Source organism: Glycine soja, chromosome 12, assembly GCF_004193775.1.
Source record: "Glycine soja cultivar W05 chromosome 12, ASM419377v2, whole genome shotgun sequence".
NCBI lineage: Eukaryota > Viridiplantae > Streptophyta > Magnoliopsida > Fabales > Fabaceae > Glycine > Glycine soja.
The window spans coordinates 42,932,031-42,994,374 of record NC_041013.1 but is presented as its reverse complement, the minus strand read 5'-3'; the positions used below and the strand labels follow the sequence as shown (position 1 = coordinate 42,994,374).

Here is a 62,344-nt window from a genome sequence, read left to right as displayed (position 1 = left end):
CTAACCGACTATTTGCTTCAAGTGTCTAACTATATATATAGTTTTTATATACCTTAATTTGTATACGGCATTTTTCTTGGTGAATCACTAGTTTTTTTTTTTTTTTTCTGGTGGTGGCATATGCGTGTGTTAGTCTTGTCAGAAATCAGGGCCCGAGTACATGGGCCGAGTATTGCAGGCCTTTAAAGACCACACACATACGTATGGAATACTTACTAAGACATGGGAAATAAAACATCCCATACGTCCATAAATCACGTATACTTCCTAAGACTTTACATATTATTACATTATCATGCTACTTCTATAACTTGTTCAACCACCTCCCCATATCTGTTTCTATTTTTCATTCAATGCGAAAAATCCATTGATCCTTGCTTGGAACACAAAATTTGTACACATTCCTTGACACAATCAAACTTAATAGTTTTTTTTTATAGATAAATGTTAATTATTAGTATTGTTAGTTTTTGTTAACAGACAAATTTGAACCTGTAAACTCTGTCTTCTTTTTTTCCCTTCATCATTAGATGAATCTTATATCTCCCAACCAAACTTAGTTGTAAGTATTATATGACTTTATTAGATAGCGTAACTCATGGGTGCAATTTAATTCTAGGATCAATATATATTTCTTAATAAATGTGTGTATCTCATGGGTGCAATTTAATTCTAGGATCAATATATATTTTTTAGTAAATGTGTGTATATACAGGACATGTTAGATTATATCATATGAAGAACGTAGGGATTTTGATATCGAATTTCTTAAGAAACAAGCAAGCCAGAAAGTGGATTCGATTGAGGCTCCGAAAGGATTATGAATTTTCCAAATTAATCGATAACGTGGATAAGACGCAGTGTGTGATTTATGTACTTTTGGGAACATGTTTTGATGCTTTCCACATGTAACTTGTTATAGGTAACGATGAAAATATGTTAGACTTTAAATAGGGATTTATTGTCTGATTTATTTAAAGTCTGATTTGTCCTACGCTGTTTAATAAATAAGTTAGACTTGAGCTTTTTTTAAAAAATATTTATTTAAATAGATTAGGCTTAAGCTTAAAAAATCCTATTAGACTAACCTATCTATCTATATAATAATATAATAAAAAATAAATATGTATATTACATTAGTAATAATATTATTAATTTAATAAATTTATAAGACCAAAATGAAATTATGTATAAAGATGAAGCTAACTTTGAATTATCCTTCTAGTTACAGGGTCTGGCTATATAATATGGTTGTGTTAATTTTTCACTTTCTATATTAGCCTTTTTTATTATATGTCTTTTATGGTAGTGTTTTAGGTTAGTCAAATGCTTATATCATATCCATTAACATTTTTTTTATTATCTCTTATGCCATTTTTTTTTAGTTTTTTTATTCTTTTAAAAACTATATTTAAATAGCCATGTGACATGCTTTAAAAAAAATTATTTGCCTATTTAACTAGGCTTATCTAAAATTAATATTTTCATCTATTTAATAACGTTAATAAAGAATAAACTTTTAAACAAGTTAATAGGTTACACCAGACTTTTAAAAAGTTCAGGATAAATTTTAAATTTTTTTATGATAAATAATAAATTAGACTTACACCTTAATTTTATAAAATATGTCTTACCTATTTATTTAAAGTGTGATAGATTTGACCTAGTTTCATCCCAAACTAGAGGATAGAATGAAACACATGATATTTAGTTTAATTCTTTGGCGTAAAATCAACAATAGCTTCGGCTAAAGCATATATAGCACTAGTGCCGCTTCAAGTATATATAGCCATGCTTAATGAGAGGAGCTTGTGGTAGTGATCAAAGTGAGCAGATAACAATGTGCCCCCATAAATTCATATATCTTCTAGAGTGTGTTTGAATAGGGTAATTTAACTAGGTGATATATTTTTTATAGGAAATTAAATTCTTTTTTATTAAAAGTAACTGTTTGGATATTTTAGTAAAAGGAATTCAAAATTTTAGAATTTTAAAAAGGAATTGTAGTTAGTTGAAAGAATAGAATTTCAAATTTCATCTTCAAGGGAGTGAATTTGGAAATCCATCTCTTCGTCGTCGCCATGTCCCTCCTCCGCCACCTTCACTAACGTACTTGCGACTGAGCTTCTCCGGCGTGACGTCAATGCCGCGGCACGCCGTCACCATGACGCTCACGGTCTGGTTGACAATGTGGATGCACTCGAACACGTTTACTGAGTTGTCGTGGTTGGCGACAGTGATTTCGAGCACGTAATTGTTGTTCACAAGGCGATACACGACGTGGTAGCGGCTCTCAACATCGACGATGACTTGGCCGCTGGACGCCGCTAGGGAATCATCGTCGATGGACTCCGCGGCGTAGGCGTCGTCGGGCACGAAGTGCTTGTTGGCGGGGAAGGCACGGTGCGTCTGGCGGAAGGCAGAGAGGGCGTCGAGGGCGCGTGAGGGAGGGAACCATTCGCGTGTCTGGAGAAGGATGTCGAGTCCATTTGCAAGTTGCATGGCAGGGAAAGCACTAGACAAGACATTGGAGATTCTCATATTATTGAAGAGATAGATTATATTCAAACACAGGATTTTTAAAATAAAAGAATTTAAATTGAAGCATTTGAAATTCTCAGAATTTAAAATTCTTTAAAATATTAAATTACCTCATCCAAACACACTCCTAGAGTACTTGCAGTGCATCTTATATCTCTATTAAAAAAAACACGTGATAAATAAGAATGACACACTAACAAGACAAAATAATTTTCCTAACTAATTAGGGAATATTAATTTATGTTCATCACCCACTCTATCTATCATATTTTTCTCCATTTATAGATATGTAAAGATCTCTCTCATTAGTTAAGAATACAATCAAAATACTCATGTAACATCTACCCAATTCTTCTCCCGGGTTAGTATTAGAATGTGTTAGGCGTAATTCATTTCTAACTTGATATAAGATCTATAACATATTTCACATTAATTAAGAATTTGATATATGTGCAGTAAAAAAAATGATATACGTAGAAATAATTATAACATCTGTCACTTCACAAAACATTTTAGTATAAGCACATGCATATTCCAATGCATTTTTTTAGATGTTATTCTCACACAAGTTTTTTTAAGAGAAATTATGGTATATATATTTACTCTTTTTTTAATTCATTTTTATCTCATTTTTCTTTCTATCTTTTTTTTCTGCCACATCATTATTTATATTTATCACTTTTTATTTTTTTATTTTTCTTCTCTCCATCTCTCCCTTTCATTCTACACCCAAAAAATATGCACTCAATATAAATATACAATTATGTTAAATATTTAAAATAAGAGTTGTATCATTTATTATAATTGTATTCCAGTTGAATAAATTTGTTTTTAATAAAAAAATTTATCTTAGTTGCTTTAAAAAAACATATCTTAGTCTCATAAAAAAAAAGTGATTCAACGTTGTTGGCTAGGAACATATATGTGTATGGATTATTTGCAGCTATGTTGCCTCTGCAGTAGTGATTTAAATCTAATGGTTAATGCTTGTTAGAAATAAGAATATAAAAAATATTTATATATGTAGTTATAAAAGATTAATACGCTGCAGTAGGGGATGTAGGATCGTAGAGAATCTAAGTCCAATATATATAGGTATTAAATAGTGAACAAATTAACAAACCACTGTTATTGCTTTGCAATCAAATCAACCAGTCTTTACGCGGCTGCTGAGGAATTCGTAAACGAGTTATGATCCGTAAATGCAACTCAAAGACTACTACTCTAACATCCTAACTTAAGTTCAAGTCATTAATGCATATGGTAGTGTTGTAGCGATTCTATATGTGAGATAATAATGTGTCAAGGTCGTTGTGGAATCAAGCGTCTATATATACTTAAAAGATTTTATTTTATTTTTATGGAAGTAAGATATCTTCTTAATCGAAAGTTATGAGACTAATTAGTGTAGAGATTAGCAAAATGGATCTTATTTTTTCCAACAAAATCTTTTTCATACAATTGATCAGAATCTTTTTCATACAATTGATCAGAAAATCATACATTTTCAGTATATTTACAAAAGTCAATCATCTATCAATTATATCGGAATATATATATATATATATATATATATATATATATATATATATATATATATATATATATATATATATATATATATATAATTGAGAATGCACCGACATCAAAACCTTATGTTAATGGTAGATTACATGCATGACAAAATAAGACTTAGATGTTATTTATTAAAGGTTCTTCTTAACAACCTTCTTTGCTGGCTTTCTTGATTCTCTTTTTCTTCTATTTATAAAACTAAAAATACTAAAAATCGTACAATTTATTATTCTCACTAGCATCTCCTGTGATTCTTTTTTACATATCTAAACAACTTTAATTAAATTTTTTTGTCATTTTCCCTTAATAAATGCTAATTTTAGTTTCAAAAAAGAATTTCCTAAATGATATTGAGTCTTAATTTTGGAATCATTCCCATTAGTCTTTTTTTGGGGGTTGTTGGGGTTGGGGTAAGTAATGTGCCATTTTAGTTTTTAAAAGAAAAAGAATGTTAAGAAACTTGCTACACCCAAATTTGTTCGAAATGATGTGACGATTTCCGGCATCAATTATTGTCCTGCGCCGTATAAATACATTTAAGAAGACCTGGCCAATTTGTCTCGTTTTGGAGGCAGATGAATTATGTATTATAATTTCTTTTTCTTAATTCTCTTATTCGGAAAAAGAAATAGTAATTAATCTAAAATTTGATTAAAAATTATTTTTATTAAAAAATTAAACTCAGGTATAATTTCAGGTATAACGGAACAATTCAAACTTTAATTTTAATATATTAACCACTTACACGTTTGTGTAATATAATTTTAATCATAAGTGAAATCAGAAAAGTAAAAACTAATTAATCATCATCCCTTCATGCCTTACAAAACATACTTAATTAAATGAATATTTCTATTTATAAAAAAAGAATAACCCTAATTCTTTTTGCAGTACCTTCCTAATAATTTTCACAATTTTATGTTTTTAAGATATTAAATATTTTAATTAATACTCTATGAACACATGCGTGTTAGCAATTGTCGTATTTTTTTATTTAAAAAAACTACCTTTAAGTTAATGATTGTTGGTACAATTAACCTTTGTTTATCCCTAGTACAATGAATCACACACTAATCTTTTGTCAACTAGCATTTTTGTTATTATTGTAAAGGAAAGAGTCCCAAAAACCCATCACTATTTAGACAAAGCAAAAAAGAAAAGAAAAGGAAAAGGCAAGGTAAAAGGAAAGTGAGAAGACTAGAAAAAATAGAAGCAATGCAGTAGCAGTACTGCAGTCTTCTCTCAGAAGAAGACCAAAGGAATGGTGTGGTCATCAGAGAGTAGTGTAACTTTCTTTGTATAAGGAAACAATGCCAAAGGGACAAGCAGCACTTTGAAAAATCCTAGTCTCTATTTTGGGTTTCTATGGCAGAACTCATGGGCCCAACTCAGACAATTGTGCTTTTGGGACCACTAATATAGGCCAGATTCATATTCCTAAATTTATTATCCAACTCAAGCAAATTGTTAAACCAATATTCCTTAAAACTAGGTAGAATACTTGTGACACCAATAGAGTGGCAACTCTGATGCATGGATATTGAAGAAATTTTGGTTCAAGGTAATTTATTCATAAACTCAATAGATTGTCTAGAGTAGTTAGAAGCATTTTCTATTTATCCTGTGCTTCAATGTATATCAAATTGGTCCTTAGTAATTTTTGCTTTAATAAAAAGTCTAAATAACAAGAAGATATAAGATTGACAAAATGAGACACTAAGGGTAAAGAAAAAAGTAATAGAGAAGTCATAAATTTAAATTTTCCTACTAATATTTATAATTAAACTAACCAACTAATATTTATTGACGAAAAAAAAGTCAAATGAACCCTTAAAAGTATTTTTTTTCCTTTATAGGTGCTCAGATTTGCAAACCAGTGACTTCAGTTAATTAAGGGATACCTTAGGCGCACAAAATTGGCACTAGGCACCTCAAAAATAGTTTTTGGTCAAAATCAAGGACTCGGGTCAGGTGCTACTATTTTACGTGCTTTGGGCACTTTTGATGCTGGGTTGGGCACTCCTAATGCATCAACGAGTGTTCATAATGTACCAGTGGAGACTCTTGATGTGTTGGGTGCATGCCTTGGTTTTTTTTTAACATTGGGGGTATTTTTTTTTTGAGAAATTATTAATTGAGGATACTTTTTTAAAATTATCTGATCAGAGGTAAGTCGTGACTGTCATGCACGACTCTCTAGCTAAAGTCGAACATGTTTTTACAACTTATGAAATGTTTATTTTTTATTTTATTTTTCTGTGTTGAAGTCATAAATACAGGTACGACTCTTGTTTATTTTTTTGAAGTTGTTTAAAAAAATAAATATTAGATAGTAAACTAAAAACGACCTATATTAAAGATATGAAAAACTTAATTAAACAAAAAAAATTATGTAACCCTTTGGGGTAGTTACGGTTTTTTAATTTTTAAATACAATTTTCAAAACAAAATAGGTGTGATAAAAGTGGAGTTGAAATAATTTTTAAATCATTTTCAAAATACTTTTATATTTATTTTCAAAACCAAGAAAAAAGTTCTCTAAACTTGGTTTAGTTTTTTTTAACACATATTTCTTACATTTGATAATCATATTTTTTGTTGTCACTACCACCATCATTACCACAAATACTATCATTATCATCACCACTAGTGTCGTCATTGTCATCAATATCAATATCACTTTTGTTACTGTCGTCACAACCACTATTAACATTGTTGTAATCATCCATAGTTGACATCACCACCGCTGTCACTACCACCACCATCAATATCACTTTTGTCATTGTCACCACTAACTTTGCCGCCACTGCCACCGATATTACTATCACCACCACAACAACCAATGTCACTACCATTGTCATCGCCACCACCAATATCACTGCTACTACCACCGTTACCACCTTTGTCACGGTCACCAACATCATCATCGTCATTGACACCACCACTGGTATCTTTATTGTCGTTGTTGCTTACATCATCACCATTTTTATCACCTCCACACAAAAGTATTCTTAAAATAATTTTAATATAATATGAAACTTTCACATTAAATTTATTTTGATACTAATTATATTTTAAAATTTAATTTATTTTAAAAAAAACTAAAACTAAAAATTATTTTTTTTAAAAAAATTTAAAATTTAAACCTAAAAATCACTCCATGACCTTAATCTTTTAAATTTTCTCCACGGTCATTGTCATGGAAACACTCTTTCTTTAACACACGTGTACTAGTAGTCATGTTAAAAAATGACACGAAAATGAGTGTGGTATAAGTACAAATTATTTCATGAATCTGTTAAAATTGTATCACTTATAATCTCTATACTCTTTACCTTTTAATAAGTACCTGTATTTTAAAGAATTAATATGTACACATGTGTAAATTTATGAACGAAAAGAAATTATAAGTAAAAATCTTTTTATTACGTCACATCGCACAATAATGAGAAGGCAAATCACAAATCCAAGGGGTTCAGCACCCAAAATAAATCTAACAGCTTAATAACTCTCTTCCAAAAAAAAAAAAAACTTTAACAACTCTCGAAATTGAAAACTATTTAACATTCTTTAAAAAAAACAAAAATTAACTAAGATAAACTATTTGTATAAATTCAGGTTATTTGCGATTAAAAAAAATACTATTTAAGATATGCTATTTATATGAATTCAGGACATTTGCATCTATGAATAAAAAACAAAACTACGAATAATTAAAGGTTATTTGCTTCTAGTTTTAACTTTAAATTTAAATTTAAAATTCTATCAAAAGAAAATTTAAAATTAAAATTTACTAAACACAAGTTTTGATTTAATTTATTTTAAAATTTATTTAAGTTTAAAAACTTAGCACACTTATTAATTGAATGAGTGAGTACTTCTTATAATTATAACTTACCTAATGAATACTCCTCTAGTTGAAGAAAAAAAAAGAATTAAAAATATAAAGTCAAACATGAAAAAAATGTTACGTTAAAAAATACTAATATATATTTTAAGAATAAATTTTATCTTTCTTTAAAAAAAAAATACATTTTATCTTAGAATTATTTTTTATTTTAAAACCTATAAAATTTAGATAACTTCTGAAATACTTATATTTAAGTTATGTTTTAAATATATTTTTGGGTTCTAAGTTATTTTAATTTTGATCTTAATTCTTATACTTTTTTTAAAAAATGGTTTTTATAATTTTATTTTATTTAGGTATTAATTTCCACCATCAACCGAATTTATTCTTCGAGAGGCAACTAAGAGAAATAAAAATATTAAAATTTAAACAGAATAAAAAAGAAGGACTAAAACTTGAACAAAATAAAATTATAAAACATAAAAAGGTCAAATGTTTAAAGTTAAGGATAAAGCGAAAGTATAGTAAAGAAAAACTTTATTTAAACCTTAAAATTTTACTCTATTCCACGTGGAGGCCTAGCTATTCATAATCAAAACACCTGCTATAATAAGAGTATAAGAAAAGAAACCAAATATATGGTAAGTCTAAATAAATAAATAAAATTGATTTTTTTTTTCATAAGGGGTGTAAACTGCAAAGTTAAATAACAGTTTTAGTAGTTATCAAAAAAACCAAAGAAGGTGGACTTGTCCTTTTCAGACCTGTCTGTCAACGCCACTATTTTCAATCCTCATCAGCATAGAGCGCAGTCACTCATCTTTCTCTTCTGTTTTGCCTTCTTTTCCTTTTCTTTTCTTCAAATCAAGGAGCTCAGCTATGACTACCAGAGAAATCCTTCAAAAGATGAAGGTATGGAGCACTCCCTTTTGTTGTTTTGGAGAAAAATGATTCATGGTTGGACTTGGATAACATTTTTCTTGTTATTGTATTCATGGATGGAGGAAATGATGTAGATCTTCATTTTTTGGTATTAATCTTCACCAATAGATTCAGTGGATTGCTTGTATTGTTAAATTTAATCAGCTCCACTAGTTTTCTTGTATGCCTTTTGTGGTTGTTATTGAACTAATCCATGCACTGTGCCTGGTCTTCCATCATTGACTTTGACTTGTAAGATGGTGTCTCCAATTACTTTTCTGCATTCTAAAGTTAGACTCTTTCAACTAGCTCCGATCTGTAGGGAAAACATATCACTAAAACTGATATGTATCTGTTTCCGGGGTGAGATAAATATACCTGACACTTTATGTCAAATTCTTCAATTGGTTTTAGCATGTGTCAGTGTGAATTGTGATGAATGAGAGCTTATTACAGAACTAACCAGCTTACTCCTATCTTTGCTCATTTGTATCACCCACCACTTTACTCTGATGTAGAAAAGTTACAAAACAAAGATGTTGAGTGCTTGCTTCCAGAACCTGGTTATGTGTGTTATCAAGATGCAACCTTTCCTTGTCATTAATCTAGGGTTTCCTCAATGAATTTTGCAAAAGCTATGGTAAAAGAAATAGAGAGATTTCTAAAAAAATTTCTAGGATAGTTGTAAAAGCTATTTCTATGTGTTGGAGATCCTACATCAACTAGAGATATGATGACCAATGTAGTCTTTATAAAACTTGGATGAACTTATCTTACAAATCGATTTTGTAGGTTTGAGTTAGACCCTAAGCTCAAGTTCTAAGGTGTTATCAGAGTCTTTCTTAGCAATTGTTGTTGGTCTTATCAGGTTGCTATTGAACTACCTGCAAATTTCTGGTCTTGCAAATTGCATTCCAGTCTTTGATGTGAGAGAGTGTTGGAGATCCTACACTGACTAGTGATATGACCAAAATAATATATATAAGTGAGGTGAGGGTTATCCTCACAAGCTGGCTTTATAGGATTTAGTTAGATCTAAACCCAAATTTTAAAACTATGTAATTGATACAAATCCCATTATTGACCTAAAGTGTGATGAACAGTCATGTTATAAACAATAAATCAGTTATTTAGTGTAGAGGGAGGGAAGGCACTACCGGTGTCTCCAGTCAGAGCATATTACTTTACATGTGGCCTACAACCTTCAGAATTGAATGCACCTTCATAAAACTAGTATGGGAAGACCAATCAACCTCTTGCTTAACAACTCGACTTTTTGACCATAGCATGAGTCTATAGTCATTTTCGTGCCAGTCATTTGACATGAGTATGTTGCTTGCAGGTAAAAGTTGGTTTGGGTTCATCAGACCCTGATTCAGGGAAAGGAAAGAGCAAGATGTCAAAGAACATAACTCATGGCTTTCATTTGGTGAAAGGAAAATCATATCATGACATGGAGGATTACGTTGTGGCTCAATTTAGGCAAATAGATAACAATGAATTGGGTTTGTTTGCAATATTTGACGGCCATGCGGGTCACAACGTACCTAATTACTTACGATCTCATTTGTTTGATAATATCTTACAAGAGGTAATGCATGGTCGTAGCTTTTGCTGGTTACAAAATCTGTAAGCTGCTTTATGTGAATCATGAACTGTAATGGAGATTCTTCTCAGGCATATTCTAAAAAAATCAAATTGAAAACTTCATAGTTCTAACTGTAGTTAAATGAATATGATTATTAATAGAAGTTCAATCATGTTTTTGTTTCGTGTAGCCTGACTTCTGGAAAGAACCTGCAGATGCTGTCAAGAGAGCATACAGTAAAACTGATTCTAGTATTTTAGAGATGTCGGGTGAATTAGGTAGAGGGGGTTCAACTGCAGTTACAGCAATATTAGTCAATTGTCATAAGTTAATAGTAGCCAACATTGGGGATTCTCGGGCTGTCTTATGTAAGAAGGGTGTGGCCAAACAACTATCAGTGGATCATGAGCCAACCACAGAACATGAGGATATAAAAAATAGAGGTGGTTTTGTATCAAACTTTCCAGGTATGACATAATTTAAAATGCATAGAATTTTTCCTTGATCTAATTAAAATGCTCCACTAGGTTGGTCAGTAGTGGGATTTGTAGCCCAGAGAGCTAATGATTCTCAATGCTTTCCTGATCTAGTTGAGTTGCTTGCTCTAAAAAGTTTACTTAGAGCATGACAGACTTTGTTCCAGTGCTAAGGATACAGCTTTTGTAATCAATTCAGGGGATGTTCCTCGTGTTGATGGACGGCTGGCAGTGTCAAGGGCATTTGGTGACAAAAGCTTGAAGAAACACTTGAGTTCAGAGCCATTTGTGACTGTGGAGATTATAGAGGATGATGCAGAGTTTGTTATATTAGCCAGTGATGGATTATGGAAGGTCAGTTTTGATAAATGAAGCATGATGCAAGCACCTTATGACTATCTGTCTGTCTATCTATGTTTATATTTGGTTAGATTTAATTACTCATTTGGTTTTTATACCTTCATAATCTTTATGTTTTAATCTCTACATCTAGAAACTGCCCGTTTTAGTTTTAGTTCCTACGCATACACTTTTTAACTCGATTGTCCTTACACATACGTTTTTTAGTCGATTTTAGTCTCTACAAATTTAGAAGACAAGGGCTAAAACAGATTAAAAATGTACGTCTAGGAACTAAAACGAATAATTTTTAGGTATAGATATTAAACGTAAAGATTGACCAAATGAATAATCAAACCTATTTGGTACCAACAAGTCATGTTTGATACACATGGTTATTTATCTAATATTAAAAATCTGTTTATTTAAATTATTCCAGGTAATGTCAAATCAAGAAGCAGTTAATTGTATCAGAAATATAAAGGATGCACGGTCTTCAGCAAAGCGCCTTACCGAAGAAGCAGTTAACAGGAAAAGCACCGATGATATCTCCTGCATTGTTGTAAAATTTCAGTGATCTCAAGACTGGCATGATAGACGTTGATCCAGCAACTTGCAAGTGTAACATAAACTTCGGTGTAATGAATAAAATGATAATGCTTGACAGCCATCAGGTGGTGTTGTTATGTTGAGTCATTCATGCAAATTAACTTGGCCAACGTGTTATTTAAAGTAACAATGTGGGAAAGATGTAGTAGATTCTAATTATGCAGACCAAACTTTAATCTGTAAGCTTGCAAGGAAGTTTGGTCAATGTCAGTGATCTTGAAAGCTTAATTTCATATCACTGCCCAGGCCTATGAGATTTTAGATTAAGTTATTCGTTTGTATCGGCCTACACTCCTATCGCTGTTGGATAACTAAAGTCTCTAGAGTGTGTGGGAAGCTTTCTCACAATTTCTTGTTTTTTTTTCACAACGAACTTGGGAATGACCTTTCAACGGTATCTTTTCATGAATAGGAAGAAGGGTTATGGCTTTGCAGTAATATAAGCATATCAATCATTGACAGGGGCAGAGAAGGAACATGTTTGTCAAACTTTTGAGCTACTATACCATTTTATTTACTGTTTTTTCTTTTCTTTGTAGAATGGCGACAACAAGGTTAGAATTGTGCATACTACCAAAATCCCCCTACTACTAACTACTAAGACTACCCTAATGGATACCATTTTATTTACTGGTGATAAAAATAAAGTTTACAGCTATATTGTGGAGATTTTCAAGGCAAAGTGAAAATAATGCATCCAAAGAAACGGATATGAAAAAAAATGTATAGGTTGAGTCTCAAATGAATCTATGAAGTTTATTAACATAGCACAAACAAGGTATAGAAATAATTGAAAGAGATACGTGAATTTAGTCAAAGAAGCAATAGATTTTATTCTAATCAAGGGGGCATAGGGGTACACCATTTTAAGGGGGGGGCACAATAGAATACATATATTCCAAGGCACACAGAAACAGAAGAAACTGGCTAAGTAAATATAATATAGAGCTTAAGGGAAATGAACTAGTATTATACATACGACACCACCTTTAGATGTTGGGAGTTTTTCATTCTGGTTTAGATGCTTATTCTCGTAACATAAAGAAAGGGGCCTTTATTATATGCCTTGGCATGTAAACTGTGAAGATCCATTGACAGAAGAGAGGGAGCATGCCGGTGAACACATTGGATTCATCTAATATGGAAGGAGTTGTAGCCAGAATTCTTTGCAATGTTCATCTGAATTCTTCCCCAGACATCAGCATTTCTGCAGTGGCTTTCTGTAGGGTGCTGCCCTTTGCTTCCACTGCATCCTTCATTGCAAGTTTCAGCATTGCTTTTCCGGCGCCGCTCGTTATGTCTGGCCAAGCGTCTCCGGCAGCTTCTTTTAGCTTCATCAAACTCTGCCAGCTCTTGGAACCTGCACAGACTCATCACAGGTTTCTAATAAGGCAAATGCATGGAAGCAGTCCTTTGAAATAGTTGACACTTCTGCTCCTTTATATGGAAAGATAAGGCCCGTTTACTTCTATTTTTATTTTCTGTTTCCACTTTTAATTTACAAAACTGATCACTTTTGTTTTCAATTTTGTTTTCTGTTTTCAAATATTTGTACAGGAAATGGTAAAAAAAACTTGTAAATTAAAAGTGAAAACAGAATATAAAAACAGGAAATGAAAATAGAAGTAAACATACCTAGTGAAAAGGTCTAAGCACTGAAGTTAAATTCTTAATGTGTGTTTCTGATGTATGCATGAAACATTGACAGAACACCAAATTCCTTATGCAGTAATCAAGGCATGTCTTCAATTCTAAGCAGTTTGTTCTTAGTTTGAAATTTGAAGGTTTACTTCAAAAGTAGTACCATGCTTAGTTTCAAAACTATAAACACATGATGGAAAAGCACGATCAACTCTACCATATATGTGATGCAAAATGCCAAAGGCAACACAAATTCACACTAGGAGAAATTGCTTTTGTTTAGATGAGGGATTGATGAGCACCTGCTACATTGCTGGCAAAACCTCTGCCTCAGTCCTGCAACCATCACAGAAGGAGCCTTGGAATGAAGCTCACACACCTTATGGCGGCGATGGTACCTCTTTGCAACAGTCAAATCAGCACCACACATCTCTGCCTGACAAGAAGGTGGAGAAACTCCACTTGACCCTCTTCTCCCACTCCCTCCACCACCTTTCTTCTTCTCATCTTCTGCAAGACCACCCTCACCACCAACCACACTTTCATCCTCCTCTTCTTCATCTTCAACTTCAACTGTGCTGTCTCTCCTCACCTTTTCAATTGACACTTGTATCCTCTCTCTACTCTTGATCTCCATTGTGAGTGGTGGTGACAATGATGATGAAGAAGTAGAAGAAAGTGCTGGAGCAAGAAAACGGTTAGAGCCTTGTCTCTTGGAGCATTGTGAGTGAAAGACGGAGTTTATAGGGAGCCAAAAAGGTGGAGAAAGAAGGGGGAAGAGGTGTGGACCACAGGCTCCATTTTGTTAGTTGTGTTATGCTTAGCATAGGGTGGGGGAAGTAATGCATGGGGATGTGTTTTGTCTTGTAATGATAAGCAAATAAAGCAAAGTTTAAATGTCAATTCTTGGGGTAAGTGGGAAGTGGGGATTAATTTTGCATGAATGTTGTGTTGAAAGTGACAGTGCTGTCAAATAAACTCTAGGTTCCTTTGTGGTGACTAAATGCTTAACTAATGGTGCTCAAGGAGTTACAATTTGGAAGAGGAGGATTTTTTCCCTTTTGTGTGTTGATGTGATTTCTGATACGCAGGTGAAGGACCCATATCACATGCACACCTTCAACAACTGTATTTACAAAAAGATATATGATGATATGACTAATGACTTCATGCAAAATCTGCATGATTAAAAACTGATTCAGGAAGATAGTACCTGCAGGGTTAATTTAGACTTTTCACTTTCTTTCTACTGTATTTCCTTTTTTTTCATTTTTTTCTTTTCACACTTTTTTTTTCACAACCAAACACAATGGAATAGAAATTTTCCAATTGAATCATTGGACTGAAAAATCATGTTAAATCCATTTTAAATGTTAGTTAGTAGTATCACTAAAAACATTTGATTGAGATGCACAGGGCAAGATGTACTTGTGCACTGAATTTTAAATCAAAATCCAGTGAAGTAGTCATAGCAGTTGAGTGAGACATATCATATATTTCATGGAAGCAAAAAGGACAAATGAACAGCAACAAGAAAATCTATCTCTTTAGCTTGAATTGAATTCCACCCAGAAAATATTTTGTTGTGAACCTTGCTTTGGCTTTCACTTTGTCTTTAAGCAAATTTGAGTAGAAAGGAGAAAAGAATTAGATTTATAATGTAATTGGATTAGCTTCATGCTTAAAAATAATCAATTAAATTCATGAGGAAGGTAAAACAATAGATAAACTTCTTATTTTTCATGGTATCACCATGATTTTATGACATAAAATTGATTCTTGTATATTATTCATACTTTTAATGATGTGCGTGTGATTAAACGGTTAATAAAATATTTAGTGCTTGGAGATATGAAATTATGAAAACTGTACTTGCACAACCTCTGGCATAAAATGATGTCATAAACTTTTTGTTTGATAAAAAAATGATGTCATAAATATGGGGGGATAGCATTAGCTGGTAATCTTGACACATGCATTGTTGCAACAGTACTACTGTGGCCACAACAATCATGTGGTTACTTGTACTGACATGACCTAGCACGCTACCACCATGGTTTCACAAGAAGGCAAGATGTCAATCGTACTTGGTACTTTGATGTGAGTTCTCACCATGGATGGCATCTAGTTGTAATGGACAAAAGCAAATGGATTCAGCCATTATAAATGTTAATTATAAAAGATTTTATGGTACAGTCTTCTAATTTTTGGTACAGTAAAATTTGATGTATTTGAATAATAAAGTTATAATTAATCATTTAAATAAATTAACTTATAGGATAAAGATTATTCTTCACTCATAATTTATTTGCATGATATTATTTTTAACTAATGTGAAATTTCTAACGCTTCATTCACGACTATCCATTCTAAAGATAGAAATAACTGCAATTAAAATCACTTTTTAACAAAAGCCTTATGTCAAACTAACCAATAATAGTTGAACCTAATTTGCAGTTGTTTGATTTATTACAAGTTTTATCTAGGCCGTGGGTTATTAGAAAATTATAAACCAAATTACATGTCATTGATAAAAGTAAGAAACGTTATTGCAAAATATAAACTAATAAATGATCAAGAGACTAACATATCATTGATGAAGAGACTAGTAATTGATGCAAAAATATAAATGTAAGAGATTCACTAATAATAATTAACCAAGTTTTTTTAGTAGAGATTAGTCGTCAATAAATTAAACACACCTATTTCTTATTAACAAAATAAGACCAAATAAACTTTATGAAAACTTTTCCGAAAGCCATTATAAATGTTAATTATAAAAGATAAAAGATTAGTTGAAAAAATCCAAGGTATATATATAATTCTTTTATGGTACAGTCTTCTAATTTTTGGTACAGTAAAATTTGATGTATTTAAAGTAGGATGATATTTGAATAATAAAGTTATAATTAATCATTTAAATAAATTAAGTTGTAGGATAAAGATTATTCTTCACTCATAATTTATTTGCATGATATTATTTTTAACTAATGTGAAATATCTAACACTTCATTCACGACTATCCATTCTAACTAAAAGATAAGATAGAAATAACTGCAATTAAAATCACTTTTTAGCAAAAGCCTTATGTCAAACTAACCAATAATAATTGAACCTAATTTGCAGTTGTTTGATTTATTACAAGTTTTATCTAGGCCGTGGGTTATTAGAAAATTATAAACCAAATTACATGTCATTGAAAGAGATTCACTAATAATAATTAACCAAGTTTTTTTTAGTAGAGATTAGTCGTGAATAAATTAAACACACCTATTTCTTATTAACAAAATAAGACCAAATAAACTTTATAAAAACTTTTCCGAAAGCCATCTGTAAAGAAGAATGGAAAATAACAATTTCGCGTTTACCTTGACTTTCTTTCCCCAGTGCTTTTATCTTGGCATTTTAAAGGAAAATCAAGGTAGACTTGCACATATATGTTCTTATAATTACATGTTTTAGTAGGCCCTATGATAATTTTAGATACCCATATATATGTTATGTCATTGAATCCAAATTTGTCTGTGCTGCATCTGTAACTCTCTTGAACCGAATTTTTCAGTTGTGTTATATAGGTAATTGCTCAAAGCATCCCTTCAAGTCACAATGCAATTAGCCATTTTATTCGGTATGTGATCGATGATATATATGTATTTAAGGAGAAAAAATGGCCGCGTCATGACAAATAACATGTCAAAGCTGAAAACTTAATCGATACAAATCAATTTTCATTGGCATAAATGATGCTTGGCCACAAATGTAGAATCATTCATATTATACATCAGCCTGAATATTAATTGCTTGTCTTCTCTTCTGGCCAAGAGAATCAGAATGTCACACTGTAAACATCTTCACCAAAAAATCAGAATGTCCATCACTCTCATGTTGAGTTGGTTTCGGCCTCCTTGCTCTTCTTTTTATTCTTTCTCTATGTTATAATTTTGTTTGGTCATGCACCAAGTCAATATTAAAGCCTAACTAGCCCATTATCCCATAGCTTGGTACACAGGTATATATTCTTTCACGGGAAATAATGTTACTCAAGTCGAATTCAACTATAAGACTGATTATATTGTCTCGATCTAAATATTTAACGTAATTATATATCGAAGATTCAAATTCAAAATTATTGATTAAGCTATCAATTGATTTACATAGTTGATGATCCCATAATTATGTGTTGGTGAATGTCAAATAGTCCTTCTTTTTGTGTCTTTAACAATGTGTGGGACACTTGTGAAGAATTCTATGCGAAAGGATAAAAGTAAGAACTCAGAAGAAATCTTTGTAGAGTGTTGATGAATTGACAAGTACATTAATATGTCTAAGTAGTAAAGTTAAAACAGAAATATGAGTGTCGAATCCATAAAGATTTTGTTTGTACTTAAGTAGATGAATATTTTATTAATAAAAGAAGTTAAAGAAAATTGATTTGAGAAGATTATGAAAAAAATAATAATCTAAATTGACAGAAAATTAAATCAAACAAAATAAGAAATTAAATAAGAATTTAAATTAATTAGTTAAAGACAAAAAAGATAAAAAAAAATCCAATATTATTATAGAAGGAAATTCAGAAGATTAGAATGTTAAGAACTTAGCCTGTCAGAGTTGCTCTTTGATGTAATATTAATAATTTTTCTATATTTATAATTATTCAAATTTACACTTGCATCTACTAGTATATTCTAACTTTGGTCCCCCACAAGAAAGAGCCTAATTTATCTATTTTCTCTCTCAAATCCCTTTGTAGAACTAAAATAATAAATTGCATTAAGAATAGAGGTGTATAACAGACTAAACAAATATCAACTTATCCGTAGTGATGACTTTAATTAGATATTTGTTCCCAGTTCTATTAGACAATAATGTTTCCCAACATTACCTCTAAAACTTACCATGCAAATGGGTGATCAAGGCACAAGTAATAATATTAAGCACAAGAAAAGATAATGCAAATGTAATATTCACAAATAGATAAGAAGAAAAACTACATTAAGAGTAGTTGACTATCAAGTTCTCAACAAATGGAGTTTAACCTCTCATTGTCATCGAAGCTTTACAATTGGAAGAGGGAAATATTTAATAAAGAGGGAAAAGATAAGAAAAGGAATGGAAGGAACAAGTGACTCCCAATGTTTGCTTCTCCTTCTTCTCATTTTTGCCCTCTGTAAGAAATTGTATTCTCTTAAAATTTGTGTTTTTTTTCCTTCTTCTCTCTTGCACTAAGCTCTCGACTTTACTTTCCTGAATTAACATGTTTTCCTTAATTAATCATGTTTTTTTAACTGTTTTCAATTATTTTGTTTAACTTTATTAGTCCTGATTTTCTTAATTAGCTTGTTTTTCTTAATTATTCTTGTCTTCTTAACTTATCATGCTTTTTTAGGTTTTATTTTACTCGCTAAGTATAATAAATTAATTAAATAATGTTAATTTAACAATTATTTGCTCAAAATATTTTTATAAATTTTTATATAATTTAACCCCAAAATATACTCTAATTAATCGTTATCATAAAAATATTCTTGCTTGTCTTTGTAAAGAAGGGATAGTGCAGACACACAGCTTGCATTGACATTAATTACACGTCATCATATGATTCAAGAAGCTTGGAATCTGTTGTCGGTCCCAAGATCTTGGTAACCCATGATGAATAAAGGCATAAAATAAAAATCTTGTTTTCACGGCTCACTTTTTGTAGCAAAGATATGATGAAGTGTTGGAAGTTACCTTGTGTCTTCTTCATAGATACAGAAAAACCAGCCATTGGCTCTTTGCATACTTGCTTTTATCTTATCAATGCTTTGTCGATTTTGCCTTTATACGAGGATTTATGGGAAAGAAACCGACAGCGGTATCTGATTCAGTTGTTTATTCAAACATGGTTCGATAATGTTGTGACAATTGACTAGTTTCTCTTTGCATCATACATGCTATTATGCTATGAGTTGAGTTGAGTTTCACCATCTGTTTACCCTCTCTTTCGATTTGACTGGCAATTTAGTTTTATACAAGTTCAAATTAAGAGCTAGCTTCAGCTTGTTAAATTCATAAATTGTGATAAAAATGATAATGAGATTCATAAAAGTAGCAGTTGACTCTGATTTAATATTTATGAAACACTTCAAAACATTATTGTCCGAAAATGTAACTAATGACTTTGGAATTTAACATAATAGGCTAAAATATATTTTAATTCTTAAAAGTAGGTTATTTTAATTATCTTTTATTTTATTTTTTAAAATATTTTTTAGTTCTCTGTGAACTAAAAATATACCGGCATTTATTAAATATAGAGATTATAAATTAATAAAATGAAAGTTAAATAAATAAACTCACCTAATTTCAGATATTGTAAGCTTTCATCATTTTAATTTAAATTAAGTTTTGAGATCGAAAACTCATGTATTATATTTAAAATTTATGAAATGATTATTTAGGTACCAATAATTACAAAATAAAATTCATACTGCAAAGTTGGATAAACGTACTTATACATTTATTAAGATTGGTGAATGTACGAATTTAAATAAATAATTTTGTCCAGACTGAATTGACTCATGCCAGTCGCTACTTTTTATGTTTTTTGGTATATAACAAACCGAATACATACATGATAATTCAAGTTTTATTAGGAAATGAGATGAGATGGTAAAGTGTATATGCTTTATTTATTTCAGTACACTAGTCTAAGAAATACTGTGATATTGATTGATAAGGGCCTATTTGAAAAAATATATATTTATATAAATAACTATAAGAATATCTTATCTTTTTTATTTTGTAAATTTTTTATTTATATATTTTATACAAATAATTAAAAACAGAAAATAAAATATAAATATTTTATAATTATTTAAAAAAAAACTATGTTTTCACCTTTTTATAAAAAAACAAAATAAATTTTTATTTTTATTCAAAAAATTGAAAAATAACTGGTACCTGAACAATAATAACTATATTTAATGGTCGCTATTAATTATATTAAGAATAATCCATGAAAGAGAATATTAAGTCATCCGAAATGTCTATATAATAGCATCAGAGCAATAGAAAATAATATTTTTAGTATCATTTAAAATATAATAAATAACAATTAATTTTTCAAATAAACACCCCCAAACTTTATTTCCCCATGACTTATCATAAACTATAATTTAGTTGTGGCTGATAATTACATTAAGAAGAATTTATCATCCAAAGTGTCTATCTATAGTATATAGTAGCATCAGAATAAAATTTGACAATGAAGCTGTGTTTTTAGTGGTGAGTTTGCTTTAAACAACACAAGATGATTCAAATGGCATTATACAATATATGGCTTCCTATGTTCATAGATCATAGACAACAAAATGAGCAGAACATTAACTTCAGTATTCCTTTTCTTCAATCTTTTATAAGTCATAATATATTGAAGTCACAACAAGAAAAATCATAGGATGACCCCTAATCAATTCCCATAAACTCCCATTCAATTATAACTATCATGGCCATCTCCAAGCTGGCCCCCCAAATCTTCAGTACATCTGTACTCAACTGTGTCCACAACATTGGTATCAGCCTCAACCATGGTTGTTGTTGTCTCTGTCACCAACTTTGTAGTCTTCTTTGCTGCATCCAAAGCTGTGCCCACAGTCTCCTTAGCCCTTTCTCCCACATTCTCCAAAACCTCTGTTGCCTTCACTGCCCCTTGTGCTGCTGCTCCTACAATTGAATCACCACCCTGAAGAAAAAAGGGTACATAAATATTAATTAGGAAATCCAAATTAACCAAAAACCTAAAGATGTGCATATGTGCAATTAATTAATAACTAGGGTTATATACTTGAGTATGCACATGAGCATTTGCATTTTTAGTACTAGTTGAGTGGAGGTGTTTGACCAAATTTTTGTGTGACATAACTAGGGAAATTCTATTTGCCATTTTTCTGTGACTATGTAATAGTAACACTACTCTCTTGTAATTGTCTTGAAAGGATAAATTAGGACCTTGGGGAGGTTATATAAGAAAGAGTAGAGACAAGGGAAGGAACAAAAAGAGTGAGGGTGTGTGACACGCGGTGGAAGTAACGCTGTGTGCTGAGCATGACTCATGAAAATTAGATTAGCAACTCAACACGTGTAGTGTGCTATTTGCATGACACGTGTCAAGACCTTCATCGGTGGAAATGAATTGAAAGGAGGAGACAAGAACAAATGGGACAACTCTTTCTTTTGGCCGACACATCTTCCCAAAATAAAGGGATTTATACGCTGAATCTTATGATTAGAACTACAAGAGGTTTTTCTCTTTTTCTTTGCAAGACAACATTGGAATTTTTGTACAATGATTGCACGTGATCTGCACATGCTATTGACTTGTGAGTTACATTATGGTCGTATCTACAAGGAAAATTTCCTCCTCACGTTGAATTGTACCTGGATTTTCTTTAGAACTTTTTAACTTTTGCATCTTTTTGACAAAATTACACAAATTATTTAATAGGTTTAAAGACTTAAGATCAATGTGTATTTTAAATTAGATTAGGAATCTTTATTTACTCTCATTTTAGAAAATAATTTCATTTTAAAACATTTTATTTATAATGATTTGAGTGTATGACACCGGACCCTGGGAATAACTTGTGCAAAATTAATTGCAGAATGTAAACAAAATTAAGCCGGGTCAAGTCAACCTCATATTTTTTTTGGGAATTAATACTCTCACCCTCAATTTTGCTATTTACACCCCCATGTGCTTTGAAAAAAATATATTTCCAAAATACCCTTTTAATGGAAATACATTTTCATTATATAAATTATACAACGGAAAGTTATTTAAGTTTCTTTATAAAAGATAAACATATTTTCGTTTTATATTTTTCACACTCCCTCTTAACCAACTGAAATATGTTTCCATTTTGTTAATTTTTACAAGAAAGAGCTAGTCACCACCAACAACCAAGAACAATAAAAGGAGTTTCAATTATATTTGCAACGGTCTAAAAAAGGAGAAAGATTAACTTGCAAAAGACTCACTTTTTTGGAGTAGCAAAACTCATGATTATACTAGAGAAAAGAGAAGTCATGAACCAGTGATAATAATGAGTACCAACGGCCACAATTTCAAATTTAAATTGTGTGCAAGTTGGTCCAATTAAGGAAGAAGGAAGAACTAATTGTGTTGATGGAGACAACTCGCAACAAATCTCCTTGGCCTCCAAGCCTCTCAAGAAAAAGGAGCAATGATCCTCTCCAAAGCTCAAATTAAGGAGGATGAAGTGCAGCTAGAGTTCATTGTTATGAAGAAAAATAGGATAAAGATGTTATGGATCAAAAGTTGCATTGTACATATACATCATTTGCTTCTGATACTAATCTTCCTTAGCCTAGAATTTCTTGGACTTTAGAGCGAAACCTTTTTAGCCATAGAATGTTTGTAAGCATCTTCTCAGGGGGGAGCTTACTAATGAGTTTTCCGTGAAAGGTGTATTAGGCACTTCTCCCTAAGCAGAACCCATTTATGATAAGGAAACTTAAGAGAACAAATTAGGGGATTGGTTTTTCTAAAGGTTGTGAGTGGGCAAAACAAGGTGTTATGTAAGTCAAGTAGTAGTTGCTACTTTGGGTGTGAAGCCTGGATAGGCTTTTAAAAATAATACTTAAGTATAGTCTACAAAGGCTTAGAGAATATTAATGGTGAAGCCTAAATAAGATTTTAGAAAGAATACTTAAGTGAAAGCCTGGAGAGGCTCTTTGAAAGAATGCTCAGAAAGAGCTTGTAGAGGCTAGCTTCAGGAAAGAAATAATACCACAATTGGTGCTTATGTTAATGAAAATCCTATAGGTGTATGGACTGGACATAGCCCAAGGTTGTGGGAAAACCGATATAAAATTTGTGTGTGCTTTATCTTTCTTTACTAATTCTGATTTGTTACTTTTATATTTTCTGTTACAAAACATACTTTACAATGCTAATCATAAAAACGACAAATTATATTTTCTGTATGGAAAACTTTTATATTTGACCATGCCTTCTTCATCTTTAAGGGTGATGAGCCTCCTAAGTCTCACCATAAATCTTTGCTTCCTTCAGAGGAAGGAAATTCTTCAACCCCTGTAAAGGTTCCAAAAGTTATTTCTGGTAAAGGTTGAAAACATTAAACAGACATTACTAAGTTTGATAAGGGCAAAGGTAAAAAAGTAAAGAAGAAAAGGAAAGGTGAGTTTCCTCTAATTACCCTTCTTGGATTTTCTTAGGTATTAGAGAAGTGATAACTGCCTTGTATGCTTATATATCTTGGCATTTATCTTAAATTTTCGTGACTTAAAAATTTGTTTTAATCACTTTTATGTTAATCTAGCTATAAATTAGGACTAGGTTTAGTGTTTTTAACCTTTTAGAAGATTTTGGAAGATTAACATTTGGAAGTTCAAGCCAAACATCTTCGGAAGCATATTTTGAAAGCCAAAAGCCAACATTTTTCATTTTTCTTGTTGAGGTTGGCTTAAGAATGTAGAAAAATGCCTTTTGTTTGTTGTCAACTTGAGGCTGGGCATGAGAAAGCTAAAGTTGAACGTGAGAAATTTAATGTTGGGCATGGGAGTGCTGAAGTGGCATTAGTGAAGCTAAAACAAAGGGATAAAAAGCCAAATGAAGGGGATTTCATTAGTTTTGGTTTAGAGAGCTATCTAGGGCATCGTGAGGGGCTAGGAAGCTCTCACTTGTTTTCTATGGCTTTCCTACCAACTCTCATCATTTTGTGCATCATTTTCTCTTAATTTTTTGCATCTTCTTGTTCTTCTTTTAGTTATGTAGTTAAGTTAACCCTTGTTGGAACTGATGTAGTTGAACCCATCTTCATGTCTACATTGTAGTTATTAATCTATGTTCATTTTTTATTATTAAGTGCTCTATTTTATACATTAATGCTTGCTTTAACTTGATCACCCATTTGCTTGATTTTAAGGTTTGAATAGTCATTGGAAAATGTATTTAAACTTAAAAATGAAAAAGAACATCTAATGAGTTTTGTGTCTAGGGATGGAAAAAAACTTGTTAGTCATTTTTAACTTTTTTTCTTAATGCATGTTACTTGGCTAAACTAATTCAATGAATTGATAGTTTAGTCAAGGGACTTGGCTTTTTCCATCCAAGGAATTGGATTTGAGTATTTTGTGAGTTGATGATAATAAATGAACCTTAAACTAGATGATTGACCTTTGTATACATGATGAGATGGTTTGGTGAAGTCAATCCCAAAACTTCTATCCATTGTTGTCTTATTTATTTTTACCACATTTCAAGTGTTCTTAAAAATTACCAAAAAGAGTTTTTTGTTATTTTGCTTTTTAATTTCCTGTTTATTTAAGTTCTTGCTTTTTACATTTTCACAATCAAATTAAAATTGTTGTTCTGATAGCCATAGTTAGTGAATGTTGTTATTTTGACGAGTATTACATGAGTCCCTATGGATATGATACTTGGACTACTATTTTATACTATTTATACAATTTAGTACACTTGCCAAGAAGTTCACAGGGAGGTCGACACCTATTGTTCTTGGTTGTTAAATTGGGATTGAATTACTCAATTAAAAAACTCGGTGGCATTAACGACCTCTAATCACACAAATAATGTTATTGATGATGAACCATGTACCTCCTCCGAATTTGTCTTCCAAAGAGCCCCCTGGTAAGTTTGAATTTACCTATGTGTACAAGTGTCTATTTTCAAAACTCAAACTAACACTCTCTTTCACTACTTTTGAGTACAACATGCTCATCATACTTAACCTAGCCCATAGACAACTTCACCTTGACAATTGGGCGTTCATATGCGCCTTCAAAATTTTAGGCAACTATTTGAACATTATTCCAACTCCCAACAAGTTTATGTACTTTTACCAACTTAAGCTCAACTTAGGAACCAAGAGTGGTTGAATTTCATTGAATGGTACCAAAACTAAAGCATATTTACTTTGTATAACCAATATTGGAAAAGATTCAAGCCTTACTTATTTCGTTGTATAAACCCAAATTTAATGGTATCTTTTAGTGAGTTTTCATGTCAATTTAATGCATTTTGACATATTTTTATTAACAAAACTCATGAATTGATGTAAGTTTGTGAAGGACAACTGCTTCAAAGGCTTCGTGTGGAAAGAGTTGAAAATTATGCATTTTTAGAGGTATTTAGGCATTACTAAGAAAACCACAGCCATGGTGGATTTTGTACAATTGTGGTCATCTCCAAACTATGACGATTCAAAGGAGTTATTTTATGAGTTAGATGACAAAGAAAAATTCCCCTTTTATTGGGAATAGTTTCCTATTAAATTTAATTTTCATCTACATCAAGTGTTATCCCAATCAGATCTTGACAATAACTTTTTGTCTAAACTTCAATGTCCAGTTATTAAAAACACCTTAGAACTTCTAGTTGTTTTGAATCCTTACAAGCTTATTGATGGTGAATATTGTTGCTCAATATACAGTTTATGCATTTTTTGTTTAACTTTGTTACTTGCTTAACTTCAATTTTCTTGTTATGTAGAGATTATGGGCGACTTCGACTACAAAAATCTTTGAGCTAAAGTAGGTACTGCAAAAGATGAAGATCCTTTGGCGAACCTTTCTCGACCTACAAATGAAACGAAAATCGCTCAAATGATAAACAAAATCGACCAAGGAAGCATTAAGGTACCTACCGAAAATGAATCAAGAGTGAAGTTAATTGCAAAATGTGACCAAGCTATGGAGAATAATGATATAGCTCACCAGGATGTTGTCCAACGGTATGATCAAAATATTCAAATTACTGAATGATATAGCTCATCGGGGTGTTTTCATTCAAAATGATCAAAATATTCAAGATGATCATAAAGAAACTCAAATAGATTGGTATTGAATGATTATATTCAAGTGCAACCCTCTCACCTCTTTGAATAGTTTCTTCTATTATGCCACCAAAACAAAAAGAAAAGGCTAAATTGTAATTTTTCTTCCCCTATAATTTTAAATTCGCAATTTTGATCGAGTTGTTTTTAAATCAAAACATTTAGTGTTTCTATTTTTCTGAATAAATAATTTGGATCCTTCCATCACTTGACAATCCAAAGTCAAACATTGACTTTAATGTAAAATATTAGTGTTAATGTGACACTTATGTAGGCTGTTGACATAACTCTTATGTGACAAGGTGTTAAATAAAGTAAAAAATAAAAGAATTTTAACAAGAGGTAAACTCATGACCTCTTATTCAAAGATAAGGTAATAAATCACTAAAACACTTGTTTTTTTTAGTTAGTTTCATAAACACCGTTTTATACATATCATTAGTTAAGAATTATTAATATTTTTTAATTATAATTTATAAATTAAAAAAGATTTAATATATAAATCTTTTAAATTTTATTTTATATCATTTTATATATGTTTTTATTTTAAATAATTTACATATTTTTATTTAAACTTTACAAATTTATACTTAAGTTTCATAGTAAATATATAAATTACTTATATAAATTGTGTACATTTATTTTTATATATAAATAAATCTAGTTTTATTTTAATTAGAAAAGTAATAAATTTTTAATTTTTTAGATTATTTAAATTTATGTAATTTGTATAAATTATATAAAATATTTTTTAAAATAATCTATATATTAGCTTATATTTTTCTAAAAATTATGATAAATAAGAACAAATATTTGTTAATTTCTATTAAAATAAAATTTTATAATAAAATAAATATATGTAAAATTAAATATTATCACAGCAGGTCTTCTTGTTTCTCTTCATCCATATCCTCCCTCTTCATCGCCCCATTTTCACTACTTCCTTTTGCCACTGCATTACTACCCTGCAACATTTAATTTTCAACTCCCCATGATAATTTATATCATATTAATCATATGATATTCACACTCATTTACACGTTAAAAAAAGTAATTCTTAACATATGTTATTGTGTATATTGAGTTAATGATAAGTGTTAACAACATACTTTAAAACATTCATTTTAAAACACTTTTTATGGTTTATTGAAGATTTGTTTGAAATTATAAAATGAGAAAAATACAAATTAAATAAGAAGTAAAATCTACACAAGCTTATAATAAAAATGTTCAAAAGAATATATCTATAAATATGTTGTTGCAAAGCATTTCTCTTTCAATTAATATATAGTAAAAATTTGTATCAAGAGAGGAGAGGGATATATACTTCGGCACGTTCATAAGCAGTGGATAAAGAAGCCGTGGAAAGGGGAGGAGAAACGTAAAAGGGAATCGATTTGGAGACCCCAAGGATTGTTTTCTTGGTTAACAACATTTGTAACCTTGGTGCTGCTCATTTGCTATATCTCTTCTTCTAGTAAATAGCTACCTCACTTTTATTGTTAGCATTGATATATATTAGGATTATTAATCGGTGAAGGCAGCATTTGAGAGTTTTTGAGTAACACGATGAAAGAGTTTTGGATGGACACGTTCGTGACATGTGTCATTCAGCATTTGCTGAGTAAGAACTAAAACAAATGCATGTATCTTCTGTAGTTCTATTTGACAGGTTATTTTGTACCATCTTCTACTTTTATTTATTTCGATCTTGAAAATATTGTTTATTTTATTTTATTTTTATCTTGAAGTCATCACAAGATTGTGATGACATCAATTGCATATATTTCTGATTTTTCTCAATTTTGATAGTCGCAAAAGAGTTGTAATATAAAACCAAACAATAATACAAATAGAATTTAGATAAGAATGAATTTGTCTAGACATTCTAGGCGCAAGAACTACTTATGATGTAAGAGGCACTCGTGATGTTTTTAATTTAAGCATTGTTTTTTGTTGGGCTCAAATATATAAATAATTAGTGTAAGTTTTGGTAGCTGTTGTTTCCATGTGATTTGAGGAGGCCTAGAAAATGGGAAGTCCCCAATTTAGTCCACTAAGTTACTATTGGGACTACGTGGGGTTCTATCTTTGCTATCTCAGCTTAAATAATGTTTGGGGTGATTCAATTTACATTTTTCTTTTCTTTTTTGCACTTTGAATTCCTATTTTTTATATTTTGAAAATTAGATATCTAAATGTAAAAAATAAGTCAAAACTAATTTTGGAAATAAGAGAAGATGTGAAGAGAGAAGAATGGCAATAGAATTACCCTAATGTTTGACTATGTGCTCATTTCGGCCGGTCAAAAGCCTTGTCTATACGTGCCATTTGTTGGATACTAGAATCGTTTCTCTAGTCGTGGAAAGTATTTTGAGAGTTATAGGATCAGACCATTCCTTTTGCAGAGGCTAGTCTCTTAAATAAATATCAGCATCTCGAAGAATTAATCTTTAATTTCCTTCATGTTAAGAGATATTTTAGTTCACCCGAAAATGTATTACATCATTATCTTTTCTTATTTTTAGGTCAATACAATTAGTTCTACAAAAAGTATCTAATAATTTACTCTCGATTTTTATAAACCTAAAACTCTATGCAAATTCTACCCAAAACTCCTATTCGATATAAGCTTTAAACATGAAAAAGGGAAGGAGAGCCAAAGTTGGGTATCCAGGTCCATGGCTATCCTCATGCTAATTATTGTGGGGTCCCAGGAATTTTTGTCTATCTTGTACCCTTGTGTTCTTACTTTTTTATCCACTATTTTCTCCTATGCCTCTCTATTTTCAACTACACATCAAATCAGAGGAGAACATTTCCTTATTACTTGGCCTCATTTTGTAGTTGAAAATTTCAATTTAAAATGGGAACGTATTGCTTCTACTTTCATAGATAATGACTTGACCAACATCATTTCTACTTTTTTATGTCTGAAGTACCATATTAATATACAAGGCATTATTAGTCACCATACGCGGAAGAGACATTGCTTGGATATGTTTATAACCACCCATTTTGTATTAGGTGAGTTCACAATGGAGAGAGTTCTCAGCTGCCCAAAAAGCTACAGCATATATTTAAATGTGTTATTGCAACTTTGTGGTTGGTTTCATGGGATTTTAGATTAATCAAAACTTTTTTGTCAATATAGAATTTCGAGCAACCATAGAAAAGTTTCGTCCATTTCCTATAGAAAAGCCACTTTTGAGTGTTGGTGTTCCGCAGCCAGCTCCTGCCAATTAAAGTAATGGAATCATATGAGAGGGGTTTCAACATGGAAAAGACAGTCCCCTGTATTATAGATGGCAGTGGAATTTCACATCAATGCTATGATGGGGTTTATTTCTTCAACCAATTGATGAATTCCTTGGTGCATGTTCCACTCATCTTGTTATGGCCATGATGATGCCCCGCGTTTTCAGTTGTTTTGTCCATCCTCCATTAAACAAACCACTAAGAAATGTTATTCTCTTTTTGATTGAAGGGATAATCCCGTCACCAATTTCGTTAGAAGAAAGTAGTCAATGTTTTTTTCTCCCATCAAAACCCTCCTTCACTTGAAAATTCAAGTCGAGCAACCATAGTTGTAAAACTCAATTAACCGGTTGAATTGGTCCAACCAAAACTTGGTGACCTACTTAGACTGGTTCTATTATTGGATTAATCACACAATTGATCTAATCAAACCTAACCAGTTAAGTGTCGGATCTCGGTTGGACCAGTCTGATCCGACCGATTTTACAAAAAAATAAAAAATAATAAAAATGAACCACATCTATGACATCGTTTTGATATCTCATTATTATCAATTGTTATTTTGGATTTTGGAGTATGGATGAACTTTTCTCACTCAAATAATATTAGTTATATTCTTATATATAATAGATACATATATAATTTTAAATTTTTAATATATATCGGATCAAATCGGACTAATTACTGATCCACCAGTTGGACTACTGATTAACTGACTCACTACCTCGACCGAATCAATGATTGGGCCCGGTTTCACACCTATGCTAGCAACTCGTTTTCAGTCATTATTTTCCATAAGAAAAATAGCATAGTTTGGAAAACAAGGTATCATGCAAATATTATTTCCTGATCTAGTCACTGAATAGATTTTTGCTACTGGATAGTCTTTGATTTTGCAATGAAAAAGAGCAAGGAATTTACTTGCTATAGGTAGAAAAGATTCTTATATCTACATTATCCTGCAGCGGATTTTGGGAAGGCATAAGCCAGTCACATAGAAGAAACAAGTATGACATGAATACTAGACAAAAGTGAGTTGAAGAGGCATAAACACCAAAATGAGTTAATGAAATGAACTTCTACTGCAGAGGTTGTTTGTTATAACCCAGCATTAGAAGATAAAAATCTCAACAAGCACCACAAAATTTGCTATATATTCATGGCTGGTTACAAAATGGAATAGATAGTTCAAGAAAACTAGATTACTAAAACAATATAGTAATTTATTCAGGCAAGACTTTTATCTTGCTAACTAATGCCACAAATGTGCCTCCGCAAGAGTGGCTGTCTGAGACAATTTGCTAGGCTTCTATTGATTTATTTTTCCTTGTTGAAATAAGGATTAAGGAAACACCTGAATTTAGTGAGTCAATTAAGTTTGCAATATGTTGTAGAGACTATACAAGTTATACTACTTGGAATCAACTCTTGTTAAGAAAAAGAAATAGTGCATGCATGCTTTTTAGGAACAAGCATAAACCACAAATATTAGCCACACAAAGTGAATCTTACCAACAATCAGGAATAGACAAAAATATCCAAAACTGAGTGATTTAGACCAGGTAAAGAAGTCAGCCTGAGAAGAAAAGACACCTAATTTGGAAGTATTAGAAATTTTGTCATAACTTGCCATGCATCACATGCACATGCAGGGGCACAGTGAACAAGTCCGACTAAGACATAACATTAAAATCACTAACAATTGGCCACAAATTATCAACAGGAAAAAAAGAAAAATACTCATACTGTTTATTGCAAAACGATCTCATTGCCAAAATTATCATTTATACATATTACACCTATCAGTATTAATGAACTAAGGGACTAAAAAACGAAATAAGGACTACTGTATCAATAACATTCCACCTTCATACAACAAACTTGCTTTACAACTTTTTAGTCAATGATACACCAACCAAAACCCAAATATCAGGGCAGGAATGCAACTAAGATCACTGTTGAGAACCAGCAAATCTTACACTATCAAGCCATGAAACAACTACTTCAATAGAAGGTCTCTGCCTAGGATCTTGGTTTAGGCATTTACAAGCAATGGCAAGCACCTCCAATAGCTGTTTCTCATGATCCTTATGCCAAATTGCTGGATCAAAAATTTCCTGCTCCTTATTCTCGGATTTCATCTGATACACCCAAGACATCAGATTCCTGCAGTTTTTCCCCTTGATGACTTCCACAGGCCTTCTACCAGTAAGAAGCTCAAGAAGAACAACGCCAAAACTATAAACATCACCCCTAAAGGTTGCTGTCAGTGTCTGACTATATTCTGGAGGAATGTATCCTAAAGTTCCTACCAAGTCTGTTGTGACATGAGTGTCATATGGTTGAAGTAGCCTCGAGAGACCAAAATCAGCCAAATGAGCTTCAAACTTGTCATCCAAAAGTATGTTGCTAGATTTAACATCTCGATGCACTATGAATGGTTCACACCCCTTATGCAAGTAAGCTAATCCACGAGCAGCGCCTTGTGCAATCTTGAGTCTAGAATCCCATTTGAGAGCTGAACTTTCATCGACACACTCATGTAGCCAATAATCCAAGCTTCCATTCTCCAAGTATGAGTATATTAGCAATCTTTCATTGCCATGCCGACAATAACCTTTCAGAGAAACAAGGTTCTTGTGTTGAGCTCTTGAGAGGGCTTCTACTTCAGCTTGGAATTCACGTTCCATCTGGCCACAGTCCCCTGAAAGTCTCTTGATTGCTGCTTTTGTGCCATTTGGAAGATATGCCTTGTAGACAAGACCAAACCCACCACAACCAATAATATTTGCCTGGTTGAAATTGTTTGTGGATTTTAACAAATCTGCAACTGTAAGATCCTTGCAATCTGAATTCTGAAAAAGCACCAACTTTGAGGAAACAAGTGCTTCGGATGACCTGTGTGGCCTGCTATTGAGTTCCTCATCAAAGTTATCCATAGACTTATCATCATTCCTCTTTGACAACCTTAGCAGAATAATTGCAAGAAGCAGTGCAAGCCCAATCCCTATACTGATTGTAATGCCAAGGACATTGCTTCTACCACGTTTTTTGGAAGAACCAGAAGAATTGTTGGGACTTGTATTGTTGACAATTTTGCAAGGAGAATCAATTTCCCTACAAAGCCCCTGGTTGCCCTCGAAACTTGAACTAGGGAAGCTTAAAAACTGCCCTCCAGTTGGAATTGGTCCATCTAAGTGATTATGTGCCACACTGAACTTTGACAAGAATGTGAGGTTGTTAAATGATGGAGGAATTTCTCCAGAAAGATCATTATAAGACAAATCTAATGATTCCAAGTTCTCCATCTCTGAAATTGTGCTAGGAATGGTACCAGTGATGTTGTTCCTGCTTAAATCCAAGGCATGCAGTGCTTTCAATTGACCAATTTCAGGCCATATATTTCCACTCAATATGTTATTGCTCAAGAGAATTGAAGGAGGGAAACTTGAGGCCTGGTTATATTGCAGTCCACTTACACTTGTGTTTCTCTTAACAAAGAGAGGAATGAATGCAAAAGCAGCAAGATTTTCTCTATTACAGTTTGCACACATGAGGCCCTTCAACTCTGTCAGACCTATTGGTATTTCTCCTGTGAGAGAATTATTTGAGAAATCCAAATAGAACAAGCTGTCCATCTGACCAATCCAAGAAGGAACACTACCATTCAAATGGTTCCAAGACAAATCAAGAACTGCCAACTTCCTGCAATTGAATAACCAAGAAGGAATATGGCCTTTAAGACCACAATTCCCAAGTGCTAAAATCATAAGACTCTCAAATCCTACGGTCACACTTTCTGAAATTTCCTCACCATGGAAATTCTTAGAGAGGATAAGGGTGGTGAGATTTTTGCACTGCTGCAGAACAGACACTGCCCCAGATAAGTTCTCAATGCTGTTGTTTGAGAAGGATACAAACAAAAGTGAAGTGAGGTTGGCATAGTTTTCAGGGACAGAACCAGTTAAACCATTCCTAGCAAGGCTTAAAACTTTCAATTCTCGGCAATAGGACAGGGAAGTTGGAAGGGGTCCAATGAAATGATTAGTAGCAAGGTCAAGTGTTTGAAGATTAGACAAGCCAGTGAAATTAAGACCAATTGGCCCTGACAAGGAATTATTTCTAAGATCAAGCACCCTAAGCTTAGAGCATAAAGCCAAGGTGGAAGGCAAGGGTCCAGAAAATGAATTGGCATGTGCTTGTAATTCTTCTAGCTGCAAAAGGTTCCCAAACACATTTGGGAATTCCCCAGAAAACCTGTTCCCAGAAACCACCAAAGTTTTTAGGTTAGAGAGCTTACTTAGATGCTTGGTTAACTGGCCAGATAAATTGTTGGCACAGACTGTGAGTTCCTCCAAGGCTGACATTGAATACAAGGAATCTGGAAGAGAGCCAGCAAATGCATTGGAATCCAAATGCAGCCTTTGGAGAGAAGTGGCGCAGTTGTCCAAGCCTTCAAGACCACCATCAAAATGATTTACAGACAAATCAAGGGTGTGAAGATCCTTGGGGGCCCTGCAAATTTGTGAACTGAATCTGCCAGTGAATGAATTGTTACTCACATTGAGAGCAAGGAGATGAGGGAATTCCCCAAAAGGGAAGAGAGCTCCAGTAAGTAAATTGCTAGAAATATTCAACACTTCAATGGATTGCAAACCAGAAAGAGCTCCAGCAGCAGGTCCAGACAGCATGTTATGGCTCACATCAAGATACTTCAACAGCTTCAATTTGGAGAACTCCACAGGCAAAACACCCTTAAGATGATTGAATGAAAGATTCAGCAAATTGAGCTGATCTAGCTGTGCCAAAGAGGGTGAAATTGTACCATTGAGACCCATTTCGGGAAGGATCAACTTGGTCACTCTACTAGCCACTGTTCCACCAGCAGCACCAGTCACATTAGCACAAACAACTCCAAGCCAATTGCAGCAGACAGTGTCATTGGACCATGCTGTGATGATAGAGCCACTTGTAAGGTTGCCAGCAAACTCCTTCAGAGCTGATAAATCATGAGGGTCACAAGATAGGGCTTGATTATTATTATTATTAAGCCCTAGTGACAAGCAAAGTAAGCAAGCCAAGAAACACCACTGCAAAAGTGTCACTGAGAAACATCTTAACAGCACCATTGCTGGAACCAAACTGATATACTCAGCTCAGAATCATGCATGAACACAGCAGAAGCTAATAGTATCACTGAACTTGAGAAGAAGAACCACAACTGAAGTAAATTAAGTAACTTTTTGTCACAGCTGCAAGACTTTCAACCCTCAAACTGCAGCAAACAACAACTTGCACCTTGCAAGTGAAAAGCCCCATTTTCAAGGAAAAGATATGGTTCACCAATCCCCACCAGAACCAAATCCCAAGAACAAGAGAGATATGAGACAGTGGGAGAGCCCCTACTCAATCTGAAAGCAGATTCAGAAACACCACCCTTGAAGAAAGAGATAAGATGCCCAAATGAAGATAATTATATCCCAATTCCCCAAACACCAAAGAAAGTAGAACAGGGACCATATGGCAACAGCTTGCGGACGAAGCAATCAACAGTGACCATTAAAAAATGAAAGTGAGAAAACAATCAACAAAACAAGTAGAGGGTGTGAGATCCCTCAGTCCCCACCTGAAATGTAAGATCTTTGACCCCAAAAACAAAAACCCTTCACCTCAAACTCAACTCAACACACACCATTTAACATGAAAAAAAAAAATCCCACGGGATCTCTCAGGAATCACAACACAACACCCCTCCAAAGACAAAACCTTTTGCACAAAAGTGAAATCTTTGTTTGCTTGGTGCAGCAGAAACAAGAAAGGTTTGAAATTTATGCTTAAAGGTGATCTGAAGAAGCAGTACAAAGAAAAGGGAAGCTAGCAACAGTGCCCTGAGAACCTAATCTCAACAAACTTTCATCAAACGGGCCCCCTTCAGCTTCCAAACCAAAACCTTTGTTTATTATTTTTTTTTTTATAATTCCTCTTCCAAAGATTTTAATTTTTTCTTTTTTCTGTCAAAGGGTAATAACTGTCAGCTCTCTCAGATTTTCAAACCTAAACAGTGATAGATAGAATCTAGAGGAAGACAAGGATAGCAGATATCTCAAATCAAGGAACCATGATGTAGGAGAGATGTGTAGTAATGGTAATAATGGACAGAAAAGGAAAGTTCTCTCTCTTTACCCAGAATCTAAATATTTATTATAAGAAATAAATAACCTCCTTTAACTTATTTTTATTATTAATATTAATTAATAGCATTTAATATATATCAATTTTCAATTTAATAAACAATTTAAGTCCAGGAAGTATTTAATGATACAATAATAAAGTATATTAAAAATATCTCTCGTAAGAATTTAAATGTATTACTACTTATATTAATATATATCAATTTATTTAACAATTTAAGTCCATGTAGTATTAATGTAAAAAAAAAGTTACATTATTAATCAATAAAAAAATATTTCTTTTGAATTTTAAATAATTTTTATAAAAACTAATAAATTTATTATATATAATTAGGAGTGTTTCCAGTTTAATTCAATCTTTAAAAAAAATCATTCAAATCAAATATAAAATAAAAATATAATTTAGTTTGATTTCATTTAAATATAACATCAAATTCAAATTAAACTAAACTAATATTTTGTGATTTGATTTGGGTGGATTTGGTGAGTTTCTTATCTTTTATTAAGTAGCCTTATTTAATTATTATGTTATATTATTTTAACATTAAATTGTATTTTTTTTATCAAATTTTGTTTAATATGTTTTAGTTGAAATTATTATTTTTAATTTTATTGAACATTTTATAAAATGATATTACTAATTTTTTTAGCATAATAGTAAATTATACATCACTTGATATTTAACTTTTAGTACATATTTTTTTTAACATATGAAAGCAAAATATGCATATTAATTATAAAGGAAAGAAAATTTCATAAATCATTTAATACTTATTATTAATTATCACAACAAAAATCACTTATTACATACTCATTATTAAAAAAAAAACCCTATAAATCACATACCATAATCATCAAAAAACTTAAAGAATACCAGTTATATAATGTTAAATAAAATTAATATATTTATAATATGCAGTTTAGTTTGATTTTATAACAAGATTCGAAGATCAAAACAAATCACCAAAAACATGTGATTTTTGAGGTTTTTGATATTTACAGATTTTTTTAATTAGTTGACAATTTCTAAAAGAAATGGTTCGGTTTTAAACGATCCTATATATAATTTATAATTAAATGATATAAAACATTTTTTTATGATGTTATAAATATAAATTATCTAAAAAATTCTAATTCGTGATTTTTGCAGAGAATCTAAACTTAATTGATACTTGAGTGAAACTAATGTTAATATAATATAAAAGACTTGTATATTAATTTATTATTATTAAAAAAAATTAACGAATATTATTGATGTAACACCAATTTAGCTTTTTTATTAAAAAAAACATTTATTACTCATAATTATATTCCTAATATATGAACTATGAAGACATTTTGATAGGGAGATAATCAGTATTATAGTATTTAATATTAATATTTATATTAGTTGGTAGATTTGAAAAAGGACAAAGGGGCAGGGGCTGACTTATGTACAATTATATATGGATTTGATGAGAGAAGACAAAAAATGTGTTAGCTAGGAGGCATTGCATTGCAAAGGCAGAAACAGCAAAAGTCTGAGTTGCTGACTTAGGAACGCAAACCCCATTTCTCTCTCTCTCTTATTGTCAATGCGGGGCACCTAATTTTGTCTATTCCTTTCTCTCTCTTTGGATTGGACAACTTGGGATGAGCTAAAACGAGGAACAAGGGAAAATAGCTTCTTTCTTTCGTTGCTTCAACGTTCAAAGTTCAAAGTTCAAAACCCATGTTTCAATTATGCGCGTGGACGCACACTTGCTTGAACCTATTTCCATTATTACGGTTGGTTTGCATGTTTTGAATATTTCAAATTTCTAGTACGTAAACATGTATAGAAAAATATATTTGGACACTCTTTTGAACGTAAACACTTGAATAAAATAAGAGAACAAATGAGTTATTGATGCTATTAATAACATGATACAACCAGAAAAGAGAAATAGAGGATTTTAATTTGAGGTGTTGGTGTTATGGGAGTCTTGAAATATCATTGTCCAACATACACATATATATTGAAGGTAAATTTAAAGCGTTTAATAATTACTTATTGTCAATAGAAAAAAAATTATTCGGCCACTGACCAATCACAAAATATTATTGATATTATCTTTAAAAAAAATCATAAAATATTATTGATATAATTTTTAATACATTTGTTTTTAAAAATAAATAAATTTATTATATATAATAAAATATTATTAAATAATAATATAAAACTGTTTATGTTTTGATTACATCATCATTAAATTAAAATTGAAAATAATTTAAAATGATGCATAGAAGATAAATTTTTAATACATTATATTTTTTTATTTTTTAGGGATTAATTTATCGTTATATCACATCAGAAGATAAATTTTACTATTTACTCTAATTGTTATTGTTGGAAATGTTTTCCTCCCAAATTAAAATAAAAATATCGAGAGTTTTCTCACCTAATTTCAAAATCAAGGTTCCTCCACTTTCAGGACCAACTATGGATTCTCATTCATGTAATTGCAAGAGTAGGCCGAATTTGTCTAAAGTCGTGGATTCCCAGATCCGTTCATTAGTAGGACAAGCAAATGGGCACCTCCAAGCCACTGTGGAGAGAGTGCGATTTTGTGACCGCTAAAACAACTACCGATCTAATGATGAGTTTCTAGGTTTACTCCATAATAAGCTGATGATTCTTAAAATTTATTTCCTAAAAAGTTGTGGTTTCTCAATTAATTACTGAAACTTTTTTAATGTAGAAAAGAAAGACATCGGATGTCATTTTTTTCATCAATATTCTAAGAAATTGTGGACGGAAAGACATGGTCGGTCATTATGAAACAAAGGAGAAGGATTATGAACTTGTATAAGGCACAGTTATAGTAGGAGATGTTGAAGATGTTCAACATTTTTTGCATTTTGATGTTAGGGATAAGTGTAACTCTTTATATTGTACAAACTATCTACGGCAAAAGGTTCTTCAATTCACATATATTTGAAGTAGTATTATAACTTGTGTTAATTTCATAGAATTAAAGATGTGTTTTGGTTATTAAATAATGAGAAGCTTAGCTTTTGTGTTGGTAATAAATTAATGATGTGCTTGTATTTTTAATTATTGTAAAAATATTTTTTTAATTCATTTGTTTGTTCACAATATCTTTTTCTATACATCTAAACAAATATAAAGAAATTCTCTTCTTCCTTTCTTCCAATTTCTATCAATCTAAATAACATTTTTTTATTCTATTTTCCCTCTATTTCTATTTCTATTATTCTTATTCTTATTTCTTTTTTTTCGTCTCTATTTCACTTCTCATCCAAGTATACAACAGAGTAGGTTTTTAACTTTCAATATTTTTATTTAGTTTTATCCTCTATTTATTTAATAGAAGAGAATTGTAGGTAATATTTTGTTTAAGAATTTAAATAGACATGAAAATAATTTTTATTTTATTTTAAAAAATATTCAATCAAATAAATAAACATAAAGTATTATCTATATATTTTCCTCATTTTTTCCTCACATCCAAATCCAAATAGGCAATTAAACTACGGCATAAATAAGTCGAAGACTTTTTTCGTGGATTGAGATAAAATAACAAAGATTGTGAAAGACTGAAAAAAATTCTAATGAAATGGAGTGATGGTTAGTTCACAAAAGTTGACAATCTTAACCCAGCCACTGTGCTTGACCTCTCCTCGTAGTCAATACCAAATTTTCTTTGTTTTCGGTGGAACGAAAATCCGAGGCCTATAATTTGCTTCAATTTGGGGATGTTAAATAATGTAATAGTTGTATAATTTATTTTTTTTGATATATTGTCATTTAAAGGTCATTTTAATGTCTTTTATTTATAAGATTTTTTGTTGTTTTAATCACTCCGTACATCGAGAAAAACTGATCTAACTAATTTGAAATTTGACTAGTAAATATGATTAATTATTATTTTTTATTAAAGATTGAATTAAGATAATATCTGACCGATTTAATTTTTATTTATAAGATTTCAACTCAAAAACCTTGATAAAAAAAGATATTAAGATAGCCAATTGCTATCACTTCTTTTCTTTTGGTAAATTTTATTGATAAAGAAATATTTATAGCATTTTTAACAATTGTTTTACATCAAGAAATTTTTATAATGAAATATTTTGAAGAAAATAGTACTTGATTGAAATCGTTAAACATACTTAATTACTTTTATAAAAAAAAGTAATAAACATGAAAATGAAAGAAAAAAAATTAACACACTCTCTCAAACAATATATTCATATAAAAATAACGATAACTAATAAATATTTTTCGTGAAGAATAATTAACTTAAACTGTATAAAAAAAGAGAGAGAATGAATTGAGTAATAACCAAGAAAATGATGAATGCAGTTTTGAGTGGCAACAATATTACTCCATTCTTATCATTCACAACACAGCACTCTTAAATAACTTTAGAGATACAACTACTATTCGGTTTGATTCTTTGAAAATTATGGTATTAACAAAATAAATATTTTTATTCTACCCTTGATTTGAAGAAAAATAAGAAATAACACAAGTTAAACAAATGAGGATATGAAAAAATCTTTAATTTTTGTTATTTAGATTGTAAGACAATTTTTTTCTCATATATAAAGTATTAAAAAAACACATATATCCTTATTTATATATTTTTAATAAATGAAAAAATAGTAACTAACCACCATAATTATTTTAAAAAGGAAATACTGATTTTTTTAATTCTAATCTCTCTCTATTTTTTTATTTTGATAAACTTATTAAAATTGATATCAATTGTATTAAGATAATTAATATGATATATTTTAATAAATTTTATATTATTTTACTTGTATTATCTATTATTCATTAAATGATGTACAAGATAAAAAATTTATCTTATAATTTATATTTTTATCCTATCTTATTTTTCTTATCCTGTTTAATTGTAATTTTATCGAGTCACACGGATTCTATAAAAATAACTTTTTTTTTTTATTTCTACATTATCTTCTTATTTTTTATTTCTTATACGGAGATAAAGTTGTTAAAAACAAGGTTAGAAAATAAATATGGAATTTTCTCTTGGTAAAAAATTCAAAATTTTATTCTTCGTATTGTAACATATATTAGCTTCTTCCAATATTCTCATAGGTTGAGAAACTTGATTTTAGAACATTATCTCTACGTATTTAAAATAATAAAATAAAATATTCACTATTTTTTTAAAAAAATTATTAGTTTATGTGAATTTCAAAATTAATGTTTAGATAAAAAAAAAATATTATTTGTATAGTTTTGATAAATAATATGTATTGATCTTATTCTTACGTATTATACTTTTATCATCTGTGGGGTATACAATTTATAGCGGCATTGATTTGACACCGCATATGTTTCTAGGTTTCAAATTTTGAATTGCAATTAAAGCTACAAAGTGTAGGATTGCTATGTTGGAATTTATTCACTAAGCTACATTATATTAAGACAAATGGAATCTGATTTTGAAGATTCGGAAAATTGAATTTACTCATGCGATTTTTTAACACAACAAAACAATTACGAAAAACGTTGGAGGCAGTGGAATGCACGCGACGGGGAGAGTGTGGGTTAAGGTGAAGGAAAGGGAACCACGGTACGGTGGCCGAACGTCACGGGGAATGGGTGACCCAATGGCCAGTGACTCTGATCATTAATTATAATAATTTAATGAAAAAAAAATATTTTTTATACTATGATATTAATGTAAAATATTTATCAGTAGTTTTATTATAATTAAATTATGTCAAAGAATTTGACAGGTTATTTTTAATAAAAAAAATTAATTATATTTTTTACCTATAAATCTTGAATTTAAAATTAAATTTAACATCATTCAGATGAATAACTTATTGTTTAAAGAAATATCTCTAGCACACTTGTTTGAATATATTATTTTCAAAATTTATTAAGAATTATAAAATTTTATAGATGTTATATTTAATTTAATTTTTATATTTTTTAATAAATTAAAATGGATGTATTTAAAATAATTTATTTCTCACTTTTCTAATTTAATTAATTAAAATAAACTAATTGATTAATTTAATATAAAAAAGTAATGTTTGATTTGATTTGTTGGATTGGGTCAACTACTACGAGGCTAGTGCCTGCGCCTCGTACTCACGTGATTCCATTCAATCAATTAATGACACCCTTTTTCCTCCTTTTAGCTATTGTCTCCTCCCTTTCATATAGCTTGTAGGATTTTCAAACTTAGTACAAACGGAAACAAAATCATTGCATCATATTTTATTTTCTTATATATATATATATTAATTCTTTATTTATTTTTTCTAACGCATTTTAATTTTTAAAATTAAAAAATTTAAAAATTTTATATTATTATTTTTTTAGAAAATCGTATACTACACGGATTCCGATGTTAGTTTTATTAAAAAGTGATAACTTTAAAATACATCCAAAATTTCAAATAGGAGTATTATTTATAGAGAAATTTAACTGAATCGGTTAACCAAATATACGAATATAATTATAAATTTCTGATAAAAAATAATATTATTATTTAAGTGCACTTTAATTATATGTTGGGACGGTCAATAAGATAAAAAAAATATTATGCAAATTGTTCTGTGTGTTTATCATTAATATAAAATTATTGTATATTAATTAATAACATATATAACTGGATTAACTATCATAGACGGATTCAGAGAAGTATATTGGGCCAAAAATAACATTTTGACAATTATTTAAATATTTAAATTCTAGTAAATAAATGTTTAATAAATATTAAGTTAAAAAAATATTTATTTATAATTTTATGTATAAAACTATAAATAGCATGCAAAAAATTACATACAAATTAACTCAAAAATCTATTTTTATTAATTTTTTTTTTTAAATTTCTTCTTTTCTTTCTCATATATATATATATATATATATATATATATGAGAAGGAGAGCCAATCAGCCAAGGCCTCGTTATTGCCCCCTAAATCCGTCACTGTCAACTACTTAAACTAAGATTTAGAACATTAGGGGAAATTGAATCTGCATTTATAAAGATGATGAGAGTTAACTTCGAATCTTTCAACCCTGGTGCCAAGTACATTGCCATATTTTATATCAATAAACTATATAAAAAAAAGAGATCATTTTTATTTTCTAAAATGTTCTTATTATTTATTGGTTATCAGAATTCAAGAACTGGTAATCTGAAAAGATATTGTTATTATTATTTATTGTTGTACTTACGTAAGTAAAGATTTGAAAGAGGTAAAGTAATTAACAACGTTGACAATGAGTAATGCTTTCACCATGGTCGGTGCATACGGCGAGCGAGTAGGTTAGACCATTAATATCAACTTTAGTTATAGTTTGATTTTATTAGGTTTACAGTGTGGCCTAAGAAATTTCGCCCCTTTGAGATGTTACTTAATATGATCCAACGTCATTCCTATAAAACATAACTCCCTAGAATCCAACATGTATATATACATCTAAAGGTAAAACTATTGGGTATATTTTAATCATCCCACACATGTATACATAAACACCTTAATTATCGCTAACTTGATCGTCAGAATTTATTTTGTAGAACACCACACACATATTTTTTGTTTATTTTTTAATAACATGTTTTGTTTAATTAAAAAAGCTACATTTATTTATGTTAATGATATAATTTAAGTTTCTAATTAGAGGATAACAATATATCGTTATCCATATCTTTATCTGTATAATGATGTTTTACTACATAAAAAAAATATCAAGTAACATTTTAAGTTTTTAATTCAATATGAATTTTATAATTTAATTTAAACCTGAATAAATAATTAATATGATTTTTTTTATAAAAAAAAGTGTGTATTAATTTTTCAATAATCAATGAAAATAATTTAGTAAAATTGTTTGACTCACTATTTTTTTTAATCCTTATAAAAAAAACTTAAATGTCATTTGTTTTTGTTGGCTAGTTAAATGTCATTTGTTTTGAAATGGAAGAAGTAAAAAAAATGTTTTAACTTTAAAATAATTATTATAAATGTGAATTTTATTGTTTGACATTAGTCCAATAGTCTTAATGTATTGCGTAGTGTACTTCCTATAGTTTTAGGATTCTAGATGTATTTGTTTCCTTTAGAGAAAATAAATATTCAAATTCTCAATATAAAATTAAAGTGTTTGGGAAGTTAAGAAGTGCATTTCAAAAGGTAGTGAAATGTATCTTGAATTTGAAGAGTTACATTACTATAATGAAAAGGTAGGTGGAGAGATGACATAATTATGTTTATCGTGTGTGTGAAATTACAAAGTTAAAAAAAATAAAATAAAGTTACATTTAAGTCAAATCTTTACATTATAAATATATTCTAATTATTTTTTTATCCGTAAACTTTAACTCAATTAGCATCATGATGTCTTTTATCTACTTTCTTTTCTTTTCTTTTCTTTTTTTACTTGTACATTTCAAGTTAATTTATTTTCCATCTAAATTTGAATTTCCACGAACATATATACGTGTGTTTAGGAAAAAATTTAAGAGGAGAGATTCAGGTTGCATATATTATTATAAGTGCACAACGTATCTCTAACGACATCATCTTTAACTAATGACACCATGTTGAGTATGTCTTACATAATAAAACACCCTGCTGGTTACATTTTTTGCGTGTAGAACAAGCAACCTAACTAGCAAATGAGCCAGACAATGGGAGTTATTAATACGAATAAGAAGTTGGGAAGACTCAAAATTAACACGAAATGCTGGGTTTGTCGTCATCATCATGAGACGTGATTAAATATGGTGTTATTATAACTTGGAAAAATTAAAGAAACAAAATTCTAATATGGAGTTGGGCAGTTAGAGCCTCAATTTAAGCAATCGCAAATTCCACTTTTAATAAAACAAGGTTTATTTTCAAAAGCAAAATCATATACTTGGGAGCCAGACACTTATGAGTTATGCATAAAGTTTCTTAGGAGATATTTTAGGTGTTTATGGGACAAATATGATTAAATTATTAATGTATTTTGTTTTTTTTCTTAATATATTCATGTATTCTTGTTGTCAACATGATTTTCTTTTGTAAGAGTACTTAAAAGTAACTTTGTTAATTATTTGTGATTGATTTTTTTTATTTGTGAGAATTAAAGATACGAGATTTATAATAACTCATAGTGTTTAATCAACTAAGTTAGACATATTCTTGACATGTGATTGATTATATTTAATTTTTTAAAAATATTAATTATAAAATAATTATTTAATAAATAGCTGTTAATTTATCATGAATATTTATGTCAAGGTATACTATAGTAACTCTTTTTCAAAATAAAATAAACCCATTAATATGATTTTTTAAAGATAAATATTGTTTTAAGTTTTAGTTTGTTATAAATTATTTTTTCTCTTTCAAAATTTAAGAAACATTGATTTTTTCCCTGTATTATACTTATCTTATGGTATTTTTATTTAGTGAAATGAGAGACAAAAATACTAAAGTAAAAAAAAATATAAGGTAAATGTAATCATTGCTTTAGAAAAAATTAAAACATAACAATATTTGTTTAAAATTAAGGACATTTAATAATTATTTTAAACCGGATTAAGAATTATTGAATAAAAAAGGTGTAACACATTCACTAACGATTCAAAGTATAAGACAAATATTTCGCTTCATAATTTGATAATAGCAAATTCTTGCAAAACTCGTGTATCTAATATGGATACAGCTGTCTATTAATTATGAATTTATGATGGTAATTATTAGTTAATCAATGTAGTTAGTCATGGAAATGCATATTCTTTATCAAATTATAATACTTTAATATTCAATAAACTAATTTAATAACTTTAAACTTTCAAAGTAACCACTCTTTTATTAACTAATTTAAATTTAACAATTACTTTTACTAAATGTGTCCACAAAATTAAGGTTCATATCTTACTACTAGCAATCAGCATTCCTCAAACAATGAATTTTGGGATAGATTAACGTGTGGCGTTTTATTTATTTTTTAAAATTTTATGAATGGGTTTCAATATCAATAAATGTGTTGTCATCTTGAATGTCAATGTACTTATCATTGTTATTTTAGAGTCATTATGAATAGAATAGGATTCCGCTAAAACTATTTGATTGCAACAAAATTCCAGGACATAAAATAATTGTGACCTAGATAGAATCCTAATTAGGATGCAATTTTTTTACATGCAATATAATTTTTGTTAGCTTCGTGGTATATGAGATCCAGAAAAGAAAAAGTTACCCTTTTTTCTTAAATGTGGTAAAGTGAAAGCTAGTTAACTATCCTAGATGATAAACTCAAGTCAAATATTGTGACGCCAAATTTTAATTAAAGATGTGGTAACTGGTAACTTAATAAAGATTAATGCCCATTATGCTATTTTGGCTTGAACCTCGTTAACTTTTTTCTTCTTTTTCTATTTTACAACCTTTTTTTTGGACAAAGGATAGTTATGATAAATCTTGAGAAGCAAGCTTATAAAAGACGAGAATTTCATACTCGAGCATGATGGCATCGTCCATAATAGACACATCCATCATAGCACTTTTTCACATGCTCTTCTCTTTTTTGATCGTTGACATTTGTAAAGTAATTAATTCACCCCATTTTTTCATGAAAGCAATGATATAAATTTATTTTCAATGACTTTATATTAGTATTAAAATCTATATATGCATCCGTCCCTTAAAATCTGCCATTCTGAATTTGTGATGACCTTGCTGGGCATGAGGCTTTGTAGCAGGAAATATGATAAGTGCTGTTTGGTTGTCCTCAAACAAAGAAATTATGCATCGCAGTTATATGGCTTTTTGTATTATATCTATAGTCATCTTTCAAGTTCAATCCTACTCTGAGTTTTTTTTTTTTTTTTTATCTAAGTAACTTTTAGTCAAGAGTCAAAAATTAATATATCGAAGTACATAAATTCATTTAAAAGATTTGATACTTTTTCATATATACAATCATGCTCTATTTTAAGGCCTAAGATAGTTCACAAACGCCAACTTGTTATTGTTGATTTAATGTACAAAGTTTGGGGCCAATATGGAATATCTTAACTCTAATTTTGACTCTGTTTGAGACTATGATCTCACAGAATAAATGAAAATTAATCAGCTTAAATGACCGTTTGTCTTATGAAATCAATTTTTGAAAGTTGTCGCTCTCTTTTCTATTTGTTTAATTAAGGAAGAATCTAGTACTCCTTTATATATAAGAAAACATTAGGGATTGTTATTACGCAACCTCAAATCTCAATGGTCTCGCACTTAAATGTTGACAGCTTCACTTTATAGTACTTAATACATTATCACTTAACTCCAGGCACTTTGTCAACCCAAGATGCTTCATGAACAATAATTATAACTTGGTTTATAAGTAATCAAATCCAACTTGAGCCAGAAAATACTAAACTGATTTAGGCCCAAAAAAATACTGGGTGCCCATTGACTTTATTTGTTGGTATTGGCACTAATCTCACCTTCTTTCTTTATTTTTATTTTTTTAAAAGCCTCAACTTCTTTTATCATTTTTTAAGAACTTTTTTTTTTTCAGGTGTGTCCTTCGGAAGTAATTTTGCTTGAAACACGGACGAACTCTAAATGGGGATATTTCTTTCCGCGGAGATTCGAATCTTGGTTCACTATGTTGTGGGAAATTAGGCCCTTTCGATAGATCCAACTCCCAATGAAAAAGTTTACATGGAAAATTTCATTTAAATAATTTTACTTGAATTTTTTTTTTAGGTTATTTTTCCTTTTCTGTGTCAAGGAGAATATCTCTAGGCACAGTGCTGCTGCTAATTCATATGGGCCCAAGTAAACACCATCCATGTTTTGTTTTCTTTTTTTGCTAATATTAATCATTGAGAAAGATGTTAATTTAGTATCGAAAAAAAATATTAATTTTTTTGTTACCATGTACCATAAGTGGACGTTTAGTTAGATAGTACTAGCAATACTTTTTGAATTTTGACTTTTCACATTAGCTTTTATTAGGCTATTAGCTGTATACATGTATATACGTAAAATATATATATATATATTAAATGCAAATTACATACTTATTATATGAGGAAATGTATAGATTCCGTGGAATGAATAACTATGAACCATCGTCTTCCAAACTCTCTCCACTTCCTCTCCGTAGGCTAAGCAACCTTATGGGGTAAGACAGCTTGCCCAACCCACAACTTTTATTAACATTTTTGTTGTTGTTGAAATTGTCCAATTATTTTGGCTTTTGTTGCGGTTGTAAAGGAAGGATAAGGATGCCAATAAGTTTAGACAGTTCAGTAGCAGATGATGAAGAAAGAGAGCCCAAACATTAGTAACTTTGGCCCACAAATATGAGCAATCGGCAATGGGATTCAGACTCTGCATTACTCATGTATCTTATATACTATGTTGTCTCATATTTTGGCAGGTTATGGCCTTTTTAGGCACAAAAAATAATTGATTTGATTTGACATACAATTTTTTTGAGTGCTGAGCTCATGAATTATGTGTAACAACAAAAGTGTCTTCTCATTAAGGCCAATTAAAAAAATTAAACATTATCATAATGTTGATCTTTCATTAATTTAAGTTGTTTAGATAATAGCTTGTTTCTTGCTTTTCCAAAAAACAATAGCCCGTGATTGACCTTCTGGTATCCAAACATAAAAAATCTGAATCACTAAACCTTTTGAGTTTAGTTTCAGTGTTAGCTGAAAAAAAGGCCCTCAGCTGGTGACATTTTGATGTACCGAATTACCCTTTGTGCTGCAGTATAATGTTCTGTAGTTAGACAATCAAGAAATTGACTAAGATGACCCACTGCAAACCTGCCATGAAATGCACACATATTCAATACACTCTTGTTAACACATTTAAGTTTTTACAATTAACTGAAAATTATTAAAAATCACAAAATTGTGTAGATCTTATTTCTTATTTGACTAATTTAACTCATAACTTTGTAATTTTTAATAACCAATAAAAATTAATGAGATAAGAGTAGTTAAAGAATAAACAATGAATGTATGGTAGTTCTTCACGATGGCCTTGTGAATAATACTTGATATATGCATTAAGTTGACGCTAGGAGACTTGGAAGAAAATAAGCTAGGTATCTTGGTGCTGGTGCATATGACTAATGGCCATGGTAAAGAACCAAAGTCAATAAAATCATGCACTTTCCATCTCAAATGTATGGTTTGGGAAGAAAATTAACCTTTTGATAATGTACCTTGCGTCTGCGTGTGGGACAAACTGCTGAATTTGATGAGATTAAAAGAGTACCTTGTGTGGCAAACTGTTGAAGATAGTTGGTTTTCATTTTTATGGATAAATGTTAGTTTGTTAATTTTTGTTAGAAATATTAGTTGATAAATTTGAACTCGTGACTTCTCCCTTCTCCCTTCTCCCTTCATGGTTCTTCAATAATTGGGCCAACCTTATATTGATGTAGGTAGTATGCAGCTATTTCTGTTCTGTTTTGCTACGCAATCTGTCTCATGTTGCACGTGTATGGATTCACCGTTCATGAACTAAAGGCCATTTGAAATTGATGAGATTATATATTCTGTATATATAGGATATGCTTCCAAATAATACTAATATAGTAGGAAGTAGGAACTAGAAGCCAATAACAACCCACGTCCTCCAATTTTGGTTTTTGTATATGGTCTGTATGTTTTGTGCCCCCAATATTTAATGCTACATCAAGACACTTGATGAATGAAATTACTGATATTTGTGAGATGTTGGTAACTCACTTTAAGCTCTGATCTAATCCAGAGGGAATAAGTAAACTGTAATATGTAGAGTGTTGATTTAGGAGTGGATTTTGGGAGGTGTTCCAAGTTGCAAGGTTAATGTGGGAGATGGGTCCAATTGAGGTAATCCGATCCATTGGTATCATTTTTCATTTTAGTATTTACACAGAAAAATCAATATTTTTTTAATCCCTACATGAAAAACTCTACATAATTCCTATATGAAAGATAACTTAATAAAATTCAACATCATTCTAACTTTAATAAACGATAAGCTACATCGATTTTTTTTATATGAAAACTGAAATGTAGCTTTTATTCGTATAAGGAGTAAAATGAAAAGCTACATCGATTTTTTTTTTAAAGAAGCTACATCATGTTTAGCAATGAAATTATTAATTTAACCTTCTAATTGTGGTAGCAATGGTCTTAGAATTGAAACTGAGTTCAGCATAATGACAATACGCGCCTAATGTTTCAAGTCTAAAACTACCCTTTTGAGAAAAAAATATACCTAAAATGCATGCCAGCTTAGGAGGAGCCTATTTGGTGGACCAAAAAAACAAGATATGGGTGCACTCTTATTATTCCATTAGCTAGCATAGCATGGCCAAGTTGACCCACAAAGAAACACCAAATGTGACTACTAACCCCATTTTCAACATGGCTAGTCTAGCTCAACTACCTCACACACACTCACTCACTCACTCACTCTAAAGCTGGCACTATTAATAAACATGCACTACATTGAAAGTGACATAATTGGAATCCAATGGACACTGCTGGCTAAAGAAAAAGCAGTACAGAGCAAATCAAGGGAATTAAATAGCACAAATTATTGAACAAAGAAAGAAAGATAGATAGAAATTAAGAGGCCCCAAAAGCTGCACACATTGCCCTTCCTGTCCAGGAATTTGAGATCTAGCAACTAACAAGGCAACAATGAAGTTCTTGTTCCAGTGCCCTTGCTGCTCTTGCTTTTGCTTCATGAAGCCAAAGCAAGGGAAGGCAAAGGTCAAGGAAGTCAAAGAAACCAAGGTGGAAGAAAAAAAGGTTGAAGAAAAGAAAGACTGACCATGTAACTCCATTTCAAGCTTTCTTTGGTTATTATTAGTATTTTTTTTTCCTTTTTCTTCTCACAAATATTATATAAGCATGCACAACAAATTTGTGTCTACTTAATTTGTGCTTCTTTGTTCCTTTAATTACCACTGCTATGATGCCTTCCTACTACAATTAGTTTGAAAATGTACAATGCGTTTGCAAGTAACTTCTTAAAAATGGAAAATAAAAAATAAATTGTCATTTCAGCTCTTGCTTATTTATTTCCTTGTTGTCTATATGGCCTGTATATATTCTATAAAATTCATTGCTCTGAACTCTGCTGCATAACTTGCAGTCTTTTGTAGGCGCTATGTATCTCTAAAAGGAAGTTTATTTCAATATCTCTGGATTATTTTTTGTTCCTGGGAAAGTATATACAATAGTTTTAAGTTGACATTATTGAATTCTTTCGTCGTGGCTTATAAATAATTGTCTATATTTAAGTCTATGATTTTCTTTAGAGATTATGAATTTTCATTGAGTTGGATCTTGGACTAGGAATCACTAAAATTTCAAAAGAGCTATGTATCAGTATTGTAAATCTTATTAGATTCTTTTTGAATATTTTTGGATACTGGCTAATTTTCAATTACTGTTTAATTTAATTGCTTTTTTAGTCTTTATTTTTTTAATCTTGTCTCTCATTTTTTAGTGTAACTGATTTTCTATTAATTTACTTTAACAAATCTGAACTATTCGTATCTATCACTGATATGATGACATGACACATGAATATATATATAACTTATTATGTGATTTTTGTGCATTCTATGTGATTAAGATTTGATATTTTACACAATGTTATGTCTTTAATAAAAACTTAATTATATTTTTCATCTTTTTATTATTGTTATTTCTCGAATTTGGATTCCATTTTTAATTGTGTAAATATGATTCAATTATTAATTGTCCATTAAATTAAATAATAAGTAACAAAGATGATGATGTAATAACATAATGTTCGTTATCTATCTTATATGACATTATGCTGTGTGGATGTTTTTTTTAAAAATGAAAATAAAATAAAACTTGGTCAAACAACTAAAAAGAAACTTAATTGACCAAAATTATATATGGAAGATTAAAGAAAGATTAAAAGTATAATTAAGCCAATTTTCATCTATTTGGTTAAATTTTATTTTATTTATAATGTTTTAAAACACGTTCACATCAGTGCATCACAATGTCACATAAAACAATAAACATATCATAGTGCCAGATCATACTTTGTTACTTATTTGACATACAATTAACGATCCACCCACATTTGCACAATTACAAAATGGAAAGGTTAAATTTGAGAAATAATGATAATAGAAGAACTAAAAAGTAAGCCTTAAACTCATTCACTATATTCACTTATAATAAGTATATATTAGGTACGTACTTTTTTCTAACGTGATCTTTGCATATATTACTTAGAATAACTCAAGATTTTAAAAATCTTAACAGTGAAATACACCAAACTTTACAATCTCATATTAAAGATGCTACGCTGGCAAGACAGGGAAAGAAGGGTTCGTTCATGTTACAATTTTATTAAAGGAAGTGGGTTCCATACCATTTATTATCCTACACATATTATTATGTTGACAGAAAAATGGATTTTCTTTTTATGAATATTGATCTTTTGACACTTTTTTAGGTGCATGAGAATACAATAATAAAAAGAAACAAAAAATAATAAATAGAATAAAAAATATAAAAATTGAGAGGTATAAAATGGATAAACAATTTTATCTGGATGTTTACTGTGGTAGCTATATGTCATAACGGAATTTGGAATAAAGTCAGTAACGATATGTTAACGTCTCCTAAATCATGCTTCTCACCTACAGCTGATCGATCATAATTCTATATATACACACGCTTTTGTTTTGTATATTAGGTTTTTTTTTGGGTATATTTTATTATTTCCTGATCTAAATATAGTTAATATTTTTTTCTCATAATTTGAAGCCAGGCAATATTTTTCATAGCAGTCTAGGGTTAAGATTTTTTTTTTGTTTATATAAGAAAAAGAAACAAAAATAAACTAAAACACGACAAAATTGAATCCTTAAGCATACCTAAGAGGGACAAAACTCAAACTTGCAAGGATGCTGGTCCTAGTTGGACTAACACAATATTATTATACCTCGAAATTTACTTCATAATTAGACTAATGCAATTAGGATGTAGCATTGTATTTGTATAATTTATAAACTATAATTATATAAAAACTGTCATGAGTCAACAAGTAACTCATTGAATCGACTCCTGATTCAATGACTCTCTGACTAAATCGATGATGAGTTTGAGTCTGATTACATAAGTAATTAGGTATATTGCATTGTTCTATACCCGCTTTTTTCACCCTGAACCCTCTGCATTTTGTGTTTTTTTAATTAAAATGTTGAGTTGCTTTGTTCCATAGCACGGTTGGGTTTTCTAGTATTATTTATTAGACTTAGCAATTTGCCATGTGACAGTCCGAAAAACGGGGTAAAGAAATGCTGTTTTTTTTAATTAACATAAACCTAAGACAGAGTTGGTTTAGCAATTTTAAATTTATCAGAACAAGACAAAGCATGATCATCGATCCGTGATAAATAGTATTTGATCATTTAGAAAGAACATTGAGCAAAGATTTTTCTTGTATGATTACACTCCTCATACTATATATAGTTTACATAATACTTCATTCGGATTGAAATATATATATAAAAAAACTGAATCATATCCATTATGAAAATTAATTAATATCATTTAATTTTGATAATCTCTGGTCAATTCATTTTCTAAAATACCTCTGCATTAAATTACATAAGACAAACAAAAGAAAAGATTATTAGAAATAAAACTCCAATTAAATAGAGGATGTTTTGAATAATTTTTTCTTAGGTTAATCTTCCTAAAATACCTCTCTCTCTCTCTCTCTCTCTCTCTCTCTCTAATGTCCACAAGTGCTAATCTTCTATCACTTTTTTGGTACATATCTTTTAGCAATTTTCTACCAGTTACTAGATTAAACTCTTAGTTCATAACCTTATTCTTGTCTTAGGTTGGTTTGAGTGGGGCACTGGAAACACTGCGGACAAGGATTTGGTGCAAAGGAATACCAAATGCTGGGAATTTACCTACAAGGCTCTTGCATCATATCTCTTATTTTTTCAATCATTATATCCATTATTTGGTTCTATACAGAGCCCATCCTAGTGTTACTTCATCAATCTCCCGACATTGCAAGAACAGCTGCACTTTATATGAAGTTTCTTATCCCGGGAGTGTTTGCATATAGCTTCTTGCAAAATATCTCGAGGTTTCTCCAGACACAATCTGTGGTAATGCCATTGGTTGCACTCTCAGCTCTTCCACTGTTGATCCATATTGGTATTGCATATGGCTTGGTTCAGTGGCCAGGTCTGAGTTTTGCAGGTGCACCACTTGCAGCTTCTATTTCACAATGGATATCAATGCTATTATTGGCCTTGTATGTCATGTATGCTAAGAAGTTCAAGCAGGCATGGCAAGGATTTTCAATGCATTCATTCCATTACGTATTTACAAACATGAAACTGGCCCTGCCCTCTGCTGCAATGGTATGGTATGAATCACTAGCAACCTTTCACTTTGCTTACCCTTTTGACTATTGATCTTAGAAAGCTAAATGAGGAGAAATAGCCTAATTTGCAAACATACATGATACATTAATTCAAATTAAGAGAATATTGTTGTAATTTAATGTAAGATCCTTATATCAACTTACTGTATGTTGTTTTTGTAGCTAAAAAATCTTACTATATGTTGTTTATGTTATGCAAGTTTGGAGTATTGGGCTTTTGGTTTTGGTTTTCTTGGCTGGACTGTTGCCTGACTCTCAGATAACAACTTCGTTGATTGCAATATGGTATGGTTCTAATAGCTTGGTATTCAGGTATTCTGTTCCTGAAAAATAAAATAGTTAGTATGATTTATTATTGTTGTAATCTTAAAAAAATCTGCAGTTTAAACACTCAATTCATAGCGCACATGGTCCCTGTTGGTCTCGGTGCGGCTGAAAGGTTAGTTGGTCGAACACATTCTCCTTTGCTTGCATTGTTGCATTTCTTCTGAATCAACATTCTAGTACATGTATTGAAAAGTTCAAATTAAAGAGGAGTTTGCTTCAGTGACACCCTTGCTTGCCATTTCCATAGTACTAGATGCTGTCGAAGGTGTCATACAAGGTTTGAATTCCTCATATCTTTTAACCCGCTTTATCTTTTCAACTTGAACATCATTCACTTTAAATTCTTGGTGTGAAAATTGTGCTTAATACTACAGGGGTGGCCAGAGGATGTGGTTGGCAGCACTCAACTGTTTATATTAAATATTTTGCACATTCTAAAAATCTGATATCTTGATTTTGAGTCTTTTTTTCATTTGTAATTTTTCATTATTATGTTTGTCTTGAATTTGCTTTATGATATAGGGTTTATGGATTGGTCTAATTTGTGGGCAGCTCTGTCAAGTTGGGACACTCTTCCTTTTCTTAAGGCGTGCCAAATGGACTAAATTGAATCTCTCTGGGGTCAAAGATAAAGAGCATCCTCTCGTTGTTTAACTGAATGTCTGCCAATCTGGCACTGCATTTATGAACAAAGGATGATCACAGAATGGGGTAAACATGATTTTGGTAAAATGTTTCTACTTTTTTGCTTATAGTTGCTATTCATTTTGAGAAAGTACAAATACTTTACCTTTTTTTGGAGTATTTGTGAGGTGCAGACAGTAAATCTTGATATATAATGTAACAAACTCTCCATTTAGGTGGTTTTTATTCCACAATCTCACAAGAACTCATTTAGAGGAGATAGGCAGAAATATATCTTAACATAAAAGAATACTATCAATTTAGCACTTAAGTGGAATTAACCTTGGAAAATCATTTGATTGATGAGAGATTAATTTCTCGCATAAGTGGGACCTTCCTCAAAAATATTTTTTTCCCCACATGCTTCACTTGAACTTACATTTTAAATGAAGAAATCTCTTTCTTGAATATTTGACTTAACTAGCGTACCCCATTGCCCAGAGGCTCTTCGCTATGCGAAGGTATGGGGGAGGGATATTGTACGCAGCCTTACCCTTGCATATGCAAAGAGGCTGTTTCCGGATTCTTGAATATTTGACTTATCAGGGAAAAAATATGTTATTGACACATAGTCCTTGCCAATCTACTGCTCCTTTATCTTGTCTGATGAAAGGGTTTAACACAGGATGAAATGAAGAGGAGGTTTGGTTCAGGTAGGTTACTGAATGGACTCTACCGACTGAAAGGAACTATTGCACAACATTCACAACACCCACCAAAGACTGTAAGAAATGAAAATTGTAATAAAATTTGTCACATTGTTTCCATTCGGGATTCGGCTCTAAAGCATTTTAGATTTGGTCACACTTAGCTAGGCCTGAAACTTTAAGCAATTTGTACCCTGTAATTCATGTGAATAAGAATTCATTTTGTGACATTTGCTTTCAAAGCAAAGAATTATCCTGGTGCAACTAGGCTAGGCTATATGCTAATGGCAGCCATTCTCATCTATTTCCACACCTCATCGTTATCACCATTTACAATTAGTTGTCTTCCTAGTTTAAGCTTTTGAGCATCGCAGAAGTTGAAAATTAAACAGATCAGTCAAACTAAGTCATGCCTAGTTGTCCCTCTAGTTGGAAAATTTGAGCACTGCTGGATCAAACACGTGAGATTAAACAGAAAATCAATACAATAGAATCTATAAGTAGGGGTTGGCTTCAGAGAATAAAAAAAAGCAAGGAAAACCATTGCTGTCTCGAAATAGGCAAGAAGAACTAGAGCAGTACCAGCAACTCGAGAGGGAAAGCTATTCAGAAATTTGATACTAATATTCTAGAAAGAAAAAAAAAAAACTCTATTGCAATTTCTAATGCATTTTCAATAAAACTTGTCTTTTGAATTCCTTAGCATGGCCTTTTCCTCTGTAATGTGTTTTGTCTGCTTGCATTCCTATCACCAATTATTGATGTGTGACTTTGAAGAAAAAACAAATTATTGATGTGTGGGACATTTTTCCAACAACATGTTTTTTTTAATGTTCCAGTTTGCAAGTGTTTGTGTAGATCGATCATGTTGGTGATCTTGTGATATACCTATATGATGGGTTGTAAGTCTTGCAAAACGACAGCCCTTGCGCAGTTAAAAGAACAATTAGTAATATACGTCGCCAGTTTGATTCTTGTATTAATAGTATTTTGAAGTATAATAAGGCCATTTCGAAGTATTTTGGCATATCCTATTTCTAAAGTAGGTCCATGAATCAGGTGCTCTTGAGAGAGGGCTGAGAAGAAGTTAAGGTGCATTATTTATATAAACTTGTTAAAAAGGAATGAAATATTCTATACAAAAATTAACGAATGAAAATTAAATAAATTAAAGAGCCACGATAAAGTATTTTGGCGTTCCACTTTAATTTCTTACGTAGGTCTAAGAATCTGGTGAGGGTTTGCAAGAAGTTGAAAGGGATGGAAATAAAAGGTGCTAAATTTGGAGAGGTTCAAGAGGTAGTCATTATTGCAAGGCTGTAGTTCAAACCATTCCAACTACCATACATAGTCCACGTGCACCCATATTGAGTCCGTTTTTATTAGCAATTTGTTGTAGGGTTGCAAAGATGAGAATTTCTTATAACTACTAGCAAAGAAGGGTGGTAGCTCAATCCACAACCACATGGAAGAGGTCGAGGTTAAAGATGCATTATGGAAATTGAATGTGCGGCTGATATAGGTTCAATGAATTTCATGAGTTTCCTCTATAAATTGCGTATAACTTTAGTTTGATAAGCCAATAAAGTAGTTTTTGTGTGTGTGTAGATTGGCTATAAGTTTATAACGACGTTTCAACTCCTACCCAAATCATACAAACTATCCATTAAATCGACTATGGTGAAGTGCTAGTAAATTAGATACATGCATCTTTATAAATTAATAAACAAAATATTTTTTTAATATAAATAAGGAAAATGATTTGTCCTCCGAATGTGTTTGACCGGATGATTCTCTTATTCATTCAAAATTTAACACTTGTCAATTTCTTTTCACAATAACATTACTTTAGTACGGTTTAAGACAAATGAAACTTTTGGTATTGGTCGGCTGAATGTATTGCTTGAAAGTTTCGGAATCTATAGCAATGCTCTATAAATAATAATGTCTTAATATTTTATTAACTTAGTACACCTATGTTAGGCACGTTATGTTTTTGTATAAATCTATGCAAATTTCATTTGTGTGTGCTATGTATAATTTTCTTCGCCCAAACTATTAGTTGTGAAGTGAAGCTACTGGGCCTAACCGTTAGCAACTAGTCAACTACCAGTGCTGGTAGATGCAAGATTATAACGTGGACGCTATGAGTGAATTCTCCTAATTTATTGGTATGGAATTTTGCTGTGCCGCAATTGCAGAACATGATTTAATATCATACATTATACAAATGCAAGATGAATCATTCAGATTTTTTTTCCTAACACAAATTCAAGAATAATTTCTATATCAGGCAATATCACTATCACCCTTTTTGCCAATTTTTTTTTCATTACAATGTCCATCTATGTACTTAGATTTTGAAGTACTACGCTCTCTTTTTCTACAATTCCGTGAACAACATTTTCCAACTGAGTCACTTTCCCCCTTGTCCATTGTAGCTTTTCCAGGCCCATGTGTGTTACTCCTGAGTCCTGGCCCAATTGGTTAACTACTTAATTACAACACTATTTTTACACTGATCAATCAAGGAGGGGGTTGGAGGGTAAGTGATTTGAGTATTTTGTGAATAATAATAATAAAAAACGCATATAATATTTATAAATTTTATTATCCTTAAATTTTAACAAATTTAGATTAAAATGCATTTTAAACTAAATGAAAAAAAATACTATTGTACTTATTTTAGAAAATAAGTTAATTTTAGGTACTCTTTGATAGGCATGCTTTTCTTATAGACATCTTAGAACATTGAACAGGATGAAACGGATTCTATTTTAGGTTTGGTGTAATTTTAAAATAAAACAGAAAAGATCACAAAGTCTTACATTTTAGTTTTACTAAGCATTATCAAAGAAGAAAACACAAAATTAATGGTATTGAAGATACAATCATGGAAGGGTGATTGTACAGTTAGTGTACATTTAATGAGAGCATGAGATCAGAACCATACACTAGGATGGCATATGTTGAAAACGGGTGGGAGTTCATTAATCTTAATGATACATTTATAATTGTATGCATGCATGTTTTGTATAACCCAATAGTACTAACGGTAAAGCGACGTGCGTTTTATTGACTATGATTTTAGACAGGTATAATTTCAGTTTTTTCATGAAAATTTATGTAATTTTAGTAATTTATTTGGAGAGATTTTAAAAGTAAAGTTTTTATATATAGAGGAGAAAAGTACCCATGTCCCATCATATACTAATTTAAAATACAGTAACGTTATAGTACCAGACAATAATGTTTTTCAAACATAGGAAATTTCTAGTCTTCCCAAATAAATTACAACTACAAGATTAGATGGGAGTCGGCAAAGTCAGCATTCATCCACAAAATGCAATAATTATGGTATGTTTGGCGTTAAAAAAAATAAAAATCTTTCAATTTTCGAAAACTTAATTATAAACTATTTTAAATACAAAATAAGTTAATTCAATAATATTTGTATACGCTACTAAAGGTAATTAGTAAAATTGTCAAGTAGAAATTACTAGTCATTAGCAAATTTTGTAGATACTTAATTTACACTAATCATGTGATTAAGAAAAATGATAATCAGCAAATAAATAAAGCAGTTAATCAAATCAAAACATTAACAGTGGATATATACCTTTATTAACTCCTAACTGGGTCGCCCATTACTCCTACCAAATAGTCTATGAAAAAGCAAAACAAAGCAAAGGTTTGATTACCCAAAAAAGAGAGGATGATTACTCATTTATTTCTTAAACCCAATCTTACAAATTCTATCAGTCATTGCGGACCCAAGGCATAAATCTAGATTATTGACCAACCAATCCCATTCTTCATTATTGGTCTTCATTGCTTTTTTTTACCTCTCAACGGAAAGTAGATAAAGATGATCATAACTAATAAATATAAGCTAAATGCTAATCATTATAATAAGAATATTGGTTAACAAATTTAAAATGGAAATATTTTAATTATGAATAAAAAATTATAAAAAAAATTATACTATTATATTTTTTTTATGTTTTCTTGATTTATATTATAAACATTTTTTTAAAATTTCTTAATCAATATTCTAAGAATAATGTTCAGCAAGATCCTAAAAATAAAAAAAAAAAATTTAAATTAATTTCTAACAACCTATGTACTAAAAAAAACTCTAACAACCCAACTATGTACCCTTTATAAAAGGATAGAACATTTATTAATGGGGTCTGAAATCAAAATTGGAATCCAATACCATGGATAAAACCTGATCCTACAAGCAAAACAATAAAATTCCGTGATGCTCTTCTAAAATAAGATTTTAGCATTTTAATAAGATGTACCAACCATATAGCAACGGTAAGTAAGGTTCTAAAATAAAATATCAGCAGCATGTCCAATTGCACCACGATGACTCACTCTTACATAGCACAGATGGCTAGCTAGCTAGTGTATGGTACGTAGCTAGAATATGAATATTAATTGGTAATGGCTGTCCCACCACCATACACGACCCCGACAACGCTATAGTATTAAAGAAAGAAACTTTCTCGAATTTTTCAACTTTTTTCTAACTCTATAATATCATTTCGCCACATGTAAGCCCTTCACACGTAAAGTCCTCGCGTTTAACACGCTTGGACCTACACAAGCACCACAACAACGGTAACCCAAGGAAAAAGTTTCCCTTTATATCCCTATCTATTCCCTTCACTTGTGTGCACTCACTTTCTACACAACTCTCTCTCTCTCTCACTCCACTTCACTTCTGCCACCTATGAAGTTTCTTTAATTTGTGCATATTCCATCACACTCTCTCTCTTCTTCTCTGCCAGTTTATGTACACTAACTCAATACACAACACTCATTAACATTTCTTTTCCTCATGGAACTTGAGATACGTGCTTGTCTCTTGTTGTTTCTCTTTAGTCTCTTCTCATGCTCTCAAGCCTACACTTTCTATGTTGGTGGGAAAGATGGGTGGGTTTTGTACCCTTCTGAGAATTACAATCATTGGGCTGAAAGGATGAGGTTCCAAGTCAGTGATACTCTTGGTGAGTAGTATAATTTTCGTTGCAAATGGAAAGAGTATCAACTTTTTTAGTGTTGCATGTTTTTAACTTATGTTTTTTTTTTTGTGTTGATAGTTTTTAAGTACAAGAAGGGCTCGGATACTGTGTTGGTGGTGAACAAGGATGATTATGAGAAATGTAACAAGAAGAACCCGATCAAGAAGTTTGAGGATAGTGAATCGGAGTTTCAGTTTGATCGATCGGGTCCATTTTACTTCATTAGTGGGAAAGATGGTAATTGTGAAAAGGGTCAGAAATTGATTATTGTGGTGTTGGCTGTGAGAGAGCCACCTCCTTATTATCCTCCAACACCTCCAAACACTCCCTATGTTCCAATTACTCCTCCAAAAGCACCTTATGTTCCAACACCTCCTCAAACTCCTCCAAAAATTCCTTATCCACCTTATGTTCCAACCCCTCCAAAAACACCTTCTCCTATTCACAGTCCTCCCTATGTTCCTCCTAAAGCACCTTCACCTACTAATCATCCTCCATTTATTCCAACTCCTCCACAAACTCCTTCCCCTGTTTATACTCCTCCTAATGTTCCAACACCTCCCAAAACACCTTCTCCTATTTACGCCCCCCCAATAGCTCCTTCCCCGGGTAACCATCCACCCTATGTTCCTACACCTCCAAAAACACCTTCTCCTTCTTATAGTCCTCCAAATGTTCCCACTCCTCCCAAAACACCTTCACCTATTTACACTCCACCAAATGTTCCCACTCCTCCAAAAACACCTTCTCCAGCTTATAGTCCTCCAAATGCTCCTTCTCCTCGTAACCAACCACCCTATATTCCAACACCTCCAAAAACACCGTCTCCTTCTTATAGTCCTCCAAATGTTCCCACTCCTCCAAAAACACCTTCCCCTGGCAACCAACCTTATGTCCCAACCCCTCCAAACACTCCCTCTCCTATTTCTCAACCTCCCTACACTCCAAACCCTCCAAAAACCCCTTCCCCTACCCATCAACCACCTTTTGTTCCAATAACCCCATCTCCATTTTCTCAACCACCTTATGTCCCAAAACCTCCAAAAACCCCCTCACCTTCTTCTCAGCCTCCTTTCACTCCAACACCTCCAAAAACCCCATCTCCAACATCTCAACCACCTTACATCCCCACACCTCCTTCTCCCATTTCCCAACCTCCTTCTATTGGAACACCTCCAAACACTCTTTCCCCAACATCTCAACCACCCTATCCATCCACCATCCCTCCCTCAACCTCACTCTCTCCATCTTACCCACCTTCACCTTCACCTTCATCTGCACCCACTTACCCACCTTCCTACCTGGCTCCGGCAACATCGCCACCATCC

The 62,344-nt window shown here is 31.1% G+C and overlaps 6 protein-coding genes across 12 annotated transcripts in view; 3 read left to right on the top strand and 3 right to left on the bottom strand.

The window, feature by feature from the left end:
- Positions 1-8,707: 8,707 nt before the first annotated feature.
- LOC114380088 (probable protein phosphatase 2C 39) lies at positions 8,708-12,337 on the top strand. 2 transcript variants are annotated; one of them, XM_028339015.1, is made up of 5 exons: positions 8,708-8,878; positions 10,230-10,478; positions 10,666-10,942; positions 11,151-11,305; positions 11,730-12,337. In XM_028339015.1, exons 1-5 carry the CDS (start codon positions 8,846-8,848, stop codon positions 11,865-11,867), a joined length of 852 nt encoding a protein of 283 aa, XP_028194816.1. In that variant the 5' UTR covers positions 8,708-8,845; the 3' UTR covers positions 11,868-12,337. The 2 variants fall into 2 exon arrangements, with proteins under 2 accessions (XP_028194816.1, XP_028194815.1); XM_028339014.1 differs by lacking the exon at positions 8,708-8,878 and adding an exon at positions 8,946-8,996.
- Positions 12,338-12,707: 370 nt separating this feature from the next.
- Positions 12,708-14,362, bottom strand: LOC114380089 (squamosa promoter-binding-like protein 3). The gene is made up of 2 exons (XM_028339017.1): positions 13,843-14,362; positions 12,708-13,259 (listed from the first exon to the last, which is right to left on the bottom strand). Exons 1-2 carry the CDS (start codon positions 14,175-14,177, stop codon positions 13,031-13,033), a joined length of 564 nt encoding a protein of 187 aa, XP_028194818.1. The 5' UTR covers positions 14,178-14,362; the 3' UTR covers positions 12,708-13,030.
- A 6,434-nt stretch (positions 14,363-20,796) lies between these two features.
- Positions 20,797-21,512, bottom strand: LOC114378113. Its single transcript, XM_028336659.1, has 2 exons — positions 21,369-21,512; positions 20,797-21,266 (listed from the first exon to the last, which is right to left on the bottom strand). The coding sequence occupies exons 1-2, from the start codon at positions 21,465-21,467 to the stop codon at positions 21,015-21,017; spliced, it is 351 nt and encodes a 116-aa protein (XP_028192460.1). The 5' UTR covers positions 21,468-21,512; the 3' UTR covers positions 20,797-21,014.
- A 9,892-nt stretch (positions 21,513-31,404) lies between these two features.
- LOC114380049 (phytosulfokine receptor 2-like) lies at positions 31,405-35,743 on the bottom strand. Its single transcript, XM_028338958.1, has one exon. It carries the CDS (start codon positions 34,806-34,808, stop codon positions 31,632-31,634), a length of 3,177 nt encoding a protein of 1,058 aa, XP_028194759.1. The 5' UTR covers positions 34,809-35,743; the 3' UTR covers positions 31,405-31,631.
- An 18,021-nt stretch (positions 35,744-53,764) lies between these two features.
- Positions 53,765-56,213, top strand: LOC114378570 (protein DETOXIFICATION 18-like). 6 transcript variants are annotated; one of them, XR_003659373.1, is made up of 5 exons: positions 53,765-54,138; positions 54,225-54,302; positions 54,526-54,610; positions 54,708-54,929; positions 55,205-56,213. XR_003659373.1 is itself a non-coding variant. In XM_028337199.1 (5 exons), the coding sequence occupies exons 1-5, from the start codon at positions 53,826-53,828 to the stop codon at positions 55,236-55,238; spliced, it is 567 nt and encodes a 188-aa protein (XP_028193000.1). In that variant the 5' UTR covers positions 53,765-53,825; the 3' UTR covers positions 55,239-56,213. The 6 variants fall into 6 exon arrangements, 2 of the variants coding, with proteins under 2 accessions (XP_028193000.1, XP_028192999.1); XR_003659372.1 differs by having other exon boundaries at positions 54,708-55,363; positions 55,962-56,213; XR_003659371.1 differs by having other exon boundaries at positions 54,708-55,378; positions 55,962-56,213.
- Positions 56,214-60,654: 4,441 nt separating this feature from the next.
- Positions 60,655-62,344, top strand: part of LOC114379808 (proline-rich extensin-like protein EPR1) — a 2,092-nt gene continuing 402 nt past the window's right edge. The window contains exons 1-2 of the mRNA XM_028338542.1: positions 60,655-61,001; positions 61,095-62,344. The exon at positions 61,095-62,344 is cut by the window's right edge and continues 402 nt beyond it. Coding sequence (XP_028194343.1) covers positions 60,833-61,001; positions 61,095-62,344 — 1,419 coding nt within the window. The 5' untranslated portion in view covers positions 60,655-60,832. The remainder of the gene's footprint in view (positions 61,002-61,094) is intronic.

Excerpts from the sequence above, each read along its gene's own strand:
- LOC114378570 (XM_028337198.1), top strand. The coding sequence starts at position 53,826 with ATGCTGGGAATTTACCTACAAGGCTCTTGCATCATATCTCTTATTTTT. Across the intron at positions 54,139-54,224 it reads GCCAGGTCTGAGTTTTGCAG|GCATGGCAAGGATTTTCAAT; the intron begins GTGCACCACTTG and ends AAGTTCAAGCAG. Across the intron at positions 54,611-54,707 it reads ACTTCGTTGATTGCAATATG|TTTAAACACTCAATTCATAG; the intron begins GTATGGTTCTAA and ends AAAAATCTGCAG.
- LOC114380089 (XM_028339017.1), bottom strand. The coding sequence starts at position 14,177 with ATGGAGATCAAGAGTAGAGAGAGGATACAAGTGTCAATTGAAAAGGTG. Across the intron at positions 13,260-13,842 it reads TTTTGCCAGCAATGTAGCAG|GTTCCAAGAGCTGGCAGAGT; the intron begins GTGCTCATCAAT and ends GAGTCTGTGCAG.
- LOC114380088 (XM_028339014.1), top strand. The coding sequence starts at position 8,961 with ATGGATGGAGGAAATGATGTAGATCTTCATTTTTTG. Across the intron at positions 8,997-10,229 it reads ATGTAGATCTTCATTTTTTG|GTAAAAGTTGGTTTGGGTTC; the intron begins GTATTAATCTTC and ends TGTTGCTTGCAG. Across the intron at positions 10,479-10,665 it reads TTGATAATATCTTACAAGAG|CCTGACTTCTGGAAAGAACC; the intron begins GTAATGCATGGT and ends TGTTTCGTGTAG.
- LOC114380049 (XM_028338958.1), bottom strand. The coding sequence starts at position 34,808 with ATGGTGCTGTTAAGATGTTTCTCAGTGACACTTTTGCAGTGGTGTTTC.
- LOC114378113 (XM_028336659.1), bottom strand. The coding sequence starts at position 21,467 with ATGGCAAATAGAATTTCCCTAGTTATGTCACACAAAAATTTGGTCAAA. Across the intron at positions 21,267-21,368 it reads ATGCTCATGTGCATACTCAA|GGTGGTGATTCAATTGTAGG; the intron begins GTATATAACCCT and ends TTTTTTCTTCAG.